The following is a 72,089-nucleotide window of genomic DNA, read 5'->3' on the forward strand; positions in this document are numbered from 1 at the left end:
ATGAGGAGAAAAAGCAGTTATTATAAAATAAAGGGAAAATATCAAGTAGGAAGAAATAATAAACTGTTGAGAAACAATGTAACAAACAGCATTAAACTATTAAACCATGTATTAGAACTCTGAAACAGGAGGAGAAAAGAGACTACTATGGGAGTTACGTAAGATCAAATGTTTTGAGATGATGATGCTTCAGAGAAGTCCATAGATTCTGATTTACGGGAATTAATGAAACTTTGCAACTTAATTGGATCTTCATATGTTGTAGTTTTGTTCTTATAGGTGACTTTGCAGAGACAGGGATGAAAAAGTCCATAGCAAGCTCCCAGAGAACGTAAATCAGGTCTCATGTTGAGAAACTCTTTGTGTCTAGTCGCTGTGGTTCTGGCATTTTCTTGAGCGAAAAGTAAAGTACAGCCTGACCATGACACACGTTAAATTGATTTAAATTCTGAAAGACCTTTGAGTAGGTCTGTATATTCGAGGAAATATAGAACAACTCCTCTTAGTCTCCGCGAACTAGAGACACACCTGTTTGTTGATAGCCAAGTCTGTGACCATGTTGGATGTTAAGAGAAGTTCCTTTCGGATAATGCAGCAACTTAGGAAGGAAAGATCCGAAGAAACAGATAGGGTTATAGCCCTTTGAACCTTTCGGGAGACCATAAATATGGAGATTATTTCTTCTATTCTTATTTTCAAGGTCTTCAACCTGCCGCTGAAGTGAAGACACTTGAGATTGAAGAGTGTTAACTTTATGGATGGTGAGTGCAAAGGAGGAGATGCTATGCACCACCTATGTAATCCGGACATTCATCCAAGACCAATTCTCTCTTAGGAACTGCAATTTTGTAGTTGTTTATTCCATGAAGGGATGAAGAGCATGTATTTCCTCCAATAACATATCTAGGGAAACAGGAGAAGACGGTTTCAGTGGAGAAGGTGTATCCTTTACCAAATGTTTAGAAGCAGCCATCCCTGCAGTTGGGGGGATAGTGCTTAAGGGTGAGGAGCTCCTAGATATAGAAACCAAAGAGTCTTCAATTTTGAAAAATTCCATGAAAAAGTTTTTAATGAAGGATGCGTAGAGCATGATGCATGGAGCCCCAGTTTTTCCAATCTTACCATAAGAAGCAGTGAATAACAGAATACTAGGACTCAGCTATGCCAAGAAATGTAAAAGCAGTCCCTAAAAGAAGAAACAACAATGAGAGTATTTCCAGCAATGAATCAGAGAGACATTGACTACGTTTCATGGAAAAATGAAGAAAAGAGAGAAAAACAAAATGCAAGTAAATCTTCCAATTGGTTAAAAACAGAAGGGCCGAACTGTTGCCAGAAAAATGTGATTTAAAAAAGCCTCACCCTTGACTTTGTAAAAGAAAGAGAGAATTGACAAGCAGCTTTTTGAAAACAACTTACATGGCTATTTCCATTGTATTGTGACAGAAGCAGAGCAGAAAAAACAGTCAAAATGGCAGAAGTATTTATTTCTGCTTTGATATACTTATTACTGGCAAAGAAAAGAAGCCACAAAGACCCAGAGTGAGAGGAAAAAAGAACAGCTACAAAGGCTCTTACTTAATTGTGCACTGTCTACAAAGAATATTGCATTGTGAGTGATGATGGAAGGAGACAGAGACCACTGAATGTCTCCTTTCAGGCGTCCAGTGAGTGAGGAGAAGTTATGCCTAAAATGGCAGCTGCGATCAGCTCAGTTTGAAGTAAAAGCTCAACGTTTGAATATTTAGTTTAAGCATCCTGAAAACTGCTCGTGAACAGTATCTGCTGCATCAGCACATCTTCTGCCAATGAAGCGCCCTACCATATACGTTAAAGAGACTCTGAAGTAGGGGCGTGGCTTGCGCGCCGCTGTAGCATGGCGTGTCGCGCTTGAGCTCCGGGGAGAGTTGGTCCCGTAGAGCGTTTCTTTCCGCTTCTTCGTGCCCTTTCGACCTGCAACCTCACTCACCAGCGGCGGAACATGCAGTGACCTTCACGACACTGTTTTTACCGCGTTCGCAGCCACCGAAGAGATGTTTCCTGCATTATCCCTCACAGGCGCTCGCATTCCTGAAGTGCGACCGCCATTTTGTCGCGCATGACGTTCCTGTCATCGGACTTCTGAGGCGCCGCCGCGGATACAAACTTGCGGTATTCAGCGCTCGGCTGAGGGTTTCTACACGCGACGGCTGAAATGGTAACATTTATGCTTTTCCTTTAATGTTACTTTCTTGCTTCTTGGCTGGTTTTTTGAGCTGCTCGCTTCTATTTTTTCTCTCGCATTCTTCATGGAGGTGTCCGCTTTATTTTATTGAGGAGATTTCCTGCGCAACTTTGCCCATACTTTACAGCTACTCTTCCTTTGCGTGTTTTGAACGTAAACTGCCACTGTTTGACACTGAGTCTACATATTTTGCGCACCTGTGGTGTTCCAGCCTATTCCAGTGTTTTCTCTTAGGCTCTTACTACGTCACCTGTCAGTATGAATCGCTCATTGAACAGCAAAGACTCCAAGGACCTGGGCGCATCCTTAAAAAGACTTAAGTCAGTCTCTCCGACGCCTGAATCTCCTCAGGCAGACAATGCTTCCACATTGGACACCATTTTGGCGCGCCTGAATGAAGTTCATGACATTGCGCAGTCAACAAAAACTAACACTGACTTATTGCAAGTTGAAGTATCTGCTATCCGAAATGACTTTAAAGCCCTTTCTCTTCGTGTGTCAGCGACAGAAACACGAATAAGTTCTGCAGAGGATGGGATGCAAAAGCAATCTAGGTCCCTCTCTCAACTGGAGCGTTCTATGGTGGCGTTGCGCAGAGACCTCACGGAGCAGGAAGACCGTAACAGGAGATCCAATCTTCGTATTTTTGGCCTGCCGGAGGATTCAGAGAAATCTTCCTCCTCTATGATTGAGTTCCTGTCTCATTGGATTCCGGATACACTCCAGCTATCTTTTCACAGAGATTTTGAGATTGAAAGAGCACACCGTGTTCCAACGTTTCGTTCCAAGGCAGCCACCCAGCCAAGAGCAATCATTTTTAAGCCCTTACGACATCAACACACTGAGCTGATTCTGTCTCATATGCGCAAGATTAAACAACTCATCTGGGAGGGTCATCGCATTTCCATTTCTCAGGACTTTGCCAGAGACACAGTCATAAGACGGAAAGGCTTCTTGAACCTTCGGAAACGTCTCACCGAGTTGGGCATTCCTTTTTCCTTTTCAGGTCCATCCAAGTTTCGCATCACTTATAAAGGACGTCCCAGGATCTTCGATGAACCGGCAGACTTGACAACGTTCTTAGACAACCAAGAGGAGATAGAGATGGAGATTCAAAGAGCAACGACACAGGCTCCGGGGGCCTCAGGGACCTGATTTGTTTATCTCTCTACTTGTGGTTGTGCTGTTTTTCAAGATGAATTCCTCTTCTTTCTTTCTAGTGGTGTTTACACGCTAATTTACTCCTCTGCTATTGTATGTTCTTTCTTTTCTTTCTCTTCTTCATACTACTCTTGATTCTCTTCTTACTTCTCAATTTCGTCCTCTGAGCCTCTTTTTCTGGTCTATCATTTACATGGTACTTGCCTTGTTGTAGTTCTTGGGTACAGATTTCTTGGTTGTAATTAATATACTATTTCTTTTTTCGCTGGCACTTTTCTTTTTCTCATCTTCACCTTATGCTTGATATCGTTCTAGTTTGGCGGTGTAGAATTCTCCTTACGGGTTCTGCTCCTTTTCCTCTTCCATCTCTGTCTCTGCCTTGTCTCTACATGCTCCTCTCTGACACTTATCTTTTTTCCTTCTACGATTCCACTTTATAGTATAGTTATGTAATTGTTGTTATTATTGATATGTGATTTCGCTGCATATTCGTTACTATATTTAGAAATGTTACATATTGTTTAGGCTCTTTATTGCATAATTAAGTTTCTTTTTGCATTTTTTATTCAATTGTTCTTCATTATATGATCTTGTTCATGTTATGATATTGCTAATCTACCCTGAAGTGTATTATTCCTCTTATAGCGTCTCAGCTCCTCATTTTCAAATGATATGTGTACTGAGTTCTGCTGTTTCTCATATTGTATTATTTATTTTCATGAGATTTTTTCTTTTCTAATATTGGGCTGTTTCTCCTTCCCAATTTTTGCTCTAATACGGGCCCCCTACTCGCCCTTTTCACGTTCTCCCTTGCATGATATGGGTCTCTTTTAGACCTCCCCCTCTGCCTCCTCTCTTTTTCTCTTCTTGTCTTTCTTCTCTTCTGCCCTTTCTTCTTTCCTGGTTTTCCCACATGGTCGCTCCCGTAACATCGATTTTGCTTAATAACTGGTCCACTGTTTGTGTGTACTCCGTTCTTTCTCTGTCTTCAATGCTGTCTCCGTTTGTATCCCCCTTTGTTCCATGCCAGGTTTAAATGTATTATCCCTTAATGTTAAGGGATTAAATCATCCAGTGAAACGATCTAAAATCCTGGATTACTGTAAGTCGCTCTCGGCAGACTTAGTCCTCTTTCAAGAATCTAAAATTACCAGTAGAGAAGCCTTATTTTTAAAGAAAGACTGGGTGTCGGATGTGTCTTGTTCTGATGCTTCTGGTAAACGCAATGGTGTGCTTATGTTAGTTTCGAGGAATTCAGGATTATCAATCATTTCTTCTGAGCATGATTCTGAGGGTCGCTGGCTTCTATCCAAATTGTCAGATGGACAACATGACTTGTTTGTTATGAATATATATGCCCCGAATGTTGATAATCCAGCCTTTTGGAAATCCATTTCCAAAAAATTGCATGACACCCCTCATGCTGGCAATCTCATTGTTGGTGGAGATTTTAACTTACCAATGGATCCTTTATTGGATAGGAACTCTGCATTCCAGTTTCGTCCGCCTAAAGCACATAAACAGATGATTAACATGTGTTCCACTGCTCAATTGCATGATATTTGGCGTCTCCATAATCCCACTGGCAGTGACTTTTCTTTCTTTTCTTCCCCTCATTCCTCATTCTCTCGTATTGATTATCTCCTGGTTCACTCCTCTCTTGTCTCTGCTTCTGCCTCTCCGCTGATTCATCCCATTGTCATTTCTGATCATGCCGCGGTCACTTTTACGCTTACGTCCTTTGCGCCGAAACCGCGTGGTCGTTCCTGGAGACTTAATACGGAAGTGTTACATGACTCTGCCCAGGTAGATAAATTCTCCACGGAAATAAACACTTTTTTCCGTGAAAATGAGGACTCTGTATCTTCTCCAATAACTTTATGGGACTCTTTTAAGTGTACTTTTCGGGGCCAAGTTATAGCGTGCATGTCCAAACGTAACTTGGCGATTAAGGGGGAACTTACTGACTTATCCTCTACCATCAAAACTCTGGAGGCCTCCTTTAGACATACCAAAGATCCGACTATTCTACAACAAATTAAGCTCCTAAAATACAAATATAACACTATTGTCACTAAAAGAGCTCATATTGGTTTCCAGGCGCAAAAGTCCAAGAAGTTACTTTTAAAGAATCGCGCTGGGAAACTCTTGGCTGCCACATTAAAATTCCAGGATTCTTCCTATAAGTCCTCCCAGATCTCTTCTATCAAAGATCACACTGGTTCTACTAAATTCCAAACTGAGGAAATTCTTGAAGTCTTTCGCGATTTCTATAACAAATTATACACCCCCTCTAACCAGGCTTCTTTTGACAAGTGCCAAGACTTTTTAAAATCAATTCCGATTCAATCAATCTCAGAAGGAGATCGATCTACTTTGAATGCTCCTATCTCACCGGAGGAAATAGCGGCTGCTATCAAGGCCACCCGCTCGGGGAAAGCTCCTGGTCCAGACGGATACCCGATATTATTTTATAAAACCTTTCTTCCGCTACTTGTTCCTAAGCTACAAGCTGTCTTTGACACCTTTGTTCGGAATGGTTCTGTTTCTGGTACAGCTGCCGATGCCACGATAGTAGTGATCCCGAAAGAAGGTAAGGATCATTCAGATCCTAAGAACTTCCGCCCTATTTCGCTTCTTAATATGGAAGCGAAGATCTTTGCTAAAATCTTGGCTAAACGTCTAGAATCTTTTATTCCTAATTTAGTCCATCCCTCCCAAACTGGATTTGTTAAGGGTAGACTGGCAAGAGACAATATCCGCACTTTCTGTCATATTATTGGAGCGGCTAAGCGATCCCAACTACCTGCCGCGGCCTTGGCCCTCGATGCGGAAAAGGCCTTCGATAAGGTCTCTTGGCCTTTCCTTCGAGCTGTCTTATGTGCACATAACCTCGGAGACTCTTTTATTAACATGGTAATGTCTTTATACTCCCAACCTAAAGCTAATATTAGGGTTAATGGTGCTACATCCTCTTCCTTTAATCTCTGCCAGGGTACGAGGCAAGGATGTCCCTTATCCCCTCTCTTGTTTTTGTTATCTATTGATCCTCTCCTTCGGCTGATTGATTTGCATCCTGATATCAAAGGATTTTCTTTTGGTACTCATTGTCTTAAAACCGCTGCCTACGCTGACGATGTTCTCATCTTCTCTGACGATATAGCGTTGGCCATCCCTGCTATCTCTGATACCATTTCTTTGTTCTCTAAAGTATCCGGATACACTCTAAACAGAGATAAGACAGAAATGTTCCCTTTAAATGCCTACTGTTTTCCTGCTCATATGGGTTCGGCTGGCTTTAAGTGGCAATCTACCCATCTCAAATATCTAGGCATCTATTTCTGTTCCACGCTACATACCACGGTTGCCTACAATGAATCTCAAACTCTTACTAAGGTTCGTCGTCTTCTGGATACATGGTCTCCGAAACATATTTCGTGGTGGGGTCGACTACAAACCTTAAAAATGATGATCACGCCGATTATTAATTTTGTCTCATCTATGATTCCGATGAAATTATCCGACTCTTTTTTTCGGGAAATCGATGGTATCACCGCCAAATTTCTTTGGAATGGCAAACGCGCTCGATTAGCATATAAATATTTACGTAGACCCTGTGATATGGGAGGTTGTAATTTCCCAGACTGGGAAAAATACCAGACGGCTTTCTTGGCCTCTCAGGGGGCCTTATGGTTTTCTCCCCCATCCCATCATATTCCTTTATGGCTACTCATAGAACAGGACTTAGTTGCACCTCTACCACTTGCCTCTCTCTGTACTACTTCCACTTTGCACATTCTGTTTTCCCGCTCTATAATTATTGATACAATTACCGCAATTAAGAAAGTGGACAGGAAGCTAGCATTTCCTCTGCACAAAACTAGATGGTCTTCCATTTGGCGTAATTCCAAAATCAAAATTAATATCACTCCCACCCTCATGTCATATTGGGCTACGAAAGGTGTCTCTCTTGTACAACATCTGTATAGTGACTCTGGGGAACCCCTACCTTTTTCTACCCTAGCGCTCAAACACTCTCTAACTAATCTAGACTTCTATACCTTTCTTAAAATCAAGGTTGCCATCTCAAAAACTCGTCTTCACCCCTCCTCACCTACCATTTCGCTATTTTGTATTTGGCTCAAAGCTGGTCATGTTGCCTCCCACATATATAAGTTTCTATCTTCTACTTCGCTTCCTGACCAGACAGTTGCACAACAAAAATGGATGCGTCATTTCGATCACAATATCACGGATCATTTATCATCTGAAGCTTGGCAATCCATCAGCAAATTTGCGCTTCGTAACAAAATAGCTCCTTCCCTAATACAGTCCAAGTTTTTCTCGATTAACTTACTCCACTGGACACCTGTACGTCTTCATTCTCTCAACCTTAAAGAAGATGATCTCTGTTGGAGTTGTGGCATGGAGGCGGGGGATTTCCCTCATATGTTCTATAATTGTTCCTTACTTAAACCTTTCTGGGCCCTTATTCAGCAACATTTATCTCTTATTTTTGACATTCAGCTCCAGCTCTCTTTCCCTCTAGTCCTATTAGGTCCCTGGGCTGCCCCTACGCCCCTTCCCCTTGATTTGTTACAATTACAGCTGTTAGATCTTCTTTTATCTATTGCGGTCAAGGTTATCCTTATGGATTGGAAATCTTTCTCGTCAGTCTCTTACCATACGTGGTGGGCATGGGTTTCCTTCTTACGTAGTGCTCACACCTCAGTAGATCTAGCACACCTATCGCCCTCCATTTCGAGTGGGGTTTGGGAATCCCTGGATAAATACATGGAACTCTCCTCGCAAGGTGTAGTCCCTCGTTTTCCTGTTGGTTTGTCTACGTAATGTTTGGTCTGCTAATTACGTTGCATTGGGCTATTCATGTGGGATTCCTTCTCTCTTTCTCCCTCTTTCCTGTCCTCTCGTCCCGCTTCTTTCTTTCTACTGCTATTTTTTCCTTTCTTTACTTCCTTCCTCCTTTTGCTCTTGTTTCTTCCCCTGCCCCTACCCTCATCTCAGTGGCTGATATGTTCCATGTTCTACACGATATACCCATTATTGACTTATATTGGTAACTCCGCATTGATTCCCCTCTTTCTAATTTTATTTACATATAATTGAGTTGCTGATCGAATGATATCCATGTTTGTTTTTTCACGTTCTACTCATATTGGAATGTATCACCTCTTTGTATTTTGACTGCTATTATTTGGATCCTTATTTCTTTTAATAAAATCTTGTTGAACTAAAAAAAAAAAAAAAAAAGAGACTCTGAAGTATTGTTGGTCAACGCCATCCCGAGGAGTCTTACCCAGGCATAGGCATCCTCTGCGGGTGTCAAGCCCTGCCCCGACCCTGCACTTTTAACCCCTCCTGTGCTCATCACGAGGTCAGCTCGTCATGAGCCACGGCACTCCGGTGCTCATGACGAGCGTAGCTTGTCATGACCGCGCCCGTTAAATGGAACTTCCGCATGCGGGGCTGATTCCCCTGCTGTGCTGAGCATTCCATTGGAACGGGCGTGGTCATGATGAGCTCAGCTCATCATGAGCACCAGAGCGCCGTGGCCCATGGCGAGCTGACCTCGCCATGAGCACCGGGGTGCTGTGTGCGCCCCCTGCCCCCCAGCACAGCGGGGGGAAACAGCCCCACAGTGAAGGGGTTAAACTTAAGGCACGTAGCCACTATATTTTACATGAAGCAGTTTATGCGTCTTGAAATTATAGAGGCACTTCACAAAGGTATTTTTGGTCATAAGTGCACATTTCATCCAGAAAGACCTCATTTACACTAGCTAGAAATGCACAAAAAGATTACTGGCATGAATACATTGTTTTACTAATACAGGATTCCTGTGCAGAGAAATCCTTAGTAGTAAATCCTTCACAAATGTTAGCAAGGGGTTTGTGCAGAGTGTGGTTCGCCTTGGAAATTCAGACCCAAATATTTGTATGTTTGTGGGAATTCTCAAATTCCGATCCAACACATTTTCCTCACCTGGAGATGGTCAAAATGTCTGCAAGGTCATTGAGGCAGCGAGTGCACTCTGAGATGCGACCATTGTCCATAAGGGGTAACCACTCGGGGGTATATCGAGAATATTAAAATGTGTGAGTCTATGCTCTGTTTAACTGAGACTACTATGGTTTGCTTGCATCATAATTGTCACATATTTAGGGGGAATACCACATCCAAGTTTCCCTCCCATTTATTCCTGAGTTCTCTATCTACTGTCTGCATCTGCTCTTTTGAAATGGGGTACACTCCGTTATGTTAGTGGTCAGGTACATATATGTCAGCAGCAGGAACACCTTCACTGAGAAAAATAACCCAGCACACGGAGATGCATGCCATAGCCTATCGTATGCAAACAGGTCCAGCATATTAACCGGAAGTGGAGCTCCTCTATTAATATGAATTTTCCTGCACTAAACAGCTGCCCCAGCTTTGTAAGGGTCAGTATTTGCTGCTTAATCTGCAGTGATCTATCCATGATGTGGATCAGGCTGGGTTGTTTAGTAGCAGCATGTGAGGGGACTACATAACCGCACAGCCTGTAGGCCTTGCAAGAGGTATAAATAGCACCCCCTGCAACAAACGTTTTTGACATAAGTATGTAGCCTGTGAGCAGAGTGATGAGTATTGTGTTAAGTGCGCTTGGGTCTGTTTGTGTTCAATAGAGAGATGAGGTACTTCATGTGCATGTTAACCCAGTAAATCACATAATGCACCTTCTGCACAACAAAGCAACATTCTGGATTGTGCACCTTGAATCCACCCTGTGTGAATGGATGTGACATGCTGTCCCAACTAACACATGGCATTCTGCCTCCCCACGCTAGTCAGATAGAAAAGGAAAACACCTTCATAAAAAAGTGCTTGCCTGGGGGATGGAGAGACTTACAAAAATATGGCAACTTTGAGAGGATCAGCTTTTTGATTAATGCACTCGGCCCACTATAGACAATGAGGTAGGCTATTCACAAAGGTAGAGTTAGACCAAAAGTCTAACTTTACTACTTTTCGGTATACACAAAGGTGAGTTACTACTAGTAAAGTAAGACTTTTGGTCTAACTTTACCTTTCTGAATTATCGGGCATTAGGATATCAATTCATCAGTCAATTTGTGAAGCTAATTTATCCAATACTGTGCCTTTGTAATCTCTCAGAATCACCTCCTTTTCTTTTTTCCCCTTGAAATCCCAAATATTGAACAAACTCCTCCAGCCACACAAGCGGGAAGTCCTAAGCGCATTTTCCAGTCTTTCCCGTCAATGGGAATATGTTTGATTCCTCCTTGTTTATTCATAGGCCCAAGTAACCTCTGAAGTGGATAACGTCTTGTATTTTATGTTTTCCCTGGGGTCCGTGATAAAAATAACTTTGAGACCAGGTTTCTGCATTTATCACGTGCAAGAGTTGTCCCTCCTGGAACAATGATGCACGGCTCAATATTGAGTGCAAATACTGGTGCTCCTGGATCTATGGGCAGCATTTGACACAGTTGATCACACTACGCTGCTCAATAGTGTCTCAGCCATTGGCATCAGGCACAAGGCTAAAGCCCTTCTGTCCTCTTTTTTATCTAAACGCACCCAGTCAGTCAATCTGGGTCACTTCAATACACCAGTTTTTTCACTCCTGTGTGGTGTTCCGCAAGCATCTTTGCTAAGTCCGACTCTGTTCAACATATATGTGACGGACTCTTACATCATATGCGGATGATACGCAACTGGTGTTTGCCGTACATAATGATGGAGATGCAGTTTCGCTAAGCTTTTATGATGGCCATTAGTTCCTAGATGGCAAATCACTGTCTTAAATTGAACTCAGCCAAGACAGAAGTAAAGGTCTTTGAAATCCTGGCCCCAGGATTATCTCTGAGCTGGTGGCCAGCTGATCTGGGATTACCCCCCTTCCCCGTCAAGAAGGCTAGAAACTTTGGTGTCATCTTTGATGATAGACTATACATCATGCCAACGCAGGGGTTGCCTCATCCTTTTATGTCTTAAGGATGATAAAGAAATTGTTACCTTTCATCCCAGTCAGCATCAGGAGAATTTTAATCTGTGCTCTGGTCATGTCTAAGGTTGACTACAGCAAACGCCTGTTAATTAATGCCCAAGAAAAGGGTCTGGGTAGGCCGCAGTTGGTACAGAATGCAGAGGCTAGGATGCTGTTAGGTACCCTGAATCTTAAGCCCATCTCCAATTTGGTGCAATAGCCCCACTGGCTGCCCACAAGAAGCAGAACAAAGTTTAAGGCACTCTGCATTGCCGATAAGGCAATTCACAATACAGGACCAGAATGCTTGAAGAAAGCTTTCATGGCCTACACACCCAGCAGATCTCTTTGCTCAACAGATGACAATCTTCTGATTGTCCCCAGAACCAAGAAAGTCAACTGTGGGGACAGAAGCTTCATAGTGGCCACATCTAAACTGTAGAACTCTCTCCCCTTGCAGATTAAGGCTAGTCCTACACTGCCATTATTAAGCAAACAATCAACAACTTGGCTCTTCAAGCAATAGGCTTCCACCAGCTTTCTGTGTATCCTTTTAGTACATAGCGCCGAGACACCTACTGGTATTTGCTCGCTTTACAAATTGATAAAATACATAAATAGAAACTGTGACAGGGAGCAGCCTTGTTGCATATCCCTATGCACCTGGAATGTGTTACAGATATATAAGTTCACCCGGATATTGACAGTGGGAATACTATACAGCAGCCTGGTCATACTCAGAAAATAAAGTTACAGACCCATTTTGCTCAGAGTAGTGAGTGTCATGTGGTGGATTGAACCAGCAATGTCTGTAGATTATTGGATGTGGCTCTACTGGGGTGAAGTCTGAATTATCAAGTAGTACTTGCTCCAGCATCAAACGGTTCAGTCTATTTGTTAGCACCCTTGCCAGGATGTTATTGTCCACATTTAATAGGGAAAGGGATATGTATGATTCTACCACATTCAGGATATTTCCAGGCTTCAAGATGACAAATTTAATGGTCTCCATCACTGACGAAGGAGATGAGGCCACCTCATATGCACCCTAATAGACCTTAAGTAATTCTTGCAGTTCTCTGAATTATTTACAAAATTCAAATGCCAGACCATCAGAACTGGGTGCTTTACCCCACACTAAACTATCTATAGCCTCTATAATTTCTTGCAGCATAATCAGGGCGCCTAAGAATTCAAGCTTCCATTCCTCCACCCAGACAAGTGTAACCTCTTCAAAAAGGGTGTAGAGCTGTTTCTGGGGAAGTGCTGCTTCAGGAGTACATAGTGATTGCTAATAGCTCTGGAAGGTTTCTGATATCAATGCAACCCTTAATGTGTTTCCCATCTGCCATGCTTAGGACCTGGATCAGGCCTAGCAGAAAAAGGAAAAATAAAGGGCCTGATGAGCAGAAAGAGGCAAAATAAATGTAATAAGTGAGTAAAAAAGGACAGAAAATTAGTAGAGCAACTCAGACACTCAAAAACCCACCCAGACAATAACTCAGGAGCCAATTATGATCTCTTTCGGAAAGCAAGTATATCTGAATCCCATGCACACATACAACATTAAACAAGTTATACAAGTGTTATTTAAAAGCAAATTGTACAGTATTCTTCGGTGATGTCTTAATTTCTTTATTCTGTTGGAAAACGCAGCCAGCCAGGCCCACCTGGAACAATACTTTCATGAGAGTGAGTAGAAATGTACTAGCAAGATGGCAGACATTGCTGCATGGTGTCTGGAGCAGAAGGCCTTGATGGGAGTCAAGTCAAACAACATGTACCAGTGTCAGACATCTTGATAGTAGACTTCCATTCACTGTCAGGTAGCCATTGGCCCAGATTACCTGTTTGGGCAGTTTTGGAGGAGGAGTGTTTGCACTGACTATATATTCTATCAGGCTCTGTCTTACACATACCTTCCCACTCAGCCCAACCAGGCCACCAGGAAGAGTAGTGTCCTGGCAATGAGGAAAAGTGTACTGGCAAGATGTGTGACACTGGTTCCTGGTGTCAGAGTTGACCACAACTCCCATCATGGCCTTGGGCTCCTCACACCAGCCCCCGGTGTCAGCTATCTTGCTTGTACATTTCCACTCACCCTCAGGGACAACATAGTTCCAGGTGTACTGTTTTGGCTGGCTAGGAAGGTTTGTATAGGACAGGGCCTGATGGGAAATGTAGTTAGGGTAAACACTCCTCCTCCCAACCAGCAACCAGGAACCATGCTTACCAGATAGTGAGTGGAAATGTACTGCCAAAATGGCTGACACTGCTGTTTGGATAACTACGCCCTGAGTTGTGGACACATAGGCACTAGTCACCAGTGTCAGACATTTTTCAAGTACATTCCCACTCACTGTCAAGGAAGCTGAGTTTCAGGTAGACTTTTGCTGCTAGATGGGAAGGTGTGTGTGGGACAAGGCCTGATGTGACAAGGCCTGCTAACATCTCTGGGCCTATGCTTATCTCACAGTCAGGAGAAGTGTACTGGCAAGGTAGCTGACACTGCTGCATGGTGTAAATCTTGAAGCTTACTGCCTTCAATGCCCTGTGCACCAAAAATCATGCAACTGTGTCAGCCATCTTGTTAGTACACTTCCATTCACTGTCAGGTAGACGAAGGCCCAGATGAGCTGTTTGTGCTGGTTGGAAGGAGGAATGTTTGCCCTGACTACATCTACCATCAGGCCATGGCCTCCAAACACCTTCCTACCCATCCCAAATTGCTTACCTGCGACTCTGCTTACCTGACAGTGAGTAGCAATGTGCTGCCAAGATGGCTGACACTGGTGCCAGTTGTTTGCCTTGACTGCACTCCTCCTCCTCCCATCCAGACAAGGTACCTCCTCTGGGCCCATTCCAACCTCACAGTAAGGGGAAGTAGACTAGCAAGATGGCTGACACTGCTGCATGGTCCCTGGAGCAGAAGGCCTAGGGGAGTTTGCCTAAAGGCTAGGGGGGCCAACCTCGAATCTGGGGAACTGGGTTCGAGCCTCGAGAATGATGCTGAACATCTTGTGATTCAGGGCAAATCACTTAATCTCCCTGAGCCTAACAAAAATGAATGTTTCCCCATGTAATGCAACTGGTGCTATGCAAAGCGCCCTGATACCTGATTCGGGTCAAGTTTGCGCTATATAAAACTCTCTCAAAAAAGGCCTTGATTTGTGTTGCAGTCAAGTCAAACAACAGGCACCAGTTTCAGACATCCTGCGGGTCATTTTTTCACCACTTTGAGGTTAATATAGTACATGTTGGGTTGTTTGAGCTGGGTGGTAAGGTGTACGTAGGACAGGGCCTGATACGAGTCGTAGCCATTGCAAATGCTCCTCCTCCCATCCAGCCAAGGTACCTCCTCTTGGCCTCTTCCAACCTCACAGTGAGGGGAAGTAGACTAGCAAGATGGCTGACACTGCAGCGTGGTGTCTGGAGCAGAAGGCCTTGTTGGGTGGTGCAGTCAAGTCAAACAACAAGCACAACTGTCAGCCATTTTGTAAGTACATTTCCACTCACTGTCTGGTAAGCATGGTTCCAGGTAGGCTGTTTAGGATGGGTACGAGGAGGAGTGTAACCCCTGACCATATCTCCTAGCAGGCACTGTTCTAAAACACTCTATCCACCCAGCACAAACAACCCACCAGGAACTAAGCTTACCTGATATGGAGTGGATATGTATGGTAAGATAGATGACACTGGGGACTGTTGTGTGTGCCAAAAGGCCCTGTTGGGATATGTGGCCAAATCAGTCTCCAGGCACAAGTGTCACACATCTTGATAATACATTTCAAATCACTGTCAGGAACCCATTCTTCCATGTGGTAAGTTGTCTCTTGGTCGGAAGAGTGTGTGAAGGACAGAGCCTGTAGGAGTTGTAGTGAAACACTCCTACAACCACCCAGCACAAACACTTCATCTGGGCCTATTGCTACCTGACAGTGAATGGAAGTGCCTCAGCAAGATACCTGACACTGATGCATGGTGTTTGGGGCACAAGGTCTTGCTGGGGTTTGGATTAAAGTTTAACACCATGCACCAGTGTCAGCATCCTTGTTAGTACATTTCCACTCACTGCCAGTTAGCCATAGTCTCTGATGAGTTAGCTGGACTGGGTGCAAGGAGTATTTTAAAAGGCTACAACTTACATCTGGCACTGTCCAACATACACCTTTCCACAATCACAAACAGACCAACAGAAACTAAGTTTACCCACAGTGTTTCAGAATTTACTAGCAGGATGCATGACAGGATGTATGTCACTGGGCACTGGTGACAGACTTTTCTACAAATACCAACAGTGACTTGTGCTCAAAACACCAGGCAACAGTGTCAACCATCTTTGTCGGTATATATCCACTCACTCGCAGGAAAGCATAGTTCCAAGGGTGCTATTTTTGCATGGTGGAAAGAGTATGGTGACGTAGAGACACTAGCTGGTAGAGGCAAGATGGCGGTCACTCCTGTGGCTGTGTGAGTGATGTATAGGCTGCTCCTCGCGACTGCTTACCGAGCGGCACCCACCTGTGTGAAGCGGCTTGCGGAGCACATTTTTTGGACAGTGGCATTTTTCCGCCTCCGTGAAGTGAAAAAGAAATTTCCTCTGCAGTTTGGAGGACCCGGAGCTGGATGCGGTTCCAGAGTTTCAGTATCCTACACCGCGGCGAAGACTGAGGGGGGCCGTAGGCGGAGCAGAGCACCTGTGCAGAGCACTTTGGCGGAGTGGAGGCGTAACAGAGAAATCCGGTGCGGTGCGGCTCTGGTGGAGTGGTGTTTGGAGATTTCTGGCACCTGTGACAGTGTCGAAGCAGTGGTGAAGGTAGAGACAGCGGCTGACGAGAGGTTGGACACGTCACCAAAAACCTGCTCTAGGGCACTTGGCTGCAGATGCTTATTGCAGCGAGGTGTGTGGAGCAGACCAAGCTTCAACTCGGTGTGGAGTTCTGGTAAGGGGCATTCTGTGCTGTGTATTCTCCATTCGCTGACAGCATGGCACAAAACCCCGGGGAGCTACTGTGGCAGATTCGGCGAGCTCTGCGAGCTCAGTTAATGAGATGGGCTCAACTGTTGCTACCAAAGGAATAGTAATCACGGGTAGTGAGGAAGCCAGGCAGGGTAATGAAGGTCCAACAGGCTCTGATTCCTCCTCCCAGACCCCTAATGTTCGGCGACAGAAAGAGCACACCTCAGCGGTCCAGCAAGAACTAGCTGAAAAAGTTCGTACAGTCCCAGTAATTTTTAATAAACATGCAGTAGCCAAAGCAAATATCGCTAAGGGACCGGCAGTGCGGGGGCCAGAATTGGGGCCAGACTCAGGGCCAGGCACTCAAAGTCTTGCACAGAGAACAGCAGCAGCAGTAACCATAATGCCTGAGGTGCTCAATCTGCCTTCTATTCAACTGGTCGGGAGTCAAAGTGCATACAAATATCTACTAGCCGCAATGAGGGAGTTATTGTGGAAGTTTGTAGTATGGTAAATCCAACAGATAAAGACGCTGATGCTGATGCCGGCTCAGAGGGCAAATTCCATTCAATGTCTGACCTCTCAGCCGTCTTGGAGCCTGAGAATGATGACAATGAAGAGGAATATGAGATTGAGGGGTTAAGCATAGCAGGCGATTGGGCTGATGAAGATGAGCCTGTATCAGAGCAATTCTCTTTTCAGGAAACGGTGAAAAAAGCACTGGACTTGGCTGATCACCCCTTACATGCATTATCCTGTGGAATCACTCAACCTAGATGGGAAACTGTAGCCACTGGGGATTCAGTAACTGAAGACGCTCTAAATACAGTAAATGTTGATCCAGACGTGGATGGGACCCCTGAAACTCTGGAAATAATTTATAAGAGTATTATGGACCATCATGCCGAGACAAACGCTGAGAGTCTACGCATGCAGGGGGAAGTCTGCAAACTGCAGAATTTGGTCAGAAGGGAGGGAAAAACGTGTGTGGAATTAAACACAAGAGTAGTGGAGGCAGAAGAACAAATTTCAGGGGCTGAGGACTCTCTGGTTAAACAACAGTCTGCCATCGAGATGCTGCAAAAATCTAAACAGGATTTTGATTGTAAACTGACAGATTTAGAGAATCGTTCCAGACGGAACAACCTGCATGTAATCGTGTAGCTGAGTCTAAAGAAGGTCAGGATTCAAGGAGATTTATCGTTGCCATGTTCAAGGAGGCATTTCCGGAACTGAAAGATTGGAACTAGGTCACTGAAATAATTAGGGCATACAAATTTCCTTTTGTGCTACGTAAGAGAAAAGGTGATCGGAGATCTGACACTAATAAATTCCCCAGGCTTATTCTCATCTGCCTTAATAATTATCTGCTCCGGGAGGCAATATACGATCTGGCCCGTCCAGATAGGCGACGTCAGGGCATGGGATGTGAGTTCTTTGTGCGCCCTGATTTTTGTCCATATTTACAACAAGGGGTGGTGAGGGACAGAGTCTCTGAATTAAGCAGAAAGCTCTCACCCAGTCATGAGATCAGGGCTAGATCCAACACCGTTTTTTAGCTCACTGCACCATCCCAGTTTCAGAACCTGGCTGTATGCAAATTAGTCTGTTCCTGTCCCAGTGCATGATGGGAACAGGGCAAACCAAACTACAAAAGCCAATTCTTACACTGGGAAGGAAACAAGCTCCCGGGGACCGGTTTCTGGCATTACAGCCGTCTTCGGCCCGGTTTGCTTGAATCCTGATGGTGCAATGAGCAAGGGTCTTACATCTGAGAATACCCTTCCACGCTTAGGGTGGACAAAAATATTTACAACAAGGGGTGGTGAGGGACAGAGTCTCTGAATTAAGCAGAAAGCTCTCACCCAGTCAAGAGATCAGGGCTAGATCCCCGGTAGCTTGTCTCCTTTCTGGTGAAGAATTGGCTTGGTAGTTTAGTCTGCCCTGTTCCCATGATGCACTGGGCCAGGGACAGACTGATTTGCATATAGCCAGGTTCTGAGCTGGGATGGGGCAGTGAGATAAATAACGGTGAAGGATCAAGCCCTGATCTTTGGACTGGGTAAGAGTGGTCTGCTTAATTCAGACACTCTGTTCATCACCACCCCCTTTTCTGAATCGTTTTTGGCCACTATAGGTGTGGCAGGGTATACTCAGACATGAGTCCCTTTCTCACTGCTCCATCAGGATTCAAGCAAGCCGGGCCGAAGACGGCTGAAATGCCAGAAACCGGTCCCCGGTAGCTTGTCTCCTTTCTGGTGAAGAATTGGCTTGGTAGTTTAGTCTGCCCTGTTCCCATGATGCACTGGGCCAGGGACAGACTGATTTGCATATAGCCAGGTTCTGAGCTGGGATGGGGCAGTGAGATAAATAACGGTGATGGATCAAGCCCTGATCTTTGGACTGGGTAAGAGTGGTCTGCTTAATTCAGACACTCTGTTCATCACCACCCCCTTTTCTGAATCGTTTTTGGCCACTATAGGTGTGGCAGGGTATACTCAGACATGAGTCCCTTTCTCACTGCTCCATCAGGATTCAAGCAAGCCGGGCCGAAGACGGCTGAAATGCCAGAAACCGGTCCCCGGTAGCTTGTCTCCTTTCTGGTGAAGAATTGGCTTGGTAGTTTAGTCTGCCCTGTTCCCATGATGCACTGGGCCAGGGACAGACTGATTTGCATATAGCCAGGTTCTGAGCTGGGATGGGGCAGTGAGATAAATACCGGTGATGGATCAAGCCCTGATCTTTGGACTGGGTACGAGTGGTCTGCTTAATTCAGACACTCTGTTCATCACCACCCCCTTTTCGGAACTGATTTTTGTCCAGCCACTGTACAGCAAAGGTGGCAACTGCGTCAGATGATTACATTATTCCAATCTAAAGTTGCAACAGCCTTTCTCCTTAATCATCTTAATCCTGCAAAACTTAAAGTTGTACATAAGGAGCAAACTCACTACTTCACCTCCGCGATAATGGCACAAGACTTTTTGAAGACCTTGGGTAGTGAGTAATGGTATAGAGTATTTTTCGCAGGCCGCTCAAAGCATCAAGTATGGATGTAGTTATATAAGACTCTCTTCCTATGGATTTGACTGTTTTTGGGTCCTTTGTTTTTTCTCTCCCCTTCGCCAACATGGGACTTATTACGCGTTTTAGTTGGTGCTTGTAGTTTTTTACTTTGTGCCATCCTTTTTATGTTTGTTCTGCTTTTGTTTTTCTTGGCTTTCTAAGAAAGTTATTAACTATGTGAGAGTAAGGCATGGTTGAGCTAGGGCAAGAATATATAGTAAAATCGTTGGTTCAAAATTAATATATTAAGCCAAGGCTCAATTGTGAAATATACTTGCGTTAAGTTCTGGAGCGGAGGTTCTACATTGTATATTGAACAAGAGTACACAGAAAAAGAAAAAGGTTTGTTTTAGGAAGCATAAAAGAATGTAACCTGATAACCGATAAGCTATTATGAATGATATACAATATTTAGGAAGTATATGCAGTATATTTGGCCTATTCCTAGGGAAAGGCACTTAGAACGAGAAGGTTTTTTTTTTCTTTTTACTTTTTTTCCTCTCTTCTTTTTATTTTTGCATTTGCATTTGTGGATAAAGGGATATAACGGGGGAACTAGACACTAGACTTGGAAGAAATTTGGTGGTGGGGGTTGCCCGGTGGGAGTCGGGGGGGACCGTCTACAGCCATTACCTCCAAACACAGTCCCAACTCCAACCACCTGAAGTGCATCCTGCTGAACACCCGCTCGGTCCACAGACACGCCACTGAACTCTGGGACCTACTCGACACTGCATCGCCGGACGTCGCCTTCCTTACAGAAACCTGGATGAACGCTTCATCAGCGCCCGACATCGCCATAGCCATCCCGGATGCTTACAAGGTCATCGGAAAAGACCGCACCAACCAAACAGTAGGAGGCATCGCCATCGTCCATAAGAACACCATCTGAATCACGACCAGCTCCGACGATAACCTCGCGACCGCCGAACACATTCATTTCCGGATCCACACCGACCCCAGGACCACACTTAGAGGCACCCTCATCCACAGACTACCAGGAACGCGCACACAATTCAACGAAGACATAACTGACTTCATCAGCCCACATGCCCTCACCTCCGAGAACTACATTTTACTGGGAGACCTCAACTTCCACCTGGAAAAGAAAAACGACAGCAACACCACCACCCTTCAGGACAACCTGGCCAATCTCGGACTCAAACAACTTGTTGACACCCCCCACCCACTTTGCCGGACACACGCTTGACCCTATCTTCTCCTCCAGTAAACACATCTCCTTCGATCACACCACATCTCTCCATTGGACGGACCACAACTGCGTTCACTTCAGCTACAAAAAGACCACGACACACAACCCCCCTCAACCTATTCCTTTAAAAAACTGGAACAAAATCACCACCGACCAACTCTTCACATCACTAAACCAAAACCCTCCTGCCACATCATCGGACCCAAACCAAGCTGCCACCAAACTCACACAATGGATCACCCACAGCGCTGACGTATCAGCACCCTTGAAAAACCATCAGATCAAACAAGGTAGCAAAAAGGCCCCCTGGTTCAACGATGACCTTAAGAAATCAAAAAAGTTATGTCGTACCCTCGAGAAATCCTGGAGAAAAAACCCAACCTCTGACAACCTGACCACCTTCAAGGATGCCACCTGCAAACACCACCAGTTGATCAGATCCACCAAGAAATCAGCATTCAAAGATCGACTCGACAACAACGCCCACAACAGCAAGGAACTATTCAACATCGCCAAAGAATTTACCAACCCCACCGCCGGCACCAACGACATCACTCCCTCCCAAGACCTCTGCGACTCTTTATCCTCTTTCTTCCACAACAAAATCGCCAACATACATAACAGCTTTGAAAACCAGTCCGATGAACAGCCCACTCCACCCACCTCCGAGCCAAAACAGCACTCTCACAACCTGTCCGCCTGGAACCCAATCACCACTGAAGACACCATCCGCCTGATGAACTCCATTCACTCAGGATCGCCAACCGACCCATGTCCCCACCACATCTTCAACAAAGCAGACTCCATCATCGCACCTATCTCTGCGATATCATCAACTGTTTCTTCAACTCCGCTACCTTCCCGGAAAGCTGGAAACATGCCGAACTCAGCGCCCTTCTGAAGAAACCCACAGCTGAGCCCTCTGAACTTAAGAACTACCGCCCCATCTCACTCCTCCCATTCCCTGCCAAAGTCATTGAGAAAGCCGTTAATAGTCAGCTCGCCGCCTTCCTGGAATCCAACAATTCCCTCGACCCTTCACAGTCCGGCTTCCGAGCCAAACACAGCACCGAAACCGCCCTCATCGCAGCTACAGACGACATCCGAACACTACTGGACAACCGAGAAACAGTTGCCCTCATCCCACTTGACCTCTCCGCCGCCGTCGACACAGTATGTCACAGCACTCTCATACAACGCCTCAACAACGTCGGAATACAAGGAAAAGCTTTGGATTGGATCATCTCGCTCCTCGCCGGAAGAACCCAGAGAGTACGCCTCCCCCCATTCAAATCAGAGGCCACCGAAGTCATCTGTGGTGTACCACAAGGATCTTCACTCAGCCCACCCTCTTCAACGTATATATGAGTCCCCTCTCATCCATCGCGCGCCAACACAACCTCAACATCATCTCCTACGCAGACGACACCCAGCTGATCCTCTCCCTCACCAAAGACCCTAACACCGCCAAAACCAATCTACAGAAAAAACTCCAACGCATCCAAAACGCCTCAGGCAGACTCATACTGGACATTCCCCGTCACGCTCACATTTCCGGTCACCTAAAGGATCTCCACTGGCTCCCCGTCAACAAGAGAATAACGTTCCGTCTCCTCACCCACGCACACAAAGCCCTCTACGACCTAGGACCCGAATGCCTCAACACACGACTGTCCTTCTACACACCCACCCGCCAACTACAATCATCCAATCAAGCCCTCACCGCAATTCCGCGCATCCAAAGATCCACCATGGGAGGAAGATCCTTCTCCTACTTAGCAGGCAAAACCTGGAATTCTCTCCCCACTCACCTCCGTCTTACACAGAACCACCTCTCCTTCAGAAAGCAACTAAAAACCTGGCTATTCGATAAGTAATGCACCCACCCTCCCTTCTAGCGCCTTGAGACCCTCTGGGTGAGTAGTGCGCTATACAAATTCCTTAACTTGAACTTGAACATGAGACTCGAGTCGGAGGCAGTTTCCATCCAGCGGGGCACTAGACAAGGGTGCCCGTGCTCCCCATTGCTCATTTCACTATACATCGAGACGTTTTTAAAAATGTTGGAATCAAGCACCAAGATTCAACCAATAATTTACAGAACCATCAGTATAAGGTCCTTGCTTATGCTGATGATGTTGCCATTGTCACGCCCAGACCAGCTTTAGCGATGCAAGAAATTCGGGTTAGTATCCGGCTATAGGTTAAATACAGCTAAAACCCAGATGTTATGTGCAAATTTGCCAACTTACTCGGATCCAAGGGTCTTACAAGAGGCCACTTATTTGGGTGGTAAGATCCGGACCCCAGCAACTGCACTTGTTAAAACAAATTGGGAAGCGCTATTGACGGGGGTTAGGCGTCAGTTAGACCAGTCTGAATGCTTACATCTTTCTCTTGTAGGGAGATGTAATCTGTCAAAAATGATGATACTTCCAAACATATTGTATTTATTTAGGTGTGTGCCCTTAGAAATTCCAAATGCTAGTCTGGCACAATTACAATCTATTTGCATGCGATTTCTGTGGTCTAGGGGGAAGGCTCGTCGGATAATGCGATATATGGTCCTACCCAGAATGTTAGGTGGCTGGTCTGCACCGGACTTCACCTTGTATTACTATGCATGTATGATCCAAAATATGAATGTACTACTCACAGGGGTGGGACCTTTAGATATTGCAGAATGCCGCTCTATATATCAGATGCTATTGGGTGTGAAAGCCAAAAATTGTCTGTTTTTAAATTTAGATTGGAGCTACTACAAGCGTACTAGATTCAAGGTTTTGGGGCAGCATATAAAGTATGGAAAGTAATTAAGAAAATGTATGGGTTTGAGAAAATATCCTGGTATACACCACTGACGGCCACAACTTTTTTCCCAACTGTATTTTGGGACCGTGTGGTCCATAATTGGAGATCTAAAGTGTTAGACCTAGGGTATCCTAGACTACATAGGGTAGCCTGGCACAGTAGAGAGAACAGCTAAAACTCCAAGGTGTTGGTTAAGTGCTTACAGGACCCTCTCACAGTAACCCAATGATTGACCACTAAAAATAAAAGACGCTACACCAGTTTAGAAAAATACCAGTACCTTTTATAAAAATTATGTTTGTTCTTTTCTTAGGCAAGATCAGTTTACAATTGGTTCAGCATAAATTCCCTTAAGTTTCACAGTCTTCAATACTTTTCTCACTTTAGCAAGGCTAAATCACAGGTACATTTCATTTGAGGTAAATTACTGTCAATTCCACAGAATTCTTCTTCAATTAATTATACAGAAGCGACAATTCACTACATAGGTTCAATGTGCTACTTTTCATAAGCATGACTTGTACATTACCCCTCTGCTCTCAGCTTCCAGAACAGCTCAACAGGTGTCTACCCCCAGCAGCGTTCCCCCCAGTACTTGCAACCAGCTAGATAGCTAAAAGGAGACAAGGTAAATTAATAAGGCTTCCTCTTATCTATCCTATGGCTACACCACTCTTGAAGTAGACTCAGGGTGATTAATTGCCGCCTGCAGAGGTGCTATAAGTGAGCTCTGAATACTACTGGTACTCTCTGGCCCAGCTTCCAAAATACTTGCCCAAAGCACAGGAACCTAGAGGTTCGTTACCCTTCTCTCTCCCTCCCTTCGTATACTTGTATTTACAGTCAGCGGGTTGTTAGTCAAGTTCTCACGATGTTTACTTCTAGAGGACTCAGCACTTCCCAGTTGCGCTGGTTATTGCCGCTTCAAAGATCTACTGTCCGCCGGCACAGCCGCCTCCCGCTTCCCCACGTTCCCTGCTTACTTCATTTGTGAGGCAATCCGACTTGAGTTGCCCTCGCACTCGGTTGTCCTCTCTTAGCGCTGACGACGGGGCCTCTGGGGAGTCGGCGTCGGGGTGGGGGAACAGGAAGGCTTACTGCCGGCCGGGACGCTCCTCCGGCGGGACCGTGGCGGCGCTTCTGCCTCCTTTCGCGTCTCCTAAGGCTGGGGCTCCGCCTCGGGCGCTCCTCCTCTGACGCGGCCGGATCCTTCCTGCAGTCAGGCTCTGCCTTGGGCGCGCCTCTTCTGACGCCGCCGGCTTCCTCCTGGCTCCGGACTCCGCCTCTCCTCCCACGATGACTTCTTCCGTCAATTCACGGAACAGCTGGGCACTTCCCTCGCGTCTGGGTCAGACGTGCTGTCGGCGCTACACACAGGTAGGAGTCTCCGCCGATTTCACCGCCTTTCTCCACAGGATGAGAGCCGGTCACGAGTGTAATGAATGTGACTGACGCTCCTCAGCCGGGTAACACAGCTCTGATTCGTTGTCCACCTGATCTGCCCACAGCCTTCAGGGCAGGTGTGCAGGACACACAAGGGTTGCTTTTAGCAGTTTGCGAAGGTCTCCTCACAACACGACCCGGTAATTTAAGATCTGGTCACAGTGTCTCTGGTCACGATTTATTAACGCCGTGACAGTGGGGTTTGGTCAGCCTGAAAGGGGGCACTTCCCAATAACGCGATAGCCGGCCCACAGGTCGATCTGATCACCACTGGTGCACAATCCTCCTCCACAGGTCGCCTCTCTCCTCACTGGTCACTCCTGAGACTGCACAAAATGGCTGCTGGTCACTGGCCTTTTATAGAGTGGCCTGAGACCTCTGGAAGCCACTAGATATTTCTGGAACCTTCCTCATGTTAGTCTATGGGTCTGTCCTCCTGGAATGTCCGTTATGGCAGTTGGTGGACACCATTTTAGGTTCATGAGTGTCCCTAGATTTTCCAGGAGCTTAACTAGGCCTCACAGAATATGAGGGGAAAATGGCGTCATGGTCAAGGAACACCTAGCCCCCTGACAGCACTGAAAAATTCCTGGTGGATATAAAAAATAAAAATAGAAACACTGGGAGGCTAAGGGGGACAAAAATAAATAATGATGGTTAGAACACCCCCAGATGCAGACAGGTCTAACACGCGTCCCCCCCAGCTGAAAGTGGGGAGAGCTACCCAATCCCTTGGGAGTTCTAATCACTAAGGCGGAAATACCTGGATAGACCGTCTGCGTTGGCGTGGTCCAATCCAGGCCGATGTTCCATCCGAAAGTCCATTCCCTGTAGGGAGATGGACCACCTTAACAACTTGGGATTCTCCCCCTTCATTTGCATTAGCCAACGAAGGGGGTGGTGGTCAGTCTGAACCAGGAAGTGCGAGCCAAACAAGTATGGCCGCAGCTTCTTCAGAGCCCAAACCACCGTAATGGCTTCTCGCTCAATGGTACTCCACCTCCGTTCCCTGGGGAGTAGTCTCCTAGACAGGAAAACCACGGGTTGATCCAAGCCCTCATCATTTAGCTGCGATAACACTGCCCCAATGCCATGTTCTGACGCATCTGTTTGGACAATGAATTCTCTAGCAAAATCAGGGGCCTTGAGTATTGGAGCAGTGCACAATGCTTGCTTCAAGGTCATGAAGGCTCGCTGGCAAGCCTCCGTCCAGACTACCCGTCGGGGTTGTTTCTTAGAGGTAAGTTCAGTGAGGGGTGCCACAATGGTGCCATACCCCTTCACGAAGCGACGGTAGTATCCAGTGAGGCCCAGGAAGGCTCGGACCTCAGTTTGAGTCTTGGGGGGCTCCCAGGCTATGATAGCCTCAATCTTTGCCTGGAGGGGCTGCACCGACCCTCTGCCCACCAAGTGGCCTAGGTACACCACCGACCCCTGTCCGATCTGACACTTGCTGGCCTTGATTGTCAAGCCAGCCTGTTGCAGGGCATGAAGAACAGCTTGCAAATGTTGCAAATGGTCCTCCCAGCTGCTACTGAGGACAGCAATGTCGTCCAGGTAAGCAGCAGAAAAAGCTTCCATACCAGAAAGGACCTTGTTCACCAGCCGCTGAAAAGTGGCAGGGGCGTTCTTGAGCCCGAAGGGCATCACACAGAACTGGTAGTGTCCCTGAGGTGTAGAGAAGGCTGACCTTTCCTTCGCCCCTTCAGTAAGGGAAATCTGCCAGTACCCTAAAGTTAGGTCAAAGGTACTTAAGTATTGGGCAGCTCCCAGCCGGTCGATAAGTTCATCCGCCCTAGGGATGGGATGAGCATCTGTCTTAGTTACTGAATTTAGTCCTCGGTAGTCCACACAGAATCTCAATTCAGGTGTGGTGCCCGGCGGGGCAGCTTTCGGTACCAAAACCACCGGACTAGACCAAGGGCTACTAGAAGGTTCAATCACTCCTAGCTCCAGCATCTTAGCGACTTCACTTTTGATGCTGGCCTTCACCTTGTCCGACAGCCGGTAGATCTTAGACTTCACAGGTGGGCTGTCTCCTGTGTCCACGTCATGGGTACACAGGTGGGTCCTACCCGGGACAAGGGAGAACAGAGAAGAAAATTGCTCCAGGATCTGGCGGCAATCTCTCTGCTGTTCAGGAGTCAGGGATGGTGAGAGAATCACTCCCTCCACCGACCCATCCTTTTCTTGGGACGAGAGAAGATCAGGGAGAGGTTCGCTTTCCTCTTCCTCTGCTCCATCGGTCACCATCATTAAGACAACCTCGGGCCTCTCATGGTGTGGCTTGAGGCGATTGGTGTGCAGCACCCTGTGGGGCTGTCTCGGGGTCTTAAGATCCACCAGGTAAGTGGCTTTACCCTTTTTCTCCAATACCTCAAAGGGGCCTGTCCAACGATCCTGGAGGGCATTTAGCTCTCCAGGTTCCATCACCCACACTTTTTGTCCAGGCTCCAGTTCCACTGGGTGAGCATTGTGGTCATACCACTCCTTCATAACTGCTTGGCTGGCTTCCAAGTTGTCAGAAGCTTGCTTCCACAACTTGGCCATTTGGCTCCGGAAGGCCAGCATGTAGCTCACCACGTCCTGGGGAAGCTTCCTGGGAGTCTTTTCCCATCCATCTTTCACCAGGCTGAGAGGACCCCGTACAGGGTGCCCGTACAAAAGTTCGAAGGGGCTGAAGCCCACTCCCTTCTGTGGCACTTCCCTGTAGGAAAACAAGAGACAGGGTAGGAGGACGTCCCATTTCCTCCGCAGGCTCTCAGGCAGACTTCTTATCATACCTTTCAAGGTCTTATTGAACCTTTCCACAAGACCATTGGTTTGTGGGTGGTAAGGGGTGGTAAACCGATAGGTAACACCGCACTCCTTCCACATAGCCCGCATGTATGCTGAAAGGAAGTTAGTCCCCCTGTCGGACACAACCTCCTTGGGGAAACCCACTCGGGTGAAGATCCCCATCAGGGCCCTTGCCACTGCAGGTGCAGTGATGGTCCTCAGAGGTATTGCCTCTGGGTACCGTGTGGCATGATCCACTAAAACCAGGATGAACCGGTGACCAGCTGAAGTTGGTGGATCCAATGGCCCTACAATGTCGATGCCCACCCTCTCAAAGGGGGTGCTAACGACAGGTAGTGGTTCCAGGGGAGCTTTTAGCTTCACCCCTGTTTTCCCACTGGCTTGGCAAGACACACACGTCCGACAATATGTATCAGACGCCACTCTCATCCGAGGCCAGTAAAAGTGGGGGACAAGCCGGGCAAAGGTCTTGTCCTGTCCTAGGTGTCCTGCCAATGGTATCTCATGAGCCAGTTCCAAAAGAAAGGCTCTAAAGCATTGAGGGACCACCAAGGCCCTGGATGAACCATGTCCAGGTGCCTTGGGCTCACTGTAGAGGAGTCCATCCTCCCAGTAAATCTGGTAGCTCCCTACAATGTTCCCTGCTGCCTGGGCTTTGGCCTGTTGCCGCAGCCCCTCAAGAGTAGGACACTCCTTCTGAGCTTTGCAGAACTCTTCCCGGGAAGGACCTCCCTCCACATGCCATTCAGTAGGGATGGGTAGGTTCTCCAAGGAAGCAACATTCTCCCCTGTGGACTCCAGATCCACCTCTGCAGGTGGCCTGTCTGTCTCACGAGGTGGAGATGCCGAGGCAGGGTCCTCCGGCCTCCTGTCCTTCTCTTCTCTGGCAGCCGGCTGGGCCATTGTTCCAGGCTCCAGCGTAAGTGAACTCCCCCTTCGGGTAGTCGCGGACCTTGTGCTGACACAGGCCCAGTCAGGGGGTCCCAACATCTCAGAATGAGTCTGGCACTCCACCCCCCTCCAAGCATTGTGCTCCATATCATTTCCTAACAGGCAGTCAACAGGCACGGCAGGGCTTACGGCAACTCGAAGTGGGCCTGCAACCCCTCCCCATTCAAAAGGAACCTCGGCTACAGGATAGTGGCCCAATCTGCCGTCAGCCATCACAGCGGGATGGAGTACATCTGGGATGACCTGCTCTGGAGACACCAGTTGACTCCTTACCATAGTCATACTGGCTCCTGTGTCTCTCAGAGCCTCCCCTCTACTGCCGTTGATGGTGACCCACTGCTCATACTTGGTAGTATTAGAGGGCAGTTGGGTCTTTGGCACCATCTCCTTATCACCCAGGGACACTAAAGTGACACCCGCCCGCTCCCCTCCATTACCCAAAGGCATCTCCTCCCCGAGCACTACACTAGTTATTCCCGGGGCTTTTCCTCCAGTGGGAGGGGGTGGTCTTTTTGGGCATCTCACGTCTCCTTTGTAGTGTCCCACACCACCACACTCGAAACAATGAACAACCCTTGGCTGCTGGCTTTGGCCAGGATTAGGTTGCGAGGGGGGTTACCCTTAGGGATGAATCCTCTGCCCCTTCCTTGTGAAGTATTTTGTGGACCTTTTGAGAACTCCCTCTTATTATCTCCGCCCTCTTTCTTCTGGGGGGCGCCCTGTCCAGACTTCTGGGAATCCCCTCCAGTCTCCTTTGATGACACCCGGGTACTAGCCCAGATGTCCGCCTCCTCAGCAAGCTTCCTGGGGCTGGTCAGCTTGCTATCCACCAGATGCTGTCGCAGCTCGTGAAAACATTTCTCGAGTAGGTGTTCCTTGAGTATGAAGTCATATAAACCTTCATAGTCCCCTACCTCGCTCCAACCCTCCAAGGCCTTCCTGGCGTAATCCAAAAAGTCCACCCAATTCTGCGTGCCAAGTTTGTGGCTACCCCTGAACTTTTGCCTATACTTCTCAGGGGTTAGCCCAAACTTCCTTATCAGCGCCACCTTCATAGCAGGGTAGTAGGTTTGCTCACGCTGCTCCAGGGCCAATAAGGTATCCCTGCCAGCAGGTGGCATGTATTTATATAACCCACCCCCCCAGTGGGCTTCCAAGATCCCATGGGCCCTCAATGAGACCTCATAGTCGGCTAGCCATTTTGCAATATCATCACTGGGTGCATAGCTAGCCATGACATCTTTGGGTAAAGAGGGTCTGGGTTCTCTGGGGTTCATCTTGGTCTCGCTGCCACCATTATCGGAATTAGGAGACCTTAGGTTTAGAGCTTGTAGATCCATTTCTTTAATGGTTCGCTCATGAGCTAACCTCTTGTCCTCCCTTTCCATATCCATCCTGGCTAGTTCCAACCTCATCCTCCTCTCCTCCCTCCTATCCTCTAGCTCGGCGTCGGTCAAACCCCTCTCTGAGACACTGCTGCCCACCCTAGAAGGTGTCCTCGGACCTGTCAAAAGATTCCCCCCTCCCGCTTGGTACAGTGTTGCGGTCTCAAGGACAGTGTCCCTGTCACTCCCCTCTGGGTCTAGTTCCTCCCCGGAATGAGCCTCCACCCATGCCCGTATGCTTGTCAGCAGCTCGCCTTTCCTGGCACCTTTTTTAAAAAATACACCTTGCTGCTGACACCATTCCTTTAGTTGGGTCACGGTATAGTTTTCCAGCTCTTCCACATTTACCTCCATTTTCACTAGAGAATAAACTTTTCACACAGGAGAAAACCAAAAAGTGACTTGGGGTCAACCTCCACCCACCACCAGAAATAAATTTAGAAAAAACTAAATTCAGATTAGGAGGGCCGCAGGGAGAAAACTCCAGGTGTAGTCCCGTGGTAAGCACTGTGTTACTATTAAGTGAGTGTAAGCACAAATCCGTGATCCCACCGCTGAAACACCAATTATGTTAGACCTAGGCTATCCTAGACTACATAGGGTAGCCTGGCACAGTAGGGAGAACAGCTAAAACTCCAAGGCGTTGGTTAAGTGCTTACAGGACCCACTCACAGTAACCCAATGATTGACCACTAAAAATAAAAGACGCTACACCAGTTTAGAAAAATACCAGTACCTTTTATAAAAATTATGTTTGTTCTTTTCTTAGGCAAGATCAGTTTACAATTGGTTCAGCATAAATTCCCTTAAGTTTCACAGTCTTCAATACTTTTCTCACTTTAGCAAGGCTAAATCACAGGTACATTTCATTTGAGGTAAATTACTGTCAATTCCACAGAATTCTTCTTCAATTAATTATACAGAAGCGACAATTCACTACATAGGTTCAATGTGCTACTTTTCATAAGCATGACTTGCACATTACCCCTCTGCTCTCAGCTTCCAGAACAGCTCAACAGGTGTCTACCCCCAGCAGCGTTCCTCCCAGTACTTGCAACCAGCTAGATAGCTAAAAGGAGACAAGGTAAATTAATAAGGCTTCCTTTTATCTATCCTATGGCTACACCACTCTTGAAGTAGACTCAGGGTGATTAACTGCCTGCAGAGGTGCTATAAGTGAGCTCTGAATACTACTGGTACTCTCTGGCCCAGCTTCCAAAATACTTGCCCAAAGCACAGGAACCTAGAGGTTCGTTACCCTTTTCTCTCCCTCCCTTCGTATACTTGTATTTACAGTCAGCGGGTTGTTAGTCAAGTTCTCACGATGTTTACTTCTAGAGGACTCAGCACTTCCCAGTTGCGCTGGTTATTGCCGCTTCAAAGATCTACTGTCCGCTGGCACAGCCGCCTCCCGCTTCCCCACGTTCCCTGCTTACTTCATTTGTGAGGCAATCCGACTTGAGTTGCCCTCGCGCTCGGTTGTCCTCTCTTAGCGCTGACGACGGGGCCTCTGGGGAGTCGGCGTCGGGGTGGGGGAACAGGAAGGCTTACTGCCGGCCGGGACGCTCCTCCGGCGGGACCGTGGTGGCGCTTCTGCCTCCTTTTGCGTCTCCTCAGGCTGGGGCTCCGCCTCGGGCGCTCCTCCTCTGACGCGGCCGGATCCTTCCTGCAGTCAGGCTCCGCCTTGGGCGCGCCTCTTCTGACGCCGCCGGCTTCCTCCTGGCTCCGGACTCCGCCTCTCCTCCCACGATAACTTCTTCCGTCAATACACGGAACAGCTGGGCACTTCCCTCGCATCTGGGTCAGACGTGCTGTCGGCGCTACACACAGGTAGGAGTCTCCCCCGATTTCACCGCCTTTCTCCACAGGATGAGAGCCGGTCACGAGTGTAATGAATGTGACTGACGCTCCTCAGCCGGGTAACACAGCTCTGATTCGTTGTCCACCTGATCTGCCCACAGCCTTCAGGGCAGGTGTGCAGGACACACAAGGGTTGCTTTTAGCAGTTTGCGAAGGTCTCCTCACAACACGACCCGGTAATTTAAGATCTGGTCACAGTGTCTCTGGTCACGATTTATTAACGCCGTGACAGTGGGGTTTGGTCAGCCTGAAAGGGGGCACTTCCCAATAACGCGATAGCCGGCCCACAGGTCGATCTGATCACCACTGGTGCACAATCCTCCTCCACAGGTCGCCTCTCTCCTCACTGGTCACTCCTGAGACTGCACAAAATGGCTGCTTGTCACTGGCCTTTTATAGAGTGGCCTGAGACCTCTGGAAGCCACTAGATGTTTCTGGAACCTTCCTCATGTTAGTCTATGGGTCTGTCCTCCTGGAATGTCCGTTATGGCAGTTGGTGGACACCATTTTAGGTTCATGAGTGTCCTTAGATTTTCCAGGAGCTTAACTAGGCCTCACAGAATATCAGGGGAAAATGGCCTCATAGTCAAGGAACACCTAGCCCCCTGACAGCACTGAAAAATTCCTGGTGGATATAAAAAATAAAAATAGAAACACTGGGAGGCTAAGGGGGACAAAAATAAATAATGATGGTTAGAACACCCCCAGATGCAGACAGGTCTAACATAAAGGAATAAGGCTTGTTGGAGATTTGTATTCAGAAGAGGGCCTCAAATCATTCAATCAACTTAGGGAGCAATATCAGTTGCCCAGGGAGGATTTTTTTAAGTATTTACAAATCAGGCAATACTTGTTGAATACATTTGGTAATATCCAAGCCAATCCTTTGGTAGAAGCAAATGGTAAATCAGCAAGAATAGGCACTTTATATGGGCTTATGCTTAGTACTAAACCTAATGATTTGGAGGAACAAAATCGTAAATGGGGGATTAGATTGGGACAACAGAACATATGTTTAGAGGCCTCCATTGAATTGGCTGCTCAACTATTCCTTTCTGCTAAACTATCTGCTCAACATTTCAAATCTGTCTTCAATCTATACTACACCCCAGATAAGATCTCGAAATGGAGTGGGGATCAAATAGGGAAATGTTTTCGCTGTGGGAATCCTGCTGCTGACGATGTGCATATCTTTTATGCATGCCCATCATTAGCTAGAATATTGACGCAGTTGGAGACATTCCTAACAGAAAATATTGGCGTTCCAACGCAATTATATGCTGCTCAGATTCTGCTAGGGGTGGAGATGGGATCTGCGGAAGCAGGAATATCAAACCAACAGACATACCTAATATTCTTAGCCACAGCTGTATTAAGATTGTGTTTACCTTCCCACTGGCTTCAAAAAGAATCACCTACATTTGACGGTTGGAGGGCATGGTTCTTTTCTATGTACAATATGGAACATAGCTTGTACGCCCTTAAAGGACAACGCAAAAAGAAGCTAGGGAGACAAATATGGGGCGTAGTCTCGAATTACTTGGATTTAGAAACTTACATTTTGTTTAATTGGTCCCCCTACTTGTGTCTATTCTCTGAATAATACTATTTTCATTTTCCCTTCCTGATTACATTTAGGTTTATGTATGATAACATTGTTTCTTTTTTTTAGTTTATTTGAAAGATGTATGTGGTGTGTTGACTGTATATAATTGATGTGAACCTGCTGACTCATGTATTTTCAATAAAAAAAATTAAAAAAAATAAAAAGGAAAGAGTATGTGTAGTACAGGGCCTGATGGGAGATATGGCCATTGCAAACACTCCTCCTCCCACCCAGCCATACAATACCACTATGGACCATGATTATCTGACATTGAGTGGAAATGCAACAACAAAATGGCTGAGACTAGGGACTGGTGTTTGGAGTACAAGGCCATGAGGGAAGCTGTTTTAAAGTCAGACACCAGTGCCCAGTGTCAGGCAATCAACTGGGACATTCTAACACACTGTGAGGTAAGCTTATGTCCTGTTGGCCTGTTTGCGCTGAGCAGGAAGTTGTATGTAGGACTTTATACTAACAAGATGGCAGACACTGGGGACTGCTGTCTAAACCTATCTTAACTGCCACATTTGCCTATGTGCTACAACCACCAGCCACCAGTGACACATATCTTACAAGTACACTTACCAACATTGTCTGGACAACATTCTTCCTAGTGGCCTGGTGTGGCTGGGAGGGAGGAGGGGTGTACGTTTCACTATTAGTGCCCAAGCACCCAAATCTTAGCATAGTTCTTTGCCACACAATGGCAGAAAGGAGGGTTAGTGAACTCATCTGACCATTGAATCAATGTAGAAAATACATGATCAGTGTAGACACAAAGCTAAGCAGTCACACATTTTGCTCCTCACATCGATTAACCTGTGTATAATGAGATGAGAACAAGAAACACCTCACTCACTTCTTTCCCACACATTTCTGGGAAAATTAACATACTGTGAGTGTGTAGGCAGCCACACCAATGTGACTGCTAAATACATGCACTAAGACCAGCACACAGGCCAAAAACATACCTATATAGGGAGCGAAAGAGTATGTATCTCACTGTGAAAGTAAAGATGTAGACAACACCAATCCACCCGTGTCATTCACAGGGTGTCAGGAACCAGTCAATGTCTGAACATGTAATGTGAACTAAGCACAACATGCCCATTTATGCACACAGCTGGACATGTCCATCAATCCCCATCTTGTCCGAAATACATTGTTCTCTAAAAAAAAATAGGCCAGCATCATGGATGAAGGAGGCCAATCTGTCTACATTAACTCATCATTAGAGTCACAAGCCTATGTAATGTGTATGTTTTGAGGGCAGTGGACATTCACAGCAGCCATTGTGTTATTTCTATACCCATAGTGTGAGCTGGAAACACCACTGGAACCATCAAGGACAGCCAGTCCCAGACTCTGGTTGACCATGAGCTCTCCGGCGTCGATCTCTCTTATCCATCTTCGAACGATTTTTACCGGCATGGCCTATCAGGTTTGGGTCCTCCCACAGCAGTGGCAGCATCAGGATCCTCTGCAACCACTCCTCCCTCAGCTGACAACACCCAGCTGACCCCTACCCTCACGGACACGACAGCCAGGAGGCCACCAACAGCACCACAAACCAGGGCACTCTGGAGTTGCTGGACAACAACATACATGTCAACGATGAAGGAGGCTCAGTGTTGTGCCAGTGTTGTGCCAGCACCAACTGGTCTAGCTCAGTTGGGTATGGGTGGTGGGAGGGGCAGTGGTGACCTGCGCCATCATGCAGCTTGTGTTGCTGATGAGTAGAACCCAAACCTCACCCGGATTCTCAACGCATATGAGGATTCCGAAGGAGATTTTGGTAAGGTTAATGGGATCCTCAGGAACATTGAACATCAGCAGGCAGCTCAGACCCAATGACTGGAGATGTTCAAGTCCAAAATGGATGATATGATTGGCACCAGCATGTCCACACCTCCCTGTGTGCCTACAACATTCGGTGCATCAACATCTGCACCAGCCACAGGGAGAGATGTGGACTCTTGCAGAGACCCCTCCTGCACCGCCACTGCCTGGACCTAGGGGTCCCTCCGCAAGACATGGGAATGGTCATCCGAAGAGGAATGCTTGAGAGACAGATGGATACGCATCATCCCCGGGAAGTGACAACCTGCTCCTAATATACTCCATTGTATACCAACCGTTCACGTTGTTGACTGTCTTTGAACTGTCCCACATTGTCTGGAGGATCTAAGTTGGACTATGGACTCAAATAACTGTGGATCTACTTTGGAATACTTCATCTACAGACACTACCAACTCCAATCTGCTCTTTGTTTTGAAGTTTTTTGTTGAGTTCTCCACCATGGAGTGGAATGATTTCATCACATCATCCACTAAAGTAAATTACTTTGCACAAACTACTTGCTCATGTTGTTAATTTGAATCCCAAATATACAAACTGAAATAACACACAAAGTCACAAAGAAGAAGGAGTGAACAACATTGGTAACAAATCACTTCAACATTTTTAATTACTGACTTGTGCATAAATGTGCCTTGTCACAGCATGATAGATTGGCACTTCCAGGTTATCACACAACCCGCAGGACATGGTACGGATGCAATGGATGCCTATTCCCTAAAAACTAGTAACTTTTGCAAGCACAATCAACACTTATTGTCAGCAAATCAAATCATCATGGAATATGTTTTGTTTCAGAATAATCTTAGGATGTGTGTTAACAGACAAGGCACACCTCAATGTGGAACACAGGGTTATTCTCCTGATACAACCTCGCACCTTAACTCAATGTCAAATAACATCACACAGTAACAAAATGCTCACAAGTAAAGGTAAATGACCATCAGTTTAAAAGGAAGTTCATGCCAGGGATTTCCACAACAGTTCAATGTAGGAGTGTGTCACAGCATCATGGGTCTGGTGAGGTCACAACTCTGCAGTTGACATGGCAAAGTACCCTAGGAAGGAGAAACATAGAACAGCCAGGAACCCATGACTAAGCCAGTTCCGTTTTGCAAACAATGCCATCTGGTGCACTAGATTTACAGTCTTGACACTAGCTAGGATTCACTGTAACACTGTACATGTTAACTTCTCCTTTTCAAAAAACGTATCAACCAAAAAAGCTCAGGACAATTTTCAGACACTTACAAGCATACATACACATTTTCCACCAGCAACACATCAACAAACAATTGAGGGTAGTCTCCTCTCATTGCATACTTACATTCATGTGAAAAAGTTGTGAAGCTGTTGTCTCAAATCCATGCCATCATCATCACCACCGTCATCATGTCTGAGTCCAGGATCCTCCATCGCTGGCGGCTGCTGGTCTCCGTCGTCCTGTATGAGTGTGCTTCCTTCTGTATAGCCAAGTTCTGGGGCATGCAGGAAGCTGCGATGATCTTGCGAACCTTAAATGGGGCATATTGGAGGGATCATTCCATCCGATCCAGATAGCGGAATTTTGTCTTCAGGAGACCAAAAGTCTAATCAACATCTCGAAGGATCCTACCATGGGCCGCACTTCTGCAGGGGTGACTGAGTTACGGGGTGATGTCCGTAACCAAGGCTGGTTGAGGGTACCCAGAATCTCCTACATTGAACACAGAAAAAGATTCAGTTGTCAGATAACAGAGCACTAGCTAACATACAATCAACACATAAAACAACATACACAAGCCACATCACCTACCAACAAGCCAGGCATGGTCATGATGCAGCTGAGACATTAAATGGGGGATGACGTTGTTCCTCAATATATATGCATCATTTTCTGATCCTGGAAAATGTGCACAGACATGGGAAATGGACAAGTCAGCCAAACAAAGCTCCTGGACATTGATCAAAAGGTAATGGTTGTGGTTTAGATACATCACTTCATTTACCTGTGGTGGGACAAATATAACGTGGGTGCCATCAATAGAGCCAAAGACATGGAGTATCCATCCCAAGGCACAGCATTTCCCAATTGATGTCTGACAAATCTCCAGGTGTTGGAAACTTTATGTATTGGTCCATGAAGGACATGGCTGAGCATGGTTTGTGACATTCCACCAGTTGTTGCCACTGTGTATTGGAAAGAACCGGTGGCAAAGAAACGTAATGCTGCCATAACCTTCACTTTGGGCGTCAGTGCAGTTGGATACGTGTGACCAGGCTGCAGATGAGGTGACAACTGCTCAGACAACTGTTCAATTATTGGCCTGGTGAATTGGTATTTCCTGATGGTGTCCCCTTCTTCCATGGTCTGTAGGCCCGGAAAGGGCCTATACACTGGAGCTCGTCTGCAATACTTATGTGTAGAGTGTAAACACAGTTGGTGTTAGGTCACAATGTGCAAAGCAACATTCATTGAGACAAACAGAGCATAAAATGTGAACACGACTGAAGCTACAGAACATTTGAAATACAGATTTCAATGAAAAAGGATGACCTTAGATACATATGATAGCGTTAGTACTCTTTCCAGACATTTTACCAAGGTATTGTGGCACAGCAATTAGAGTGGTGTATTATAAACACTAGTGTCTGTCATCATTAATGTGAAGAAGCATCACATACCCCACAGTTCCGCACAAAATAATTCAGTATTTAGGTTTTGGCAATATTTATACGGTTAAAAGATACATAGTATAGGAATATGTAATGCCAGAGATGTGTGACACCTGATGCACACAGAGTCTCACAATGTTAATAATGCACACCACCACCGTCACAGGGTGGACACTGTCATAATGTCATGTCTACATTACACATACATTCACATACACAAACTATTTATAATGTTAAAGTTGCAAATATATGTAACAACACCATCCACTGAAGTATGGGACACACAGATAGACTAGTCATTCACATTATAAAAACATGGTGATGAGGCTGAATAATGTCACTGTCTACTCATACAAAGGTAAAAGCTTTATCCATTACTTACACACCAAACATCTACAGTCTGAAATCACAACAATTGCACAATGGGTTACACAGTCCCCAAATGCAGTGAGTATGTCAATAATTCACTTGTGCATCCCCAAAAATTCATTGGGACTGCGACCAACTCTAGGCGGGTACATGGATTACTCTTGCATCGTGTTGCATTAGCATCTAAGTCAGTATGTAATGTTCCCCTCAAGGTTAGCTCCTCATAGGAGTGTGTCTTATTTATTTAAAGGTCCATTTAATTTAGAAAAAATGCATCCACACTTGTAATGCATAAAAATACAACAATCACAGAGGCGTCTGCCATGCTGACTGATTATTCAAAGGGCACGTTAGCCTCATCCGAACCGATTCGGACACAGCCATTGGCTATTAGTTGTTATAGTAACAGACGTGGGGTGAGTAATCAAAAGACAAGGTAGCCACATCAAAACCGATTCGGACATACCCATTGCCCTCTAGTTGTTCTGCGACAGGCGCAGGTGAGTATTCAAAGGTTGTGGTAGCCACATCCAAACCGATTTGGACACAGCCATTGGCTTCCAGCTGGTATGGTGACAGACAAGGGGGAGTATTCAAAGGACGCAGTAGCCTCATCTGAACCGATTTGGACACAGCCATTGGCCTGTAGTTCTTATGCAACAGACACAGGTGAGTATTCAAAGGACACGGTAGCCACATCCAAACTGATTTGAACACGGCCATTGGCTTTCATTGGCTGCAAACTGTGTTGTTAACAGATGCGCATTTTGGTTCAGAGCCTCATTGTGTGGAAACCGACTCTGTAACCTACCATCACCAATGTATCAAAGTCACTTGTCGTAAGATGATGAGTTTTTGAATGTCGCGGTAGGCATGTTGTTTGCAAGCAATGTATTTCATTGGACCGATTCGGAAAATGTGACCAACGCAAACCTATCACTTTGGCTGCATAGATTTAAGACCGCTTCTGCTGTTTAGATATCCGTCTGTCTGTTCCTTAGGGACTTCACTTGCCTGCACTACTTTCATCATTTCTGCTCCACCTCATCTCTCAGCTGATGTTACCACATCCTCTGAGAGCCACTATGGCATGTACTGTTGGCAGGGCCTCAGCTTTCATGGAGGAGGAGAACCAGGCCCTGTTGGGCACACTCCTTCCACTGTACAGCCAGCTTTATAGCAAACCAGAGGAGCAGGTGAGTGATGATTACACTGCATTTTTATTTGACATGTGCAATTACCATGCACTACTAGCATTAGGAATACCACTGGCAAGCATCTAAATTCAGTTGTTGTCATTTTAGCAGTGTGTAGGGAACTGCTCTGGGCAGGTACACTACTGTAGAAGTGTGTGTACTGGGATACATATCTTATCACTGTCAGGGCTCGACAAATCCACTCGCCCGCTCGCATTTGCGAGGAAGAATGGATGAGGACGAGCTATTTTTAGGTCCTACTCGCCCTTTCTGGCGAGTAGGAAGTCAAACTAACTTTTGTCCTCTGTCTTTGAAAACAGAGCAAAAGTGACAAGTTAACACGATTTAAAGGCATTTTTATTGCTCACAAAGGAAAAGAGCAATAAAGATGCCATTAAATCTTGTTATCTTGTCACTTTTGCTCCGTTTTCAGAGACGGAGGTCAAGTGGGTTGCAGTCAGGTCGAGGGGATTTTCCATGGTACTAGACCTTTAGGTCTAGTACCATTTTTCGGATTTGTCGAGCCCTGACTGTTCTCATGGGACGGAGTCATCATTGAACACATGACAACTGCACATAATGATATATGCCTACCCCTTATACATTGTTGCCAATCTGACCATGACCTATGTGTTCAAGTATCTGACTCAGAAACATGTTGCATGTGAACTAAGGATCTGTCAACCATGTCATCCTTACAGGTCAACCCCCCATGACAAGGCCAAGACGTAGAGGACCATTGCCCGGAAGGTGCGCAACGTGGGGTTGGACACTCTGCAAGTCTGTCATTGTAACAAGAGGTGGCAAGACCTTTGTGGCTGGACCAAGAAGATTGGTGAAGTCCATCAGGGCCTGTCACTTTCAGGCAAGAGAGGTGGGTGCCGAACCCTGATCCCCCACATGCTCTGCATCCTAGCGGTGGTCTTCCCTGACCTGGATGGGTCGTTGAAAGCCAAACAGCAGGAAAGAGGGAGTGAGTGTGTGCCTTGTTGCACAGCTTTCTTTAACCATGCCTGTTGTAGTATATTAGCCTGCTGGCCCTTTTACAGGTCGTAAGTCAGCCAAACCCACTGTTAATTTTTAAAAGATGCATATGTAGCAGGATCATTAGATGCCTGGTTATGCCCCTTTCATCAGGGACATGTGAGTAAGTTATGTTCAGGGTAGTGACAGTAGTACCATGCTCATGTGATCAGCACAAATTCAAAAAACATGTGCATGGGGATATCCTTCAGCAGTAATGCGATAGCTTGACATGTGTCGGCACATTGATTGATTGGAGAGCCTATTCTCAGTGTGGTCTTAACAAATATGAAGTATGTTGTTATTGGAGCTCTCAAGTATGGGAAGCCCATGCTATACATTTTGGCAGAATGTGATATCTATGTTGAGGCCTAGGTGAATTTTGCTTGGTCAGTGTGCCAATGTTTGATCCCAGCTGTGGTGCTCAGTATAATCAAATGTATCCCATGGGACAATCACAGCTATGCTAACTCTGGTCACATGTCACACTGGCCGTCCACATGATTATGTGGAATATTCAATTGTCTCCATTCAAAATAGCCAGTCCATTTGTCTGACTCTGTAATCATCACAACACATTCAATTCAGTGTGAAACACAGGTGGACGCTGGTGGAAAGATGGCTGAAATTGTGAGGTATATTGTTAGATACCCATTCACAACAGTAGACATGTGTGTAAATGTTCTTGAGTATTCATACTTGAGGGTTTTGTAAACCATTCTTATGATGCATCACTGTCAGATTAAGAGATGTCAAATATACATCATTCTCGAAAACGTTAAAAAATTGAGATGGAAAGTATGAGCAATGTAAACTGTACAAAGTGTGCAATATATCTAATCGAAGTGAGGGACATTCAGACGTGGCCCATACAAATGGGGACTTGTGCGTCTAGACCGGATTGGTACACAGTGTTAAATGGACTCATGACAAATATAGTCAAAGTCAAAAGTTTATTATGTTTTTGGCTCTCAATGAGGGCCACATAAAATAAACACACAATATACAGCATTACATTCAATAAAATCACACAAAAGAGTACAAAAAAAAACACATCTTATCACTGGTCGAGCAATCATCTGACATCTCCCTATGTATCATTAATAAATATCTAAAAAACCTTTAAAAAAATTAAAAATTCTGAAGCAAAACATTTCATTTGGGGGACAATAAAGTGCATGGAAAAAAGTTTTTACATTTAAAATTCCTAGTTGTAGACAAATTGGTTTTAACCATTTATAGCGTAATGGGCGTAGTGCAGGACAAATAAACAAGACATGATTACGATCCTGTACAGCATTATGACAGAGATTACATATTGGAGATACACCATACCACTTTGCAAAGAGGAGGTTTAGTGGAAGCAAATCTTGTCTTAAAAGGTACCATGATCTGCGGACTCTATGAGGAATATTCCAGGTAAGATATTGTTGGGCCAGCTTTGGTATATATGTATTTAGCAGTGATTGCCTTTCTTTTTTTCTCGGCTGTGCAAGCATATCCAATTTATAACAGAGTTCCCAAGATGCACATTTTAGTTTGGACTTTAGCTCAGAGGGAGCAAGTGAAAATAAAGTACTTACATCCAACTCTAACAAACTTACTGCTTTTCTAAAGTTTTTTACTAGCAAAGAGAACTCATTAAAGTTTCCCAAGAGTTCCCTTTTAATGGCTTCTCGTAGGGAACCAGATTTGCCTCTAACCAGACAGGCCACCCATCTTACGAGGGCAATCAGCCCCTGCACCCAACAACTTCGGAGTCCGAATTCCAGCCTGCATGAGGATACAGAGCAAGCTGTATTAAAGGATGAGATTTTTCTTAGTACCTTTCCTTCTGTTTTTTGCAAGAATCCCCAGTGTTTTAGCTCCACTAATTCAATTCCGTACAGTAGAGTTGCAGGTATCTTTGCTCTAAATACACCAAAAATAGTGTAAAGTGTCTTTTCCCTGTAGCATTGTACAAGGATCACAACCCCATGCCATGGGCAAATGCTTTACGAGAATTGTGCTCAATGTGGGGGTTCTCACTTAGGTTTGCTGAGATTATTTTACCTAAGAAGGTGTAGGTTTTAACCACCTCTAGTTTCTGTCCACCTATAGCCCAGTTATAATTTTCAGACCTACATTTTTTCTTTCCAAAAATGCACATAATTTTACTTTTTGAAGCATTGATCTTCATGTAATGTGCTTCTGCAAATTGGTTTAATGCATGCAGGCGGTTAGACAAGCCATTCGGGATTAGATCTAAGACGAGTATATCGTCTGCATACATTAAGACCGATATAGGAGACCCTCCAATTATCGGGGCTAGTCCCCCACAAGCTGCTATGCAAGAAGGTAGGTCTGCCGTATTTAAAGAAAACAATATTGGGGCCAATATACACCCTTGTTTTAACCCATTCGGGGAAGGGATGGATTGAGAAAGACCCCTTTCTCCGCCTTGTAGCACCTTACACCACGTGTTCCAGTGAAGAGATTTTACCAATTCAAGTAACTGCATTGGCATACCCAATGCAGCAAGCTTTCTCCACAGCATTGGGCGATCTACCTTGTCCAACGCCGAGGAGAAGTCTATGAATGCCACATATATACCACCACCTCGAACACGTACATATTTGTCTACAATCACCTGTAATGATGTCAAATTATCAAGAGTACCATGCTCTTTACGAAATCCTGTTTGTTCCAGGGGTAAAATACCATTTAATTCTACCCATTCAGTAATTAACATTAAAAGACATTTGGCAAACATTTTTCCTATAGAATCCAATAGAGCTATTAAGCGATAATTCGTAGGTTTATCCCGCTCTCCCTTTTTAAATATGGGAATTAATATACTTCCCCTCCAAGAATTGGGGACTGATCTAGATATGAAGCATGCGTGAAACACTGGTAGAAGAATCCTACTCCAAGAGGTGACATCCTGCTTAATTATTGACATGGGCAATTCATCCGGACCCATAGCTCCGGAAGAGCGCATACTCTTTATCACGGAAGCTATGGATTTCTCGGTCGGGAGTTCTATGTTATGCTCTTTATTCGGGGCTAGATCCCAGTTATTATCCTCTACTCCATTAGATGTGTATAAGCTAGATATGAATGTTATCCAAACTTCTTCCGCAACAGAGATAGGGATGGGGGAAGTTCTCGCTCCACATCCCTTCCCTATTATAGACCAGAATTCTCTAGATTTGTTAATGGTCGAGGCCTCTCTTAACCTAATCCAGAGAGAATCTTCTTTTTCTCTTTTTATTTTGTTTTTCAGTCTGGTCTTCCTTCTTTTTAGTAAGGCTAACTTACGCTCATTTTCCCTAGATCTATTAAGGTACTGTTGCCTCACAAGTTTATTTATTTCCTTATTCAAGGGTAATAATATAATAGGAGGGTAATGAGAATTCTTAGGATTTCTAATTTTCTTTACTGTCATGGTAAGCTTCTGCAAAAGGATTTCAAAGTGGAAAAATTCCCTACCCTGCCATTCATCTAGTTCTAGTAAAGTTTGGGCAAGAATACTTTGTACATCCTTCATAGTGCTAAAGTCCCAGAAGCATCTTCCAGACTTACGATTAATAGAAACTCCTTTATTGACTAAAGACCAAGACTCAGTATCTGGAGGTTGTAATGAGACAGTTATGTTAACCATATTATGGTCACTCAAGGAGGAATGAGAGATCATTATGTCCTGAATAAAAGAAAACGTATCATAGTCCGTAATTACGTAATCCAAAATGGATTCACCCCTAAATGACCCATGTGTAAAATTAGCAGGGGTGTCAGAAGGCATTCTACCGTTTACTATTAGCCCCTCTAAGTAGCTAAGTTCCTCAAGTAATATCTTTCCTCTTTTGTTAGTTTTTATTTTACTGGGAAAGACTGATTGAGGTATATTATATGCTTCTTCCTTAGATTTGTTTCTAAATATGTCTAAACTTAGGTTAGACACTTTACTATTTAAGTCACCCATGAGTAGGATATATGAAGGCTCATCTAGCTCTAATAATTGTTTTACATAAGAAAGCATTCGCTTTAAGACAGTATTAAAAGTATATTCAGGTGGAATGTATGCGTTTAGAATTACAAGTGAAGACCGTCTACCTACTGATGCTAGATTATTAATAGATATTACTTGGAAAAGATTACTAGTGTCCGTATAATGGGAAAACTGCCATTGTAATGAATTAGATAAAAAACAGGCGATTCCACCTTTCGCATGACCTCTTTTGGAAGGTATAGCGGCAGCCTCGAGAACAAAGTAATCTTTCCCCCCGTAGTGGATATCTTTACACCATGTTTCCTGTATACATACCACATCTGCATTCAAAGAAAGAAGAAAATCGAGCTTCCCAGGGGAATTATAGAGGCCTGCTGCATTCCAGGACATGATTTTTAATTGTCTGTTAAAGATGTTGGAATAGTCGTGAACTGTTCGATGTATTATTCGATAAAACTCCTGGTAACCAATTCCACTGCTGGTTGTCTTCTATTTGTGGAGAGTCCGTAATCTCAGGAAGCAGGAGTACCTGAGAAACCATGCGCTTACCTCTTGAGACCCAGATTTTTAGATCTTTATTATGGGAGGGCGGGACTTCCTGCCTAGAACCCAACTTTGTAGTTCCTTCTCTGAAGCAAATACGTTTTCCAATATTAAAAAAGGGTAACACGTCAATCCCTCTACATTGAAATGCTTCCGCTTGTTGAAAGACGAGGTTAGCAATTATTTTTGAGCAAAATTTAACCCTTGCTCGTTGCCCATTGTCACATGTTATTGCTGAGACCAGGTCAATATCACTTGACTGAATGAGTTTTAAGCTTTCAATGTCCTTAAGGCGATTAAGCAACCAAGATCTGTTCAAATTTAGGTCAAAATCAAATAAGGGAAGAAAATCCAGTGTCAGAGTATCCACGCATGGGGTAGAATCTTTCAATGGCTGAATAGTTGAGGACGATATCGCTTCAGGTGGAAGCCGGAAAATAGGGGCAGATGGATTGAGTACCCTTGTTATTGTAGGCATAATTCTTGTATCTTCATCAACTGGTGCAGGGAGTTCTATCCCATTAGCCTCAGAACACAGGACTCTCCCATTGCTAGTGTTATTAGCAGGGGTACCTTCTACTACAGAGTTGGTAACACAACCCACTGCCTCTTTTCCGGGAGTATCCAATGTTGAACTATCTGGAATTTCTATTACATCAGAGGCTTCGGTTGTTCTATGTTTTTGAAAAATAATTTGCCTCTGTCTCTTCTTCTTGTACTTGCGAACTGGCTTCCTATTTTTCCCTTTATTCTTTTTACTTTTTTCTTTTTCTGTTCCCTTAGTCACAAAAATTCCTTCGGGTTCTTTTTTCTCCTGATTAAAAATGGGAAAAAGTTCATTTCCAGCAGTTTGGTTAACCTCTACCGGAGATTCTTCCTTCAATATTGGTTCTTTTTCAGTAGTTCGGTTAATCTCTACCGGACTTTCTTCCTTCAGTATTGATTATTTTTCTTTCCGCCTGTTTAAGGAGGATGGGGTGGGGGTCTCAGAAGGCTCATGAATATCTACCTTTAACGTCATCCCCACCACTGCATTTTTTCTTAATGAGGTATTGCTGTCCGTGGCATTTTGGGTAACAAACTCAGTAGGGGGAACGGTTCTATTCTCAGTATTTTTTGCCAGTAATACTTTCAGAATCTCAGTAACTGAGTCCATAATGCAGTCAGAACTCACTGCAAATTTACCCAGTAGGAGTAATATAGAAGCCAGTAAATCTTCAAGTGCTATCAGAGAATCCGAAATCGGTTTTTCATTTTTTGGGTAACCAGAAGCAGTAAGGAAGCGAATCCCTGATAGATTGAGTTGTGGAGAATTCAAATCACTCTGCATAGAGGGGATGTCATTAGATGCTATAGAAGGAGTGCTACTATAAAGTAGTAATCCTGATGGCATTGCTCCATTTGGTGTTTTGATTGGGTCAGACTGATTCACAATTCTCTCGCCCATGTAACAACCACAAAGTTCGAGATCGATACTGGACGGAATAGAAAGTTCCACTATATCATTATCCAGGTTTTCTGTGTCCGCATTATGCTGAATTACTTTCGAATTTGTTAACGTAGGATCAGAGGAGTCTCGTTTGGTTGGACATACAATAACATCATTAGTCTGAGGCCGGGTAGGCAGATTTTTTTCCGTAGATAGTTCATGATTAAAGTCTTTCACTACATCAAGGTGCGATTCCGTCTGTGTTATCAACTCACCGTCAGTTATTATAGGAACTTCCGTAGATTTATTCACAGGTTTTTCCCAAATTTGCAGTAACTGCATCTGTCCCTTCAGTTGAACGCTATTTTCATATTTGTTCCTCAAGGGGTTAGATCTGATTTTTATGCATGACCTCCCCCCTAGAACTCTTCCAGAGCGTAATTTCTTTGCTGTCATAGTGCGGAGAAAGATTCTGACCTAGCAGCAGACTTGAAGCACCAGAATATATGAATGTATTTAATTTTGAGAAAACGAGAAGTCAATAAAATACGAATCCACAGGGAGTTGCAGTAAGCGCCTGGCCAGTCGCTAGATAAGTCTCCTCACAGTTTACTCATCTGCAAACATTATGAAGTCTTACTTAATAAGAAATAAAAATACCGGGGCCCAGCCCGGCCTACCTCGGGCCACAGAGGGCCCGCCCTTTGCCCGGGCTTAGCCCGGCGTCGCCCGCGCGCGTCCCGCGATGCGGGGGAAGCGCCGTTGATTTGAGCGCCTCCGGGCGCGTCACCTGGCGTGTGTGGGCATGTCCGCCGGGAACTCTGGGGGATGTAGTCCCCCCGCTCGGCAGACGCGAGTTGTAGGCAGCGGCGGGGGGGACCAGAAGTCCAGGAAAGGTGCGCTCGTTTAGCGCGGCAGCGGTTTCAGGCCAGACACAGAGCGCTTCGCCCAGCGCTACAGTAAGTTTCAGGCAAGTTCTCCCACGCTGTTGAAAGTTCGCTTCGTCTCCACAACGTGTAACACGCTCCAACAGCGGAGCGCCGGTGATTTGAGCGCCGCCAGGCGCGTCACCTGGCGTGTGTGGGCGTGTCCGCCGGGAACTCTGGGGGATGTAGTCCCCCCGCTCGGTGGCCGCGAGTTGTAGGCGGCAGCGGGGGGGACCAGAAGCCCAGGAAAGGTGCGCTCGTTTAGCGCGGCAGCGGTTTCAGGCCAGACACAGAGCGCTTCGCCCAGCGCTACAGTAAGTTTCAGGCAAGTTCTCCCACGCTGTTGAAAGTTCGCTTCATCTCCACAACGTGTAACACGCTCCAACAGCGGAGCGCCGGTGATTTGAGCGCCTCCGGGCGCGTCACCTGGCGTGTGTGGGCGTGTCCGCCGGGAACTTTGGGGGATGTAGTCCCCCCGCTCGGCGGCCGCGAGTTGTAGGCGGTGGCGGGGGGGACCAGAAGCCCAGGAAAGGTGCGCTCGTTTAGCGCAGCAGCGGTATCAGGCCAGACACAGAGCGCTTCGCCCAGCGCTACAGTAAGTTTCAGGCAAGTTCTCCCACGCTGTTGAAAGTTCGCTTCGTCTCCACAACGTGTAACACGCTCCAACAGCGGAGCGCCGGTGATTTGAGCGCCTCCGGGCGCGTCACCTGGCGTGTGTGGGCGTGTCCGCCGGGAACTCTGGGGGATGTAGTCCCCTCTCTCGGCGGCTGCGAGTTGTAGGCGGCGGCGGGGGGAACCAGAAGCCCAGGAAAGGTGCGCTCGTTTAGCGCGGCAGCGGTTTCAGGCCAGACACAGAGCGCTTCGCCCAGCGCTACAGTAAGTTTCAGGCAAGTTCTCCCACGCTGTTGAAAGTTCGCTTCGTCTCCACAACGTGTATAGGTTCAGTACTAATAGTCTGCACAGACAATGCACCCAGACGTGCCAGTGGCATGGTGTTCCACATGAAGCATTTTGACGATGAAGTCATCAGACTTCTAAGTGTGTAGCCCATTTTTCACATCTGAAAATAGTGACCTTTTTCCTATGTGCACAACATTCTGATTCATTTTCATGACACTGTGCATATATGACACAAGACAGTGTGCCACGTGCCACTCACCCTAGCTATGCTTACTACCTTGGTGTCTCCGCAATAAAAGTCAGATGTGTGAACTGATGGTAGAGAACCTAAGTTACAGGACAAATGTGCACAATCACTGTTATTTGTGTGATATGACTCTTGCAATGATTACTCAATGTTAATTTTTGACAAAGAATACATTTGAGCTGTGAAATTTGAGCTAATGGTTCACAATGTAATGACTAAGGTTTGCAGAATGAATATCATGTCTTAATTCAATTCTGTGAATCCAAATCCCATTGTGATGTCTAAACTCCCTTGCAGAAGAGGGGACATATGTCAGGACAAAAGACCTTCAGGAGCAAAAGAAGATACCTCCCCTGCTACATAGTGAAGTAGTTGGCCTTGTGGTTGTGTCATTTGATGTTGATACACCCAATGTTGCAGATAACATCATGTGTGTCGGAGCAATGGTTAACTGGCAGACTAACAAGTGCCATGTATGTTAATGAAGCAAGAGGTTGTAGCAGAAGTCAATATAATGATTTTTTTATCTGTGAAGATTTATGATATTACCTATGTGTCAAGTACATACGGATGACTTGTGTGTTTCTTTTTCATTCTTGTTCAGAGCATTATCAGCAGCCAGTGGAGGAGGCAGTGCCACGGATGTGGCAGGATTAGTTCATCAGGATGGATCCAGTGATGAGTCGGAGAAGGAGGGACCCACTGGTGGAGAGGATGAGGGGAGCCTCACAGGGTGCTGCTCTGCAACAACATCATCAGTCTCTGAAGCATATTATAGCTCCAGTGAAGTCTCCTGTGTGGTGGTGGAGGAGACAGTGACTGGATCCTCTACATCAGAGTCTACCACCACCACTACCATCTCCACCCTCCCAGCCGCTCCCCCCCCACTGTCCGTGCTCACTCCCCAAGAAGGGGACCTGTTTCCATTGCGCAAGTCACCTCACCCCCTCCCTGGTCTCCCCTGCTGCCATGAGTATGGAAGGCATTGACATCCTGAGGCAGATCTCAATGGGGCACAGAGTAGTGTTGAATGTCCTTCAGGTGCATACTAATCATTTGACACAAATGATATCATTCCTGGAGGGCATTCACTCAGACATGTGTCCCAGGTCCAGCAGTCCCTCCCCTCCCACCTCTTCCCCATTCACACTCCCAACTACCCTCCCTGACCCAAGCACACCTTAAAAAACACATGCCCATACCTCAACATCTACACGCAGCACACAAACACACAGACACAAGTTGACACCCACATATATGCACACTCAGGAGACAGACAGCCCACTCAAGACCAGGGACATACCAGCAAATGACACATGCATCCACAGAGAGTCCCCAGACCTCAGATCCCTCTGCCTCCACACCCCCTACCCTTTCCTCTCCTGTTCACCCTCAAGCACAGGCACCCCAGCTTGTTCCCATTGAATTCTTCCCTACCCAATTCTGCACACCCCCTCCTAAGAAGCTAAAACACACCCCCCTGACCTGGTATCAACATCTGCCCCCGAACAAAACAACATAAAAAACAACTCCCACAAGAAAATCCACCCAGTCTCAAAAACTAAATCATCACCTCCAGCAACCTATACTTCACCAGACCAGACCAGTACCTCCGCCCCCAAAGCAACATGTACTAAAAAGACCAATCCCATCCCCATTCCGACCAAACCCCTCAAACAGTTTAAAACCCCCAAATAACTTAAGCCCAACCAATCCCTGCCTCCATCTACCCATATCACTACCTTTGCTCCCCCCTCAATTAGAGCCAACCACTGCAGTGGAGCCACCACCCCTCTTTCAGAACCTACCATTGCTTCAGACCCAACCGCAACTCTTGATCCCATCCCTCTCAAAACCCAAACCAGATCCCACTAGTTTTGGTCCCTTGGGTGACTGGTATGCCCCCTAGATGCCCCTCCCAGGGAAAATGACCCCTTGCATGATTTGTGCAGGCAAGAGTCAAAAGCAAGTTGTTTTTACCCATTGGGCATATGAACATTTGTGGACTGGCCATTGGCCTTCTGTTATTTTACGTTTCTGGCTTTTCATGCAGAATAAAGCCTGTTTCAAGTCTTGCTGATCTCTGTGTCCCAAACATTGTTTTTAGTTGACTGTAAATCATTTACAATAAGTAGTTTAAGTATAGAATGCTGGTAGTATTGCAGGGATTGCACATGGTCCATGAAGTATGTTCCTTTTGACTGTAAGTTGTCAAGATTGTTGTGTCCATATTTTATGTGTGTCATCATCAGTTTTGGCTATGAGTGTGACAAGAATTCACAAACCTTTACTCTTTTACATCACAATTGCACATAGGTTATGTTTTCAAATGTAAACATAGTGCATGTGGTTCAAAGTGCAACAGTTTAGGAGATGCATTCTGCATTCGTTTGGAGGTATAGAAAGACACCTGTCTCATCAATACACCTGGGTACATATTGAGTTTCACTACATGACAGTGATGTTCGACATAACCATGTACACAAAGTGATGTTATAATGCTTGAATGTGACTTGATAGTGGTAGTCCCATGTATGTGTCCTCTTTAGATCTGGTATACTAGTAGCAATGACAACCTTGTCATAGGTGCCATACCACTGTGGACAAAATTCTTTCATGGCTGTGTACTCATCTGATGCATTTCCTGAACCCATGGTGAGTGCATGATGAGCAGTATTCTCACAGTATTCTGACCTTGTTGCCTCAAAATGACTCCACTTTCTGCAGGGATTCTTGATAGGTAAGGTGTGCTTTGTTTAAATAGTTAATTGCTTTCTAATTTATATGTCAGTCATGCCATCTTGCTTTTGTTTGGTGACATCAAATGTATGGTATTCATTTGTCTGTCCAAGTTTGAATTTCATATTTACAACCACACACCAGTTGCAGTTGAGCATATGAATTGTGTGTCATTTTTCATTTCTGGATGACTGACAATGGGGTCCTTTTAAGCTATGATTGATGCTGTTCCAGGTCACACAGAGCTCAACTATGAGTGCTGTTATGTCTGTGGGATTGCCCAGTGCTACATGTGGTAAGCCAAGTGGACAGTGAGTGCACAGAACGGATGTGTGTCCGGCTACTGTGCAGATACTACAGGATCGGTGTCACATCCATGCTCTTAGTTGCCACACAGGGGAGGATGTGTTTTGGGGAATATGAGGCTCAGCTTCAGATGTAATATTAAAGATTCATGTTGCATGCGTTGAGCTTTCTTAAACAAGGGTAAAGGTGAGAGTGACTAATCTTTCAAATTTTGGGATGAAGTAGAGATTCATACGTCATGGTGGCAGGACAAATTTTGTGATTGTCAGAGTGCACGTTATGAGTTAAGTTCATATGCAGTTCTTGTGTAGGAGACCTTAGGTATCCACATTCACCCAATGCAAGTGTTTCAAAATATAAGGGTGTGAATCAGAGTATGCAAGCTTGTAAGACTGTTTAAAACCTGTGCAAGGTATGGTATGAATAGGCAGATGTGATAGGGGTATAACCACTTAGACAATGTTTGATTCTGGAAGGAGATGAGAGCTGTAGTCTGAGCTACTATGGTGAGAGATTACTGTAACAGGGCAGTTTCAATGAGTGACGATAGTTGTTAATGTACATTGAAGTCATATGTAGATTTGACAAGGCCTCAGTAAGACACAGTTAAACCTGTCATGTGTAACAAAGTAGATATGTGGATGTAAAGGGTATGCACCAGTTGTGCAATTTAGGGAGCTGAACAGTGACATATGAGGTGTTATATTGTTGATGTATGTTATTTTCAAATATGTGGATGCATTTGTTTTGGAAATGACAATCTGTAGAAATTCAACTGAGTATGGTGGGTGTATGTGTATATGCAAATGGCTGAGGACATATTTATTAAGTAATGTAGGTGTCTTATTGTGATATGTGGTGATATGTTAAGTGAGCATGTCAGAATGGGCTGTGATGCTGCACCTTGTGAAATTAGTGCAGTCCAAGACATTACTGAGTGCAACTGGTTATGAGAGTGGTCCATTTGACATGTTACGTTTGATGTTTGCTGATGAGGTGATGAGTACAGTACGTTGAGTACATGTCATGTACGTGAGAGGTGTTGTGTACATAGCGATGAAGAGTGGTTCTGTTTATGTTCGAAGGGCAGGTCAAGTGTAAGATTAGAAGAATTAGTTTTGAAGTGTTTGAGTACAATGCTAGAGCTTGTGGGACAGACATACTTTTCCATCTAGATGCATCCGAGTGTGCTTAGGACATGCTTGCATCTGTGTGATCGTTTTGAGAGATGAGCATGTACTTTGAGGTGGATGTGAAAGGGGTCATAGCCACACAAGTGGAGATTATGCAGGCCATGAGGTAATGTTGAAATGTACATATGTGTAGATTATATGTAAGTAGTAGGTATAAACGGTAGCCAGAGTAAATATGAAGATGTGGAATGTGTTTGCTGCAGCTTACTGTATGCTACTTGATGTTCATGACACAACGTTCTAAAGGCTGCTCTGAGTTCAACAGCATATGCATAGCCTATTTTCCTCACAGGACAATTTACCTCCACCTAGCCTTGCCTGCGTTGTGTGTGGGGGGCAGCTGTGTGAAGTTACCCTTTTTAGGTAGTTGTAGTCACTGATTGTTCATTCTTGCCCTTGCTTACTGCCTTTTGATGGAGGTGGCGATTTCTTATATTGAAATGTCATGCTGCTGGACATTGGATGACAGTCCATTGCTTAGAGGGCTACAGCTCCCTCACATGAGCAGTCAATGCTGTGTGTTGTTGTGCCACCAGGTGTCAGACTACTCCAGAAACTGATCCCCACATTTCACAGTCAACTACACACGAATGGTTGTAATTGGCATTCTGACATTGAAAGTTCAGCGTATGGGGACACCAAGGGAGATGGACTAATTGTGATGATGTATCTGGTTGTGCTTTGGAAAACAAATTGCACTGTATGCAAACACAAAGGAGACACTGGAACATTACACCCAGTTCCAATTAGTGTTTGCATTGTCAATATTTAGCAACCTCTACACCGGTTTGGCTAGAGTATCCCTTGTGTGTATCCATGGGTGCTCCCATTTTTTCCATTAATCACTGACCTAGAGCATGATGGCCATATGTCATTGTGGAAGGTCTGCTTGACATTTTGATAGATTTGGAGACAGTGTGTCAATGTCAAATGGGGACATTTCCACATATTCCTCATCCTCACAAGATGTACCCATATCTCCTGGCTTGAGGATGGATATGTTGATTGTGTATGAGAGCCACAGATTGAGCCACCCCCACTGGCATCATCACCAGTACTGCTAGTTTATCTCACACAAAGGCTTTGCACTAGGCCCTCTAAACTGTTGGTGGATACGTCCTGAGACTCATGCGTACTCTTACTACTCTGCAGGACGCAATCTGCACATTCAACTTGGGATTTTTTCTTGCAGTACACACTACAACCTGAGGAGCTCCATGCAGAACTGCTGTGAGTGACATTCTCCAAAGATGACCATGCACACATACAGAGTGGGAGTTGTGTGTAGCACCCACAGTCAACACCTGGTGACTGTATCCCACCTTGTTGTTCTCCCATGCCTCTTTCAAAACTAAGATGGATATTGTCTAAAAAATGTTCAGAGATGAATGTGACACAACCACTTCAAGGTTGTTGCATTGGGAGGCACTGAAATCAGTACGGAGTGGCTGGGTCTGTGGAGTAGTGTGCTGTCTGAGCCAATATCCTCTGGGCTTTAATGTACACAGAGGCATCACAATGTCATACTTTTGTGAGTGGACTTCTGTTGCCCTGCAATCTTTCAGTGTGTTGTGGGGGTCGCATGCATTAACTTTGTGATACATACATATGTGTCTTCTTCTAATACCATTTGACAGGCTAAGTGAACCTACCTGATGATAACATTCCCTCAATGGACATACAAAACATGCTAGGGACCCATGGTCGGATTGGAAGCAGAATAAAGCTCAGGCACTCAGAAAGTAATTGGCACACATTCTGTGATCATCTCTTTCATTGTAGCCTCTGTGCTTTTACCTGTCAAGGGAGGTTTTACAAATGCACACTGCTGGGGATCAAGAGGGTGGCATATAGGTTAGACTGTCCAAATGAGAATTGCCTCCCTACAAGGCCGCTACATACAACACAACCTCCCTGTACCTGCCATGACCTGAAAGTGATGGGTGGGTGAGGGAGACGACACTGGCTTCTGTCAAAGCATGCAAGGCAGTGCGCAAAAGTAAATATGCTCCAAAGGCTGTCCCCCAGCCTCTATTTACAGCACAGCCAATGAGAGGACAACATACTTGTGCCACATTTCAGTGGCCGGGCGAGGAGTAGTGAAACAAGTCAGTCTCTTGGTGTGTACTACAGAGGTCCAGAAATCATGGCCCACAGGTGACCCTAGTGCACCAGTCCATCGACCAATGTCAAATGTTATGCATAGCCAATCCAAGCCTATGCAGTATACTTTCTGATCAAGGCCAACACCCATGGGCTATGTGGGCTTCAGCCCCCCCGTCATGTGTGTCAGCCCAGGCTAAGACAGCTACCACACACACACATACAGTCCTTGAGCAGCAGTGTATGGCTGATCTGTCATGTTTGTGCTTCAGCACCTGAGTATTCCACAGGATTTTTGGGGACAATTTACTAGATGATGAGACTTTGTTTTTCAACAATCCCTAGAGCACCAGCATCTCCACTCTGCCCATTCCTCAAATTTTCCAGTTACTTTTGCTGCCACAGTGTGGGAATGTATTTCCTGCAAACTTACGTTTGTGTTTTTTTTAATTCATGCAGCATGTACTCCACCTGTAGGTATTGAAGAACCTTGCATGAAAACCAGGTACATTGTTCAAGTACACATTGCTAGGAGAATTAACCTCAAACCCCAGATTTGCCTATACATTGCTGGGGGTAATAGCCCACCAATCCAGATTGGCCTCTAGATTGCTGGGGGTATTAGCCCCCAACCCCAAATTTTCCTTTGCATTGCTGGAGGTATTAGCCCCCTACCCCAGATTTGCCTATACACTGTTGGGGGTATTAGACCCCAACCCCAGATTTACCTCTTCATTGCTGGGTGTATTAGCCCCCAAAGCCAGATGTAAGTTCTCACTCGATAAACTCAACAACACAGGGTTAATTAGTTAACAGAGAAATGACAGGGTGCTCTGCCTATAGTATATGCAAAGATGTGTTATTCGGAAAAGGTATGTGTGTTGCAACTGGCGAGCGGGAAAACCCTCTGACCGCTCAACAGTGTTTCTGTCAGAAGACACTCAAATAGCTAATACACAAAATGCCTATGCACACACTCACACTGGTCATTTACATTTGTGTCTGTACACAACAAAAAACACAATTGTGGAACCAAAGACAACAACATTAATCAGTTTCCTTGACACTAGGTATCCGTGAATTTCAAGATTTTAATCGTTCCACAACCAGCCGACACATGCTTCGGCGCGTTAGGAACAGAATGTTCGCGACTCCTCAGGGCTTGCATGTACAGCGAAAACCCAGTATAGGTCGCTCCACCGGTGATATTTCCGACCCGGCGGGGCCCATGACCGTCCTTATCTAGTTAAGCACGTCTAAAGACGTAATGATAGAGCGCCGTGAGAGCCACGTCTTGTCTCCCCGGGTCACCGTGTTCCGTATATAATACACGGAACCCGGTGTTTTGACCTAATTTGGGCACTGACTGAGGGTTATCCGCTCCCGACTGTGCACAAAGGCAAGCATTAAGTTTGATACTATGCTTACCTCATCAATAATGAGAAGTTTCATTTTCTTCAACACTCTTGAAACTTCACAACAAGCTTCTCCAGATAGCTTGTAGTATTCCAATTTGTTTTCATGCTCTACTGGTAGCATTAATAAACAATGTAAAGTAATTCCTTTAATATTGTGTGCCACCAACCCAGTTGGAGCAGTGACAACACAAGACAAATGCGACTCGGTTGTTTTGTGTAGAAAAGTTTAAATTACTTTAATTAAAAAAATGTTTCACTGTTCCTGCTTGTTCACTCACGTACATTCAGATAGGTTCAAATGATGAGGAAGAGCACTCTTTTTTCTCATGAAGTAATCCATGGTGTATCTGTTCTCTCACTTGCTCATATATTTGTTTCTGACAACATTTAGTTGTTCTTCCATGTTTCCTAAGTTTGTTACATCTCCTTGAGCTTGATACATTGCTGTTTCCACCTCTTCCATAGCAGTTGCTGCTTCATTTTGAATAATTGGTTCTCCTAATGGATCCTGACTCAACGGAGCAGAAGGTTGACTGTCTTGCGAACTGTCTCTAGCAATCTCAGCTGCAATTGTAGCTTCTTGCTCAAATTCGTCATACAACATTTTAACATAATTAGCAAAATCAGGACATTCTATAGTATCTTTACATGCGTTGAAGGAATCTTCATAGCTCTCGAAATCTCCAAGTAATTCCAATTCTAAACGCCATGTCTTGAAAAGTTGCAAAAGAGCTAAACAGTAAAATTACCTTTTGTCAGGTGTTTCACAACTCAGTTTACGGTGATTAATCAAATGTCCTTTTCTTTGTTTCACCAAACATCCTTCAGAACCAATCACAGCATATATACCATTATTGATGTTTTCTATATTATATCGTTTAAAAATATAGTTTTGCAGAACTTCATACAAGCAAACGTTCTCAAGATGATGACTTCTATTTGGATAATATGTATCCAACATATTTGTTTTCACAATATCTGTACTTATTGGCTGTTTTTCAGCTAAATATTCAATTTCTTGTACAGATTTAAGTACTCAGTTTCGAGTTGCAGCAAGACCTAGACTCACCCAAATGAGTCTTCTAGATTTGGAGTATAGATTTGCAGATGATAAGCGATCCGAGCAGCCATATCACTGATTTCACGATGAGACAGCATCTTCAAACTGTAAGTATATAATTTCTTACTTAAACTCTTTTTGTGAGAAATCTCTTCCCACATTTCCTTCATTTCCGTCTTTTCTGATTTCGTTATGTACGATGTTACATATCGAGCAACAGCAATGGAATTGTCCGCAACATATTGAATATCCATATTAGCATTCCACATGGATACAATGACTGGGTTATAGTCATTAATATATATTTTGATTTTTCATTTCTTCTAAGTTGTAGGTATTTTTTGGAGACTTTCTAGTGATAGTATGTCGCAAAGATGACATAAAACTGTTCACTCTTCCTTTCGATATATAACAGGTCGTGGAAATGCAAAACGGCATTTGGTGTAGAATTTGTCCTTAGATTTGTACTTTCGACGACAGTATTTCCCACAACGATGGCTTTGGAATCGTAAGACTTGTTGTCTTAAGTCCTTATCTTGTGTACTCTTGGGTACATCACAGGTAGCATATTCTTCAATAAAAGACAACACAGTATCATCTGGGTCTGTTCCAAATTTGGGAGAATCTTTGATCCATATCAGCATATGTATGTGAGGAGCACCTTTTGCTTGATACTCCTTTCTCCAAAAGTAGTCCAGAACCTCTCCAAGAGGAGGATTTTTTTATTGGTGATAAAATACATCATAGCTTCAAATCTATGATTGAAATATCTGCATACATTAACTGGATCCAAAGAGCAGAATTCTCCAGATGTCTTGTATTCAATATTTAATATATTTGGATTTGCCTCTCAAAGGAGTTAAAGTAAATCATCCCAAGCATATTCAGCACAGCTTAGAGTAAGGAACCATGTAGGAGTCCCTAAGTTCCTTAGCATACATTTAAGTTCTCCATGACAATGGTACCAGTACTCATTAGTACCACGCTGACATGCCATGAGATTAATTAGCTGAGATTCCAATACATTATCATTCTGGTGTACTTTATCCATAAATTCCTTTGCTGAAACATTTTGCAGATGTACACCTGTTTTCAATATATGATTAATTGCATAAGAAAGTCCAGACAAATCACTCTCAAACAAAAGATTAAACAAATACGGAATACATTGTTGAAATCTTGGATCTTCTGCATAAAATCTTAATGTTCGGTATTAAGATGCAGGAATCTGCACAGGTCGGTCATCATATCGTCCTACTTTTCCTGTGGGAAACAACTGAGGGAAACAAAGAGCTTCCAAGCTTTTTTCCCATACGCTAATGGGACTTCCCTTTGCTTCTTTCATTTGGAATAACTCTATAGTATTCCCCATCACTTCTTTAGAATGCAGTGGATGAACACTGTAATGTTCGTAGATTTTTTCAGTTCTGGACACATCCACTTTTTCAATTTGTCCAGATTGCAAATCACTATCTTCTTCTCCAGTTATTTCTTCTTCTCTCACAAACACATTTTTATCATATTGATTATTTTTTCCTAACATCCACTTATTCTTTCCAGATGTTCTTACTCTTAGTAGGAACGCCATTAACACGAATAACTAAAGGTTCATCTTCTACATTTTCTACACCAATTTTTTCAATATTTTCCTTTAAATCTAGAGGCAGAAATACAACTCTTCCCTTTAATCCTCTCTGTAAATCTGAAGGAGGCAATTTTCCTGTCTTAGGCTCCATACGAACAATAGCCTGAAATGGATGCACACATTGAATAAGAATAGACTTTTAGGTATTTAAATCCATCAGTTCAAAAGGAATATTTACCAACTCAAGATATGCACAGCTATAGCAGGCATTTTGTTCTTGTCTAATTTGTTATAACAATATTTACAAATACGCTGATCAGAACCCAAATCAAAACAATTCTCTACCAACAAATAAGTTATTTTCCTTTTCACTTTTTAAATACAGATCAACAGTCCTGGTCTGATTTTTATAGTGAGTACGTCAACAGCAAATACAAGAATAATTTGGCCTTTCACCTGAAATCACCTTAAACTTTGTAATTTCTTGCTCAAAATTTTCTGTACTACAATGTTGTACAATCTCTTCCACATTTCCTTCTATTAATGTATCAATTTCTGCACTGTCTTCCTCAGGACCAAAGTCACTAACCTGAATTTCATCACAAACGTTCATTACATCTGATACAGATCCACGCAAAAGAGCACTGTTCAACTTTTTTAACATTAGTGCTGGACTTTTTGCGTAATACAATGTTCTGACTAATTTCCTCATTTGAGTATTATGTATTGCTAACATCCTGAAATGGTGAAAAACACTTCGACATACTTTTTTAGAAAGACAAGCCAGAGAATGACCTTGCAAACCAGTATTTTCTCTCACTCTGCAAGGGTCTATTCCTTGCAACATCTTAATCTTTTGTTTAACACTTTTCTTAGTGTAGTTACGTAAAATATTGCGTAAAAAATCAATAGATTCCTGCCGTACACTACAAATACTGCTGCAATTCTAAGTGTACACTGGAGCTTTAGGACGTCTCCCTAAAACTTCATCAGCTGATACCTCTTCTGCATTTCTAGAAACAATTTTCTCTTTCTCAATAGGAGTACCATTTCTAACCTCATAAGCACGACCACTGGTGTCAACTGCATGCAACAAATCATTACTCTGTAAATAACTCTCTTCATTAAAAAAAAGCTCAGAACTTGAAGTGTGTTTCCATTCACCCAAAAAAACTTCAGAAAAATTACTTCTGTTATTTACTTTTCTCCACCTACTTTTCGCCTTCATTAAATGGATTGGCTTATCTAGTGATCGATTTCTATTGATTACTAAAACAAATTTTAAAAAATTAAATTCAAAAGCCGTCTCAACTATATTTTCTATACTTTTCTTCTTCTTATTAAATGCTGGTTTTTTTTACATTTCTTTACTACCTTAATTAAATTCAACACAACTCTATTATAAAACATTTTTTTTCCTAATTTCCTTAAATTGGTTTTTCCTCCTTTCACTATACAGTGTTTTTTCACAAGATGATTTTGCGTGGTTGTTCTCTTGTTTCTTGTTTTTCTTTTTAGTTGCAGATACACTAATAGTATTTTTCACTTTGGCACACTACTCTTAGTGTTTAATAATTTCCTCAGAAAAGTCTTCGTTCTCTTACCAGGACTTTTTTTCTTTTTGTTAACACATTGTTTTTCAGGTAAATCTTGTGGATGACTTCTCTTTAAATAAACAGCTTTCTTTTGTTATTTCCTCTTTTCAGTTCGTGTAGGCGTGATGATTTTTTTCCAGTATTGATAAATAGAATCTATTATAAAAAATATATATAACATTACAAAAATGATTATATGAAATATACTATTATATTACTTATAAGAAGAGAGGGAGGATTATGAAGACAAAGGTGGGAGTATGAAAATCGAAGGAGTTACAACAAGAGAAGGAGGAGTATGAGACAAGGGAAAATATGAGGAGAAAGGGGAGTATAGGCAGACTCTGCAGTATAAGGGGATAAAGGGAGTATGAACTTACTGGAAAGTATGAAGAGGTAAGGGAGAGTATGAGGCGAAAGGTCGGAGTATGAGGAAAGAAGGGAGAGTATAAGAAGAAAGAGAGAGAGAGTGTGAGGAGAGAAGGGGGCAGTATAAGAAGAGAGACAAGGACTATAAAGAGAAAAGAAGGAATGTGAGGAAAGAGACGCACGTATAAAGACAAAAAAGGAAAATAAGGAAAGAGTGGTGTGTATAAGGAGAGAGAGGAGAGTACCAGAAGATAGCTGGAAGAATGTAAGGAAAAGTGGAGTATAAGGAGAAAAGGGGTGTACAAGAACAGAGGATACAGTATGACGAGAAATGAAGGAGTATAAACAAAGGGAGATTGTGAACAGTGAAAGGGGTATGAGGAAAGAGGCAGGAGTATGACAAGAGAAACAAATATAAAGAGAGAGGACAGTATGAAAAGACGGGGAGTATGAGGAAAGTGCTGCAGAGTGTATGCAGGGAGTCAAGGAGGAGTAAGAGAAGAGAGCAGTCAGTATGAACAGAAAGGGGAAGTATAAAGAGAGAGGACATAAAATGAGAATAGAAAAGGAATATGAAGAGAGACAGGAGAATATTAACCCAGAGAGAAGGAGTATAGGACAAAAGGGAATATAGGAAAAAGGCAGTAGTATGAGGAGACAGGGAGAAGTAAGAGGAGAGAGAGGAGAATATGAAAACAGGGGGGAGTATAAGGACAGGGGGGAGAATGAGGAGAGGAATGTGACAATATGAAAAGAGGGGAATATCAGGAGAGAGTGGGGAGTATAAGAAAAGAGAAGAGAAGTGTGTGCAGAGAGATGGGAGTATGAGAATAAAAAGAAAATTATGAGAAAAGAATGGGGAGTATGTGCAAAGAAGAGCGAGAATAAGAAGAACGGAAGAATATAAGAACAGAAGAGTATATATGAGGAAAGAGGAAGGAATATATATATAGAAAGAGAGAGACAAAAATGTTGAGAAAAGACAAATATAAGGGAAGACTGAGTGTATAAGGAGAGAGGGAGTACTATGAGGAGACAGTAGGAACTATGAGGACAGGGGTGAATATAAAGACAGGAGAGAATATGAAGAGTAGGGGAAGTATGCAAAAAGAGGGGCAAGAATGAAGAGAAAAGAGAAGTATAAGAAGAGAGGAGAATATAAGAAAAAGGAGGTAGTATGATTAGAGAGGAAGGAGTAAGAGGAGAGAGGAAGGAGTATGACAAGAGAGTGTAGAAAATATGGAAAAAGGGGCGAATATAATTCCTTAATGTACACAGATGCTCAATGTGATATTAGACAAAAAATATGAGACCATGCATTATAGCAAAACACATTTACTACTGTAAAAGTTTAATGACTATACACATTCCATATAATTAACTACTACATTTCAATGAACAACCCTGACTCATTTTGCAAATACATATGCAATTTACTACATTATTTCTACCAACATTACATAAAAAAAAGTGGCACAAAAACAACAAAGACGCACAAGGGGCTTGTAAATCTGCCCCATAGTATATGCAGAGATAGACAAAAGTAGAAAGAGGAGAGAACTGGGAGTTTGAAGAGAAAGCTGAAGTATGAAGAGAGAGGGAAGAAAATAAGGAGACAGGAGGAATATGAGGAGAAACAGGGAAATATAAACACAAAGAAAGGCAGTATGAGAACAGAGGACAACTTAAGAAAAATAGGGTATTATCAGAAGAGAGGAAGGAGTAAGAGGAGAGAGGAGGAAGTATGACAAGAGAAAAAAGGGCGAATATAATTCCTTATTGTACACAGGCGCACAGTGTGATATTAGACAAAAAAATATGAGACCATGCATTATACCAAAACACATTTAGTATTGTAAAACGTTTAAGTGACTATAGACATTCCATGTATATAACTACTACATTTCAGTGAACAACCCTGACTTATTTCGCAAATACATATACAATTTACTACATTATTTCTGCGAACATTAAATAAAAAAAAGTGTCACAATGAAGCAAAACAAAGACGCTCAAGGGGTTATAAATCTGCCCAGAGTGTATGCAGAGAGAGAGAAAGGAGAAAGAGGACAGAACAGGGAGTATGAAGAGAAAGATGAAGTATGAAGAGAGAGGGAAGAATATGAATAGACAGGAGGAATATGAAGAGAGACAGGGAAAAATAAACACAAAAAGGGCAGTATGAGAACAGAGGACAATATAAGAAAAGGGGGGTAATATCAGGAGAGAGGAAAGAGTAAGAGGACAGAGGAGAGAGGGGAAAGTATGACAAGAGAAGGTGGAAAATATGGAAAAAGGGGCAAATATAATTCCTTAATGTACACAGACGCACAGTGTGATATTAGACAAAGAAATATGACACCATGCATTATACCAAAACACATTTACTACTGTAAAACATTTGAGTCACCATACACATTCCATGTACATAACTACTACATCTCAGTGAACAACCCTGACTCATTTTGCAAATACACATGCAATTTACTACATTATGTCTGCCAACATTAAATCAAAAAAAGTGACACAATAAAAAAACAAAGACGCACAAGGGGCTTGTAAATCTGCCCCAGAATGTATACAGAGAGAGGAAAAGAGGAGAGAACAGGGAGTATGAAGAGAAAGATGAAGTATGAAGAGAGAGGGAAGAAAATAAGGATACAGGAGGAATATGAGGAGAGACAGCGAAATATAAACACAAAGAAGGGCAGTATCAGGACGGAGGAGAATATAAGAAAAAGGGGGTAGTACCAGGAGAGAGGAAGGCGTAAGAGGAGAGAGGGGGGGGAGTATGACAAGAGAGGGTAGAAAATATGGAAAAAGGGGCAAATATAATTCCTAATGTACACAGACGCGCAGTGTGATATCAGACATAAAAATATGAGACCATGCATTTTACCAAAACACATTTACTACTGTAAAACGGTTAAGTGACTGTACACATTACATGTATATAACTACTACATTTCAGTGAACAACCCTGACTCATTGTGAAAATACATATGCAATTTACTACAATATTTCTGCCAACATTACATCAAAAAAGTGACACAATATAACAACAAAGACACATAAGGGCTTGTAAATCTGCCCCAGAGTCTATGCAGAGAGAGAGAAAGGTAAAAGAGGAGAGAACAGGAAGTATGAAGAGAAAGATGAAATATGAAGATACAGGGAAGAAAATGAGGAGACAGAAGAAATATGAGGAGAGACAGCGAAATATAAACACAAAGAAGGGCAGTATGAGGACAGAGGAGAATATAAGAAAAAAGGGGGTAGTACCATGAGATAGGAAAGAGTAAGATGAGAGAGGGGGTAGTATGATAAGAGAGGGTGGAAAAAATGGAAAAAAGGGGAAATAAAATTCCTTAATGTACACAGGCGCACAGTGCGATATTAGACAAAAAAATATGAAACCATGCATTATACCAAAACACATTTACTACTGAAAAACTTTTAAGTGACTATAAACATTCCATGTATGTAACTACTACATTTCATTGAACAACCCTGACTCATTTTGAAAATACATATGCAATTTACAACATAATTTTTGACAACATTACATCAAAAAAAGTGATACAATACAGCAACAAAGACACACACGGGGCTTGTAAATCTGCCCCAGAGTCTATGCAGAGAGAGAGAAAGGAGAAAGAGGAAAGAACAGGAAGTATGAAGAGAAAGATGAAATATGAAGAGACAGGGAAGAAAATGAGGAGACAGAAGAAATATAAGGGGAGACAGCGAAATATAAACACAAAGAAGGGCAGTATGACGACAGAGGAGAATATAAGAAAAAGGGGGTAGTACCAGGAGAGAGGAAGGAGTAAGAGGAGAGAGGGGGGAGTATGACAAGAGAGGGTCGAAAATATGGAAAAAGGAGTGAATATAATTCCTTAATGTACACAGACGCACAGTGTGATATTAGACAAAGAAATATGAAACCATGCATTAACACATTTACTACTGAAAAACGTTTAAGTGACTATACAAATTCCATGTATATAACTACTACATTTCAGTGAACAACCCTGACTCATTTTGAAGATACATATGCAATTTACAACATTATTTTTGCCAACATTAACTTAAAAAAAAGTGGCACAATAAAATAACAAAGACGCACAAGAGGCTTGTAATCTGACCAGAGTGTAAACAGAGACAGAGAAAGGAGAAAGAGAGAACAGGGAGTATGAAGAGAAAGATGGAGTATGAAGAGAGAGGGAAAACAAAGTTGAGAAATAAGGAAACGGGGCAGGGTGGAAACATTCTGAGCCTATAGTCTTGGTCAGGGGGTGGTACATGGATCTTTAGGCTCGATTTTTATTTTTTTTAAAATAACAAATGGCGGGGTACTCGTGCAGTGGTTGTACGCGGTGGAAAAGTTGAAAAAAAAGTAAGTCCATTTTATTTATTAGGTCTGCATAACGGGGGCTTGTAAGGTGCCCCGAGCACTGGGGAACGGAAATCCTCTGGTTTTATTTTGAAGTATGCGGGGGGGGGTTACGGTCGTACTCCCACAGTCTCGGTGAGCAGAACCCCTCGGGTCTTTTAAAAAAACCAAATATGTTTTGAGGTCTCTCTCTTTCCCTCTCTCCCCGTACACGTCGCAGGGAACGCCATATTTTTGGGGCAGTGATATGTAAAATGACCTTCCAGCTCCAGGTACCTGCATTGTGTGGAGTTTTTTATTAATGTTGGGAGGGTGAGCATGATAATACGTCCTTGTAAATTGCCATAGAAGCCTATGTTCTGGTGTTAACATTGGATTCTATGGTAAATAACAAGGCCGTATTATGAAGGTCATTATCGCCATTTTATCAGCAGTTTCCTGCCAATAAAACGGCGATAATTTTAACACCGGTCCTTGATTATATACACCTTAATTTAGTGGTAAAAAAAAGAGCAATGGGCCATATTATCAACAAAAGGTGATACATTATCGTCACGTTTATTGGCAGGAAACTGCTGATAAAGCGTCGATAATGGGCTTGATAATATGCCCTTGTGAATAACCATAGAAGCCCAGGTTAACATCACAACTTGGGCTGCTATGGGAATTTACAAGGGCCTATGGTTTTTTAATAATGTTGGGAGGGTGGGCTTGATAATATGTTCTTGTTAATTGCCATAGAAGCCTATGTTCTGGTGTTAACATGGGATTCTATGGGAAATAACAAGGCCGTATTATCATGGTCATTATCGCCGTTTTATCAGCAGTTTCTTGCTAATAAAACGGCGATAATTGTAACACCAGTCCTTGATAATATGCACCTAAGTTTACTGGTCAAAAAAAAAGCAATGAGCCATATTATCAACAAAAGGAGATACATTATTGTCGCTTTTATCGGCAGGAAACTGCCAATAAAGCGGCGATAATGGGCTTGATAATATGCCCTTGTGAATAACCATAGCAGCCGAGGTTAACACCAGAACCTGGGCTGCTATGGGAAGTTACAAGGGCCTATTATCAAGCACATTATCGCTGCTTTATTGTCAGTTTCCTGTCGATAAAAGTGGCGATAATGTATCGTCTTTTATTGATAATATGCTCCTTCATTTCTATGATGGTATGAAAAGCTTTCCTTTTTTTGATGTAGCAGTTGTACTGTCTTTGCATGCTCAGCATCGTTTCGAAGCCCACGTTTTCTTTTTCTTCAAGTTTAACAAGCAAACCTTTCTTTATATCAGTTAGTAAATCTGTCGCTTACTTTTCCCGGTTCATGTCATCCGCTGTTGTACTTTTGTACAGTATTACTAGTCATATTTTTTATATATTTATTTGAAAGGTAGTGCTGAGGAACCAAACGTTGATTACGTACTTCATCCACCGCCATTTTAGTAGAACTCAGTAGTTTTCAATCCTAGTCCTGACTATCTTACTATAGTATTTCAACATTATTTTTATTGTCGGTCGTCATTCCCCTCCCCCACAAAATAAAAGAAGTATTTTGTTTTTTTTTAATGAACTTTTATTAAACAATAAATATAAACAAAACTCAATTATAACTATATTAGAACTGGAAAAATAACTTAAACAATGTTATTAACAAATTGTAAAATGGATTCCAAAAGGCGTCAGATTGTTAATTTGAAAAAGAAAAAAGAAAATTAGAGTTTAGAATTCTGTAGATGTGAGTAAATGAGCTGAAGCATTACGGGGCATATTATCTAGTACAGCGATAAAATTATTGCTGTTTCAGCTGCAGGAAACTGCAACTAAAGCGGCGATAATGGGCTTGATAATATGCTGTTGGGAACTGCATAGCAGTGCAGGTTCTGTTGTTAGCCTGGGCTACTATGGGAATTTACAAGGGCATATTATCAAGCTCATTATCGCCGCTTTAGCAGCAGTTTCTCGCCGCTAAAACGGAGATAGTTTTATCGCCGTTCTTGATTCTATGCCCCTACAAGTTTTGGTAACTCTACGGTTTTATGTGTGCAGTGTGACTCCTACATGCCAGTTCTGTTATAGTGCTGCGTTCAAGTGGTGTCTATATGGAAGTGCGTTACTGACGCCTGTTATGGTGACTTATATCTAATACATTCCTGTGAAGGCTTTGTAGATCTAGGCCTTTGTGCTTACCGTTGTATAAACCTTGCGGGTAAACATTTTAGGCAGTTGGCGTCACAACTTATTCTGAACATTTCTTCTACATGTCTGCACGTCGAAGACAGCAGTGTCTAAGTTTAAGAGAGAAAGAGAAATGATGTCACAGAGAGTGAGAGAGAGAAAGAGAGAGAAAACAACATTAAAACTGTGTCGCAGAGTCTGGAGTTGAGATTTTTTCCTTGCGTCACTTTACTCATGTTAAAAGTGACTCAAAAGTGGCGTAATAAGTTTGTGGATCTGTTTGTCAGACTGTTGTAACCTACCTGTTGTCATTGCTCGGAGGTAATTATAGATCAAACCCATTATAGCCACTTTAGCGACAGTTTGCTGCCGATAAAGTGTTGATAAGTTTGTCGCCAAGGCTTGATAATATGGCCCTCTCTCGTTTCACAAATAAAGCTAACACTACAGTTTTACGAGTGCAGTGTACCTGGTACATTTTACTTGTTATTGTGCCGCATTCAAGTGGTGTCTATATGGAAGTGCCTACTGTGTTACTAACGCCCGTTAAGCCGAATTATTTCTAATGCATTCCTATGAAGGATTTGTAGATCTAGGCCTCTGTGCTTACCGTTGTATAAACCTTGCGGCCAAACACATTAGAAAGTAGACTTCACAACTTAAGTTCAACAATTCTTCTACACGACAGCAGTGTCTAAGTTTAAGAGAGAAAGAGAAATGATGTCTCAGAGAGTGAGAGAGAGAGAAAACATTAAAACTCTGGGCCATAATATCAAGCCTGGGTGACAAAATTATTGCCACTTTATCTGCAGGAAAGTGTCGCTAAAGTGGCGATAATGGGTTTGATAATATGCTCTATGGAATTCAAATTAAAGGTCATGTTAGATGTCCTTCACATCTAACATGAGCTTCGATTGGAACTCTATAGAGCATATTATCAAACCTATTATGGCCACTTTAGCGCCAGTTTGGTTCCGATAAAGTGGCAATAATTTTGTTGCCAAGGTTTGATAATATGGTCGTCTCTACTTTCATAAATAAAAGTTACACTGCAGTTTTACGAGTGCAGTGTACCTGGTACTTTTTATTTGTTATAGTGCCGCATTTAAGTGGTGTCTATATGGAAGTGCCTACTGCGTTACTAATGCCCGTTATGTCGAATTATTTCAAATGCATTCCTAAGAAGGATTTGTATATCTCGGCCTCTGTGCTTACCGTTGTATAAACCTTGCGGCCAAACACTTCAGGCACTTGGATTGACAACTTGATTTCAACAATTCTTCTACATCCTTAAGCAGACACCAGTGTCTAAGTTTAAGAGAGAAATAGAAATGATGTCACAGAGAGTGAGAGAGAGAGAAAACAACATTAAAACTATGTCGCAGAGTCTGGAGTTGAGATTATAGATTTTAAACAGAAGCTACTGTACAGTACGCTCTACGGGCCATAGTATAAAGCCTGGGCGACAAAATTATCGCCACTTTATCGGCAGGAAAGTGTTGCTAAAGTGGCAATAATGGGTTTGATAATATGCTCTATGGAATTCCAATCGAAGGTCATGTCTGATGTCCTTCACATCTAACATGAGCTTCGATTGGAATTCTATAGAGCATATTATCAAACCCATTATTGCCACTTTCCTGCGGATAAAGTGGCGATAATTTTGTCGCCCAGGCTTGATTATATGACCCTCTCTCATGTCACAAATAAAGCTAACACTACAGTTTTACGAGTGCAGTGTACCTGGTATATTTCAGTTGTTATAGTGCTGCGTTCAAGTGGTGTATATATGGAAGTGCCTACTGCGTTACTGATGCCAGTTATGGCGATTTATTTCTAATGCATTCCTGTGAAGGCTTTGTAGATCTAGGCTGCTGTGCTTACCTTGCATAAAGTGTGCGGCCACAGGAGTTTACCACTCCACTTGAACTCTGCTTCTATACGTCAAAGTATATTCAATAAGTTGCAGAGAATTCCATTGCTGTTGCTCGATAGGCCGTGGTTGCTTCTCAACAATGTTTGCTGAAGGAAACAAAAGGACATTTTGATTAGTCATCGTAAACGGAGTTGCGTAACTACTATCAAAAGTGAATTTTAATGTGAGTTCTTAATATTCCGTAGTTAAGATTGTTGCAGCTACAGCAAACAAAGGAAGATCAATAAGTTAATAGAGGCTTGGGACGGCCTTGTGACGCAGAAAAAAAAATACTATCATGGCCGCACAATTAATAATAATAATAGAGGCCTAAGCATGTGGCGTAGTACAGAAATGCGACACAGAAATTTATGCTCGCACAATTTTTAAGATTAGAGGTGTATAGGACTTCGTGACTTATAAAGAAATATTTCAATTATGTAAGTACAATTTAAAACCATTGATGGGTAGGAAAGCCATATGAAGGATAAAAAAATATTGTTATGCATATACAATTTACAGTGGAGGCTGATGTGACGTCTTCTCTTACCTTTGTTTTTGTCGTCTTTTGTCGTGTCTTGAAAGGCTGTGTTTTCGCTGAGTCTGGGGTGTTTTCGACAGTCTGTGTGTCATTGCAGCAGAGGCAGGCAAAAGAGAGCGTGCTCAAGTCAGTGCCCGCATTATTTGGGAACTGCGGGGGCTGACCAAACCAAGCCTAGGGCCGTCATTGGTAGCATTTTTGCGGTCTGCAAGAATGATGGCCCTGGGGGACATCCCATTGGCTAATGTATTGGTTTCAAGGCTAAATGATAGCAAGCATGCTTGGTGGTGGCATGTGTGTAGCGTGGGCGGGCGTGCACCGCATATGTGCAAGTGTGAGTGTGTGCACCAACAATTAACAACAGAGAGAGATGGGGGCGGTGTTATCATGTGCGCAGAGGCAGGCCCAGAATCGGATCTGCAATGAGTCAGCACTTCTAATCATTCTCCTTAGCGCGCCCTGAGCTCTGATTTGTCACTGAGAGGGTGATTGCACCGTAGTTTGTACTGCTTATCATACTCCGCGTATACCTGCGCATACAGAACGAATATGCTTTGACGTTACGCGTCACATTAAAGCTTCGGTGTGACGTCATGTACGGCGTTCTATATGCGAAAGGGGGCAATGTTTCTACTTGGTTTAAAACATGTATGTATTTAATGTACATTATAAGGGCAGACATTTGGGATAACTATGATTTTTTTTAATGCTTGTAATAAGCATATATTACTTTTAAAAAGAATTACCCAAATTGCGGTAAAACATCATGCGTACTCGTATTGAAAGAGTTGCGCAAGCACATCATAAGCGTACGTAAAGCCATGTGACTAAAAAAGTAGATATTTAAATGGTTCATAACTTTTCCTATTGCGACTGTTGAAAGTTTTGTCCCATTATAATTATTCGACTTTGACTTTCTAAGAAGAAGCATTTGTTCTGAGAATCTTCTCAAATAGAAGGAAGATCACAATAATAAGAGCAATGGAGTCATATTCCAGCAGTTCTTCAGAGGGAGAATTAATTCCTGAAGAACTTCCAAAGAAGAGGAAAGCAGCTCTAATTTGGAATCTTTTCACTTTTCTGGAAGGTCAAAAAAAGGTTAATGCTCAGTAACTTGTAAAATTTGCGAAACAACTCTTTCAAGGGGTGATCCATGTAAAAAATACTCCTTTGGCACAGCAAATATGGAGCGACATGTGAAGAATTTGCACCCCAAGAACTTTGCTCAAGCTGCAAGATGGAGGTTGCACGAGAACACACCAGCTGCTACACCTAGCACATCAACTGCGTCAGCAGCATTTTCAGCAAGCAGTTCACACCCAAATATTGATTCTGACTTTGCTAAAGTTAAAATTCTATGCATTTATTGCAATAAACCTTTGTGTTATGGGGAACAGTCTATAGACTTGATGAAACGCAGGATGCAGGATCAATGCTGTCCTCGACATTAGTTGTTCTTTTTTTCATTCTTTTGTTCTGCTTTGAATTTGTTGAGAAAACACAAAAAAATACAAAACAAAAAAAACTGTTTTTTAGGACTACCTTCACTGGTCAAAGAAAAAACTATATTTCTATGTTAGTGTGTAAAAGTTTGTCAGAATGAATGTGTAGTACATAAATGAATGAATGAACATGTTACTAGTGTATGGAGAATGTGAAAGTGCAGAACTATAAGGAACTGCTAAAGCAGAAATCTATAAGGTGTTTATCTATACTATACTGTAGTATGTCCGAAGCACTTGAATGTATCATATGTACATAAATAAGTTACAAGTCTATGTTTCAATTTGCGTTGCTGGTGAAAGTGCCTGGATGAATTTGTTTGTCTTTTTTTTTAAATCTTTTTTATTGAACATAACAGCTCCATGAAAGTACACATCAGATGACAGTGAAAGTGCAATGGTACAGTCGTAATAATACACATGCAGAATTCCGTTGGCGAGATCAAGATAGGCCTACCCCCTTGGTGCACCCCATACGGGATTCAACTTACAATGCTGAGGCTCCCCTACCCTCTTCGCCCGGATCCCCCCTCCACGCTACATGCCACATCATCCTCCC

The sequence above is a fragment of the Lissotriton vulgaris genome, chromosome 12 (genome assembly GCF_964263255.1).
Source record: "Lissotriton vulgaris chromosome 12, aLisVul1.2, whole genome shotgun sequence".
NCBI classification, from domain to species: Eukaryota; Metazoa; Chordata; class Amphibia; order Caudata; family Salamandridae; genus Lissotriton; species Lissotriton vulgaris.